At 40.0% G+C, this 72,089-nt stretch overlaps 1 protein-coding gene across 1 annotated transcript; it reads left to right on the top strand.

Moving 5' to 3' along the window:
- The first annotated feature begins 29,088 nt into the window (after positions 1-29,088).
- LOC148032278 (putative prolyl 4-hydroxylase 6) lies at positions 29,089-58,251 on the top strand. Its single transcript, XM_087682920.1, has 9 exons — positions 29,089-29,242; positions 29,408-29,583; positions 29,936-30,049; positions 53,785-53,842; positions 53,964-54,068; positions 56,915-56,972; positions 57,108-57,283; positions 57,392-57,446; positions 57,519-58,251. Exons 1-9 carry the CDS (start codon positions 29,204-29,206, stop codon positions 57,812-57,814), a joined length of 1,077 nt encoding a protein of 358 aa, XP_087539046.1. The 5' UTR covers positions 29,089-29,203; the 3' UTR covers positions 57,815-58,251.
- The last annotated feature ends 13,838 nt before the right edge of the window (positions 58,252-72,089 follow it).

Genomic DNA, 72,089 nt, shown 5'->3' with positions numbered 1-72,089 from the left:
CTAGGTCTACCTCCTTGACCTTGGGCTAGTCCTTCGATTGGTTCGCTCGCCTGCCCTTGACGTTTGGCACCTAACAGAACTACTACCCTATCCCCTTTTTTGAATTTCGTGAAGCATTTAGGGAGGTCCTGCAGCTTCCAATGTTCTTCTAATCTTGTATCCCTGGGGTGCTTTGCCTTATCATGCCTTAACCGTCTGCGCCTCAGGTGGACGGGTAAGTCCCCCTTGGTGCGTCTGGTCATGGGCGGCCTAGGGATCTCTGGGTCACTATCCGAAGTAACCTCTGATTCAGAGTCAAACCCTCCATCTTCGCTAGAAGAGGTGGTCTCCCCTTGTGGCCACAGTTCAGATGGCGATTCGGTCCTAAGTATTGACATCGTTCCTGGCCGAGCTAGGCCTACTTGCTCAAGGTCTATGGCTCCTATGCATTCCAACCAAGCACGATCACATTCCATGTGCATGATGCCTCGCTCTATTCTAAGGGCCTACCTTTTCTACGGCTTGGCGTCTGCTCATATCTGCTCAATTTCTCATCCTTCAATGTCGTATTCTATGGTATCTACTTCACCCTTGCTCTCATCACTGAAGGATTGGCAGTCTTCATATTTGTCACTGGAATCTTTGTCATTCGACTGCTTGTCATCTCCTAGGGCTTGGTATGCCTCGTGTCGTTGGTCAGGAACCAGGGCCCAGTCATACATGAGGGTTAACTCGTGCACCCTAGTCCATTGCCACTTGGAATCCTCTAAGAGATCCTGGAGTGGTTTGAAGTTTGCAGCTGGGTTGCCAGCCAGCTGGTCCATTAGGTATTCTAGTACCCCCTGGAGTTCCCTTTTGTTGGATAGCACTTGGAAGGTGACAGGCTTAGGCTTTCCATGGAGGCTTATTGCCATCATGCAGACTGGTGTAGAGAGTGCTTCATTGGTCTTGCCAATCGTTTTGATGGCCTGCTCATACGCCTCATGGTTTGAGAATGGCAGGTCGATTGTAGCGAGAACGTGCATCTAATCCCACTCATCCTCTGGGCATGGGATATACTTGGTCAAGGACCCATAGGGCTTCTTGACCTGAGTGTTTCCCTTGAGCATAGCAGAGATGGCGTCTAGGTCGACTGATGAGGTCCTCCAAGTGTCCATCTCTATTCTTACAACGTCCGTTCTATTGCCAAGGAAGATCAAGCCGTTACCCCAATCTTCGATGACTCTAACATTGCGCATCCAGGGTCGGCCTAATAGGACATCGTAGTCCACTCCTTTCATGACTATAAAGTCGACAGAGAACTGGACACATGCGATCTTCACTGGCCAATTCTTCAGTACCCCGAATAGTTTCACTCTCATACCGTTTGCTAGCATGACATTAAACCTAGCAGCTTCGACAGGCGGGTTTCCCCAAGTCTGAAGCACTACGTGGCTAAGCACACTAACCCCAACTCCCGTGTCTATGATTCCCTTCCTTGTTGTGTCACCCAAGGCTAGGACTGGCAAGACCGCATGCATCTCAGAGCCTCCCAAAAGGCATTGACGTGCAAGGATTTAGGCACGGAGTGCAGCATCAAACTTGGTGATTGCGTTTCTACATCCTGGTTTCGAGGGTCTATCGTGACCTCCTCTTGTGATCCTTCGACCCACTGCTTAAGGTCTTGCCAAAGGGCAGGGTGCTGCTTAAGCAGATCTCCCAGGCTAAGTGTTACAAGGGTGGTGACTAGCATGGTTAGGAGGTCATTAGATACTCGTCCTTCCTTTAGCCTAGATTGTCCGTGCCAATGGCTGCTGTTGATCTGCGGCTCTGTTGCGTCTAGGCTTGGTCTTAGTGGCGCTACTTGCAGCACAGTTGCTTCTTCCAACTTAGGTTGAAGTGGTGATATTGGTGTGCTTACGCTGGAGAGATCATCGATCTCATCCTCTACGATGGGCTCAGCGTCTTTGAGATGTTGTTGAGCCTCCCTCACCCGTTCCTTCACCTTTTCTATGGCCTCTAATTGTCACTTCGGATGCGGGTATTCCCCTACCTTAGCGATTCCTTTTTTGGCTGTCTTAGGTGCTGAAGTCTGTGCCTCCGCGTCTTAGACCTTCTTTCCCGTAGGTAGAGTCGTAGCACTCTCGGTCTTTAGTGCAACCTTAGCTTCCGATCTCTTCTTTTTCTGCCTGCGGCTTTTCTTTCCTATCGAGGTTGCGTCAAGATTGCTAGGTCCTGGCAGAGAGATGTCGGCCTGCTTCATTTGGGCTCGGGTCATAACCCACAAGGGAATAGGTGTGGCCTCCCCATCGGGGTTTTCAACACCAAATAGCCCCAATGGGACGGATGGCAAGTTGGCTAAGCTAGAGGACGGCTTCCGCTTTGGGCAGCCTATGAAAAATTGGGTGATTCCGCACTCTGCGCACCTTTGGTCAGCCTTGTTCCTGTTTTGTTGCTCTCTTTTAGGGCAGCGTGATGAGACATGACCGGGATGTCCGCAAGTCCAACAAGTGACTGGATCCTGCGGCTACCCTCCTAGGCCTCTACCTCGTCCTTGTCCTAACGCCATCACCGGCATGGGTCGATAATCCATGAGGACCGCGTTGCCCTCGTCGTCGTGCAAGACGTAAGGGTATATGTAGGTCTCTTCATCATTCGGCTCCTCCACGTAGTGTACTGGAGCATCGCTCGGTGGGGGGTGGATCATGTAAGGACCAGGCAGTCTAGGAATGCCTGTAGGATTTATGTCCATTCTAGGGACGACTAGTTTCATATCATTAGGCGCGGGAAGAGCCAATGGGGCTCCCCTTCTAAAGAATGGCTCTGCGGCCTATTAGCTAGATAAGGCTGGCAATAAGGTTGCGAGTATGGAAGTCTTCTTGGTAATCTACAATGTGCGACATCATGGCCGAACCTACCGCAATTAGCGCAAGGTCTTGACCTAGGGTCTTGACACTCGGCTGGAAAGTGGTTTCCGCCACAGTACACGCATTGGACGTGCGGGCGCGTTGGTCATCTCAACATCTCTTGTAACTTGGCTAATTCCATCTTGACCTCGACCAAGCCTTGGTCCGTCTCGGTGGCCTTTCCCTTATCTTGGGATAATGGGATGGACCGCTCACTAGAGGTTGACAGCCTCTCTGAGCTTTGCGAGTTGGGTTCTTCTAGATTTGAGCTCCTAGAGCTCCGCTCTTTCAGCTGGTCATCGACTCTGATGGCTTCCTTAAACACTCTAGCCACCACATCCCGCTGCAAGCTTGAATTGCCTGCCAAAGCCTTATATAACTCCTCGTCCCAAATTCCGCTATGAATACAGTCAAAACTGCTCTATCAGTCGATTGCTCGCCTAGAGGGATTCTCTTAAAGAGACTCCTCACATGGGTCACGTAGTCGCGGATGTCTTCCTTCTCTTTTTGCTTGACGTTCATCAAGCGCACTAGTAGATTATTAGAGTATCCGGGCTCGACGAATCTCTTGACGAAGAGATCCCTGAGATTATTGAAGTTGGCTCATTCTACGGCATCCAGGCTTGTATACCACGTCTTACCCTTGTTGCCAAGGCAAAGCCCGAATGCTTGCGAACGTTGAGTCTGGTTGTTGAGGCCGTTGGCTTCACAGACTTGTTCAAACTGCTCAACAAAGCTGTAGGGGTCATCATGAGGTCGGTACTTATGGAGTTGTTTGGTAACAATGGGTATTTTGGCCTGGCTCTTTGAGCCTTGGTTTGCCCCTAATCCTGCGAGCAACGATGTCGCAGTGGCACTCTGCTCTACTGCGGTATTATCGAGTAGCCGTTTCATGAGGAGCTCGCCCAATGTCAAGTCTCCCTCTAGCGCTCTCTCATGGTCCGTTTGGTTTTGGCCAGCCAAGTTCTGCACCTCATGCAGCTCCATGCTTTGCCTTTGGTTCCTAGCATGCCAATCCCTATTATACTCAACTATTCCATGCAGTGCCTTGTGGGCTAGCCTTCTCTCCTCCTCTAGGTCTGCAATGATTACATTTGCTGTCCTGCCACGGTGCTCATACCGGGCGTGCATGTCGTGCTGAATAGCATCTGGGAATATGTTCAAATCAAGTTCCTCACTAGACCGATGGTTGAAGCTCTCTTCAGTCATGGTTGAGTTCTTGCGCTCCACTACGCTATCGACCAGGGTGAATAGACTTGACAGATCCTCATCGTTGGTGCTCCTTGCTTGGTCCTACCTTGCGCTTCAATTGTTTGTCTATGTCTTGGGTCCTCTCCTATTGGTGGGTTCCTTGAGTGGTTTATCTGAGTGAGTTCCTTTGGTTATTGAATGCAAACCTCAATTTATGGTCACTCGGTGAGTGTGTCGTTTCTCGTGCACTTGTGCCCAATCAGGCTTTCAGCTTTCTTAAGTGTACTTCAAGTGCGAAAATTCAATGTGAGTGCCGCAAGCGATTCCTCGGCGTCTTATACACTCTCGCTTGTTTCAGGCATGATAGGCTTCGTTGCTCAAGTCCTGGTCGTTCTAGCGGGTTCTAGGGTCTGCGCTACTTCTTGCCATTCACTAGGGGGGTCGATCACAGGTCCTCCGATTGGATTTCCGTTCTCAATGTGTTAGGTCGCTAGGAAGTGCTCCAGCACTGTCCCCCTGTCCTTTGGTCTTGACTCCTATGTCGGGAACTGCCTACAAGGCGTTCGCCATGTTGTCCTGGAGTGGGTTGCGCTTCCATTCGCTCATGGGGGTCAATTTTGATGTTTTTCCCTCTCTTTTTTTTCGCCTAAGGTGTGTCTGACTCTGGGAATCGGACGTCCGATTTACCAGTGGTCCAATTCTAGGAATCGAACCAAGTGGGTCTGAGTTTGAGCCATCTGAGTCTCATAATCGGACGGGGGTTAGGTGTCTGATTTTTGAAAATTGGACCAAGCATGTGGTCCGATTGCTGACGTGTCCTAATTCGTGAGTCCGATTTCCTCGATCGGACAATCGGACAAGTAGTCCAATTGGACGGGGTTGGTCTGAGTGTCCGAGTGTCAGAGTGTCCGAGTGCCCAAGTCAGACGGGTTGGTCTGATCGGACGGTTGTTCGAGCGTCCGATTTTGAGAATCGGACTTCCGATTCTGAGAATCGGACACTGAATCGGGTGTTCGATTCCGCCGGCCTGAATGCACTTTCGAGCACAAATTCATCCAAAAACTCAAGACATCGATGATTATAGACTACAAAATTCACCAGAAATGATGTTGGAGTGATGGGGGAGAGATCTATATACCTAGGGATCGCCGATAGCAACGTCACTCCTTGCCATGATCAATCGAACGGGTTGCCCAAGCTCTCTCTCTCTCTCTCTCTCTCTCTCTCTCTCTCTCTCTCTCTCTCTCTCTCTCTCTCTCTCTCTCTCTCTCTCTCTCTCTCTCTCTCTCTCTCTCTCTCAGCTGGTTGCAAATGAGGATTCCCTTGCCCTTCAAGGACTTATAACCCTGCTGGACATTCCCCGGATGTTACCGATCACTCTCCTTGCGATTCCTACACATTCAGATGCGCATTTCCTCAATTTTTCCCCTGTTTTCCCCGATTTTCTCCCTGTTTTACAGCAGCAAACCCTATGCCTCTCGGGTGTGATTTCCTATTGTTAACCTACTCTAAACACAACACAAATCGAAAGCAAAAAACTGAACTAATTTCTCCATGTTTTCCAATCATCAAACAACCAGAATATCCCAAAATACTTACCTGTTTTGAAGATCAAAAACACCCAAACTTCCTACCTATCTCAAGCTCCATTTTGGGGATGAATACCCTACTTCGATGCTCGATGTGAGGCGCGCAAGTGCTCAAGCTTGAATCCGTTGGTCCCGGCAATGGAACCAAAATGTGGGAGCTTTCGCTCAACCGCCAAGACCCACGGATCACTTATTGTTTCAAGCGTTCCAAGCGAGCTCTAATGGCTATCTCTCACCTAGCCGACGCACTGTCGATCCTACGAGTGTAGTGAGCTTACCTTGATGCTTGATCGAGTACCCTCCTCTCTCTTGCAGTCCGGTAGCTCCACGATTCTTGATGCTAGCTCAAGCATCCTCAAGCCTCCTCCATCTCCAAGCTCCATCCTCCATAGCCGCGCGTGCAAGAGAAGATAAGAGAAGAGAAGAGAAGAAGAGGAGAGGAGATGGTGAAGAGCTTCATCCTCCTGATCCCTCACTCCCTCACACTCTCATACTCCCTCTCTCAAGAGCACACACAAGCAAGAAGGAGAGAAGAAGAGAGGAAGAAGAAGACTCTTTTTGCCACACCCCAAAGAATGAGCTTCTTATTCACTTTTCAACTTTATATACAAAGCCCTAAATCCTTTTTGGGCGGTCATCCCCTTTTCCCTTTTTTACATGGCCGGCCGTAGCCTAGGCTCTTTTTCCCATTTCCCACTATTCTAATTTATCCTATTCCCAACTAATGCATACACTTTGCACAGGAGTGAGCTTGACACTCTTTTACAAAGATTCGGGGGCGCTCCCACATTTTAATGGTGTGCCCTTTTACTCTTTTGTTGTCTCGGGGCGACACCGAGGCTTTCTGAGGGTCATGCCCGAACATTTAAATTTTTCAAGGACTGGTTACCAGTCAAGGTGCCTTTTTCTGCTTTTATCCTGCGCCTTTTTTGCTATTTCCCTTTTTTTTTCCATTTTTCGCTCCTCTGTGCTGCGGGAAACACGGTAACATGACTCCTCATCATCAGAGTCACTGTAAATCATTTTCTGAATGTGAACTATTCTCACTATCATCATCATCAATATCACTTTCAAATCCTGAATCTAAACCTGTATCAGAACCTAATCCTAAAGAATCATCATCTTTATGTGTTTTTGAATGAGAAGTACCTAGCCTTCTCTCAACTCTCGTAGTAGCCCTAATCATAATATCCAATGCACCATTTTGTCCCAATTCTACATTAGCAATTGAGTTCCTAATTCTACTCCACAAGCCCTTAATGAAGTATGTAATTTGCATGTCCACTGATGGTACATCAGCATTATTCAACTATTCAATAGGTTTCTAAAATTTTGAGCATAATATTCTACCAACATACTCTTTTGCTTAATCCTCTTGATCTTCCTCAAAATATCCCCCAGGGTTTTATCTTTCCGGAACCTACCCAAAAATACATTTTTTAACTCATCGTATGTATTAGAGGCTACCATACCATAACTGGAAAACCAATCCATGGCTTTTCCTTGCAAAGTGGCTGCAAACTGCTATTCTTTGACTTGATCTCCATAAAATTGATTAAATCCACTTGCTGTCCACCTTGTCTCAAACTAAGCCACATGGCAGTCTAGATCTTCCTTCTTCTTACTTGAAAATTTAGATGCTTTCACCTTTGGGTTGAACAGTTGATTTTGATTCATATTTTTTTGCTTATTGGGCTTCCTCTGTGGTGGTAAAGGGTTAAAACTCAAAGATTTATTTACTAGAACCCTTGCATTCCTTAACATGAATGTCCTTCCTAACACCGTATGCTATAATCTTTCAAGTTCATGCCTTGGTGGAGTACCCTAATAGTCAAGATGCAATATTGCTTCTTCATTATTTGACAAACCTGGTATACTTGAAGGAGTTGGAGGTGTTGGGGGAGACTCTGTGGTAGGAGAATGGTACAATGTTGAGGTACCCTTAGAAAAACCCACCCCCAAGGGATTCTGTCCAACATCTGTGAACTCTTCTTCATCCAGCCTATCTAATTGCACTACTTCATCCGTAGCATTAGGCCTGGCAATTTGTTGTTTCTGGCTTGACAACACCTCCCTTAATTCTCAAGATTTGCTCCTCATGAGGATAGGATTGGATAAATAAGGATAATTGTCTGACATAAATACTGCCCATGCAAAGCAGCTTATACATCTCCAATGCCATTAGCATCCTGAATTCCTGCAACCCAATTTTGTAATTATTCTTTCCAAGCCTGATACCTAAATCATGAGCGTTATTCCCATGAAACTAGCAGGATCGCCAAAGTATTACGGCCTACCAAGACCATAACAAAAAATGTAGGAAACATCAAACTGCCTGAAACAACTAGGTTATTGCAAAAAAATTTGTGACATGATTTATAGCCATTCCACACATTCATTCTTCAGAAACACTATGCAAACACGACCTACATATTGCATTCATCAGTGCAGAACTACTATCCTGAAAACTATCACACAATTCCTTATCATCAAGACTGCTTCTGATCAAATAACTTGTAGACAGTGTAAAAATTCAAGAAACGGGTACATAGTGATAGAACCAGACATGAGCGACCAAAATCTAGCACTATCCTGAAGCACATCACATTCCTGATCACACAAGATCTCAAAAGGTACAATATGACATTTTGGGTTACTTTACATATGTTGGTTCTGCATGTATACTAGTACTAAGGTATAGAAGTACTAATAGCAAGTGCAATTCAAGCCTCAACATTCAATAATGTGGTTTGCCAACCAAATCTCTTAGAGATAGAGCAATTAAAGTGACAATCAGAAGGTCGAAGTTAGTTTGAAAAATGTTGGTTTGAAAACCATGCTACAATGGCCGAACTTGGAGCCCAGATTATGGCAATCTCACAGGAGCAATCGGCCAAATGGCGGTCTCAAAGAGACCCACCTATGTGGTGTCAACTTCCTTTCGAGTATTGGCTGCCATTCGGGGTATGGACTTAGCCAGAACTAGCCAAGAAAACTCTCTAGTTGATAAGATTCTCATTGAGGAGGAGCTACATGTTGCAAGTAGACTCGGACAAGGTACCATGCTACTTGATGTTGCAAAATATCTGTTGTTATTGAGTAAGCTGCCACAAGTACTGGATGCATGTGCCACACTCCAGTACAATCCTGAGTTCTACAATTGGTTTTTGTCCTCACGAAGTGACATGGATGCATAAATTGTACATGAATAAACAATGAGTTTTGTGAATGTGTATAAATAATACCAACACACACAAGCAATGATAATCAAGTGCAATAAAAAAATTTTGGGTTTGACAGGCTGACCTCCTCAGGTCCTCCCCTCACCATGTGTCTAGAAGTCATGACCATCTCCGCCTCCAAGTGGAGGGCATGCAGCCCTCGTTGTTGCCATGGGAAGCCTTGGCCAACACCTCTGAGGGGGTAGACGAGGCCCGTCCCCTCCTTCTGGGAAGCCTTGGCCAACACCTCTGAGGGGGTAGACGAGGCCCCTCCCCTCCTTCTGGGGACGATCCCTATCCCATTCCATTGCAGCCAGTCCACGCAACTTAACATAAGCAACCATCTACTACTGGTCGAAATCTGCCCCACATTAGAAGCAGGATGAATGTCATCACAAGAGCCGTCCCTCTACAGCAACTACTACATGCCTCACCTCACCCCTCCTCCTCATATGCACTTGATAATCCATTGTTTAATCCCTTTCATACGGATGGCTCTGCCTTGCCTCAGGGCCTAACCCTTGGTTCACATTTTACAGATTCCTCCACAGTAACCCAACATGGAGCACCCCATTCAGTTGACCTACAAAGAAGCTCTCCTGTGTAGAAGGGAGCATATGGCACAAGCTCCGCCACCTAAACGCTATGTACCCACCCTAAAGAGGTATGCCCCGAGACAAGGCCCAAAGCGGCATCGCCTAGGATGCAGGCCACTCCCCAAACCTGGAAGAGGAAGGCTCAAGGGAATGCCCGGGGATAGCAACCACTGATGTGCAGGCCCTCCCCAGACGCTCAGGCACCAAATGCTCGAAAGAGGAAAATGAAGCTAAAAATAAGAAGGAATTTGCTGAACTATTTCAGAGTATTCTTGATACGCCAAACGGCCAGGGACTACACCATTTGGGTCCCAGCTAATATCTCCCCTACCTAGCCTAATAGGAGCCCCCCACCAGCAATGCCCCAATCGCCTAGTCACCCGAACTCACCCCGCCTCATACAAATAGAATAGCCCTTGTTTTGTAGAAGATGCTTACCAAGTACTATCTGGCCATGACTTTTTGTTTTTAGATGGTTAAAAGGGGCAGATTCTCCAACTGTACAAACTTTCCATATCTACTTTTAATATATTTCACACCTTTAACCACAAAAAAAAGATAATCAAGCACAAGTGATATGCATCTAAGTCAACACCATGGGATTCAGATAAGTGATGTCTCCTTGCGTTGCACTTATTCATTATAGTTGAAACGTATGACTTGCATGTATCCTCACGAGTTGTCAAGTGGATACACGATGGCACAGGTCTCTATACCAAAGCATTCAATGTCCAAGGTACCACAAGACCACCAACCCCACAAAGAGCCATGATGGAAGCCTCACTACCAAAAGCGAAAGTCACCCTTGCAGCCCGCCCACATCGCATTGCCCAAAGCATAGTCATTGGCTACTCTATCCTTCTGGGTCAAACTCTATATTTGGCTCACTGCAGTTGCCACCTCAATTGTACCGATGTCTCACGTGTTACAAAGAGGTTTGCAAAATCTCAAGTGTATCTATCCATCTCAAACTGTTCCTCTGGCAGCGAGGCTAGAAACATAATCATCCTTGTAATATCCATTTTCCATAGCCCTTGGATCTTGACAATTCCCAATGAAAATGAAAGGTTGATCGCCTCAATGTATTGCATTGGTTGTATTCATTTTATTAACAAAAAAAAACTCATGATCATAGCACAACACCTAGGGGTCCTCAAATTGGGTACATCCAATGACCTTGGTTGGCTCATTCTGTCCCAAGTCTCTTAGCCCTTTACACATCCCCCACAATTGTTCAGGGCACATCAAGGCCAGGACATACCTAGGGAGCTTGTCTCGCCTATGGTTAGACATGTCACTCACCTATGGTTAGACCATGGAAAGTACACCGTACGCTTTGAACAATACAAGTAGCCACCAGCTACCAAAAGCTAAGGTGTCAATGAACTCAATTATGCTACATCGTGTTGTCAAAATCATAGATGATGTCTCAAGAAGCCTTCGTGTGTACTTCTCCTCAACATCAACAATTTTTTCCACCCCGTTGACCCTTGCTTCATCCACACATTGCTACGAGGAACCAGACCAACTACGTAATATCTAAGTATGCACTGGCACTCACATAATATCTAAACCACAATCTATACATAGTTTGGGTCCTCAAGTGTAGGACATTACTCTCAGATTGCTTAGAGTTCGACATGTCTCCCAAACTAATCAAACTACTCTTGTGCACACAATAAGAAGACTAGCACTAACCCCTAGGGAGAGACCAGATGAGAGGTTTTCAATTGGAAGTATTGACGACTTCAATGAAAGTACTGTCAGCTCTTCATCAACACTCAACTCTGAACTTTTGTCCTTTATCATCATGCAAGCCCACCAAAGAATCGTCATGTGCAGAATCTCCAACAAACCACACCTGTACTAGCCACCACCAGTGCTCAGCATGGAACGCTTGAAGCAATAAGCAGTCCGTGGGTCTTGGCAGTTGATTGCCTCTACACAAATACACTTCCTAAACATCATTTTCAAACACTCTAGCTAACTTACTCATAGTGTGTTCATATTTCAACTCTGCATCAATAATAGCTTGTTGACTTGCTCTATCAAAATCCTCCTTTGTTTCTGATAAAGGCTTTTACTGCTCCTTGAGTATCTCCATATCAGTTCTCTTACTCCCCTTAGGGTTACCATTGCTTTCTGCAACCAAGTTGATGTCTTGTTGTATGAGGTTATTGCTTTGCTCTATGGGGTCACTGCTTTGCTACATAGGGCCATTGTGTTGCTGCATGGGGTTACTATGTTGCTACATGGGGTTAATGTGTTGCTGCATGGGGTCCCTATTTACTAACAATGGTAAACATGCTGCTTGGAGTAGTAACCATGTTGCTTGCAGTAGTAACCTTATTTTCTGCTGCAATAACCTTGTTTCTTGCTGTGGTAACCATGTTTCTCGCAGCAAGGTTACAATCACTTTCATCAAGATTGTAGCTTCCTGTAACATGAATGATATCTGTTTTGTCCATTCAAGACAAATAAATACTACTTCCAGCACCAAGATAAGTGCAATGAGATATTGTCAAAGTTTGAGAACTATTTATCTCATAAAACTGACAAATAACCATAATGTCCATAAAATTCCGCACTACTGCTGCATGAGGCACTACATTAGTAACTTGCATAAATTTGATTCCAACTACTTGTTGAACTTGTGAATCATCATTGATATTTTTTCAAATCAATGCAATTATTCTTTGTAGTTGGAACAATAATCTACGTATTCTATTATGGTTCTATATCTTCATTCTCTATGATATATTATGGATGTCATTGTATATTATGAGTTCTTGTACTATAGAACTATGGCTCAGTAGTTGCAGCCACTTTCATTCTAGTTATAATGCAAGGGGACAACCTGTAACTATTGATTTTCAAGTACTTGTAGTAATCAGCATGTGGATGTCATATTTGTTGTTTTTGAGGTTGTTGTTGTAGCATTTCTGACTATTTTTCAGCTTGTTGTAGTACATTTTGCTACTATAGGAAGTACAAGAATTCAGCTTATTATTGTAGGTACAACATAAATTTGGCTTGCTACTGCATGAAGTCAAGATATTGCTGTAGGAATTCAAAGTAGAATTGCTGAAATTTAGGTTCTTGCATATCATTTTGAAAGCTTTCTTGATACAAAAAATGGTAACATACACTTGCTACAAGCATCCACCTTATACAGTATCAACACTTTCATTGTTAAAAACCAATCAACATGAATAACATCAACCATTCCTGCTACAATATGAACTACATAGATATCCACTATAGGTACTTGCATACTTCCAAAGCTTTCTTGATACAAAAAACTGTAACATACACTTGCTACAAGCATCCACCTTATACAGCATCAGAACTTTCATTGTTAAAAACCAATCAACATGAATAACATCAACCATTCCTGCTACAATATGAACTACATAGATATCCACTATAGGTACTTGCATACTTCCAAATACTTCAACTTTAGTGATCGACTGATCAAAGTCCTCAATCTCTTCAGAAATAGCAGTTTGAATTGAAACATCAACAACTCTGGGAGCAATTGTTCAAGAATTGCATAGAGATCCTCAAGAATAACAACTTGACTTGAATCAAGAGAAAATACCAACTATATATGCAAATCAGCAATCTCATTATCCTTTTGGAGAACAACTTCTTCAAGAGCATTAATGACTTCAAAACAATGAGAAACTTGGGAATCTGTTATATTCCTCAATTGAGAAACCTCATGTTGTAGTAATGTTTTCTCCTCTTGAAGCCAATTAATAACAAACAAAGCTTCAATTGTTGTGACATTGGATGCATTTCCCTCCTTTTCAAGCTCAATAGAAAACCAATGGATTATCTCAATTGGAGATTGAAGCATAGAGTGTACCTCGTACGAAACTTCAGAAAAACCATGCAAACTAACTGCATTCTGCAATGATTCATATTCAACCAACTCTTGCAAAGGAAATGTAGTGCAAATCTTGCAATCATGCTCTTCTTACAAAGGAATTATAGTGCTAATCTTGCAATTATGCAATTCCGAGAGTAGACATAGACTTATTCTTCAAATCGAGTAATGCAATGACCTGAAATATTATCTTGCATGTTGGAAACATTGATATCCTGAACAAATACATCCAAAGATGGTGCATTTTGCACTACAAGTAGTGGCACTTCTTCAAGTTCTAGCAAAGTTCCTTCATTGAAATCCAACTTAATAGCTACATTATCTTCCTTAGCATCAATAAGAAAACCAAGAAAATCATGCATAATGACATCTTCATTGCAACAACCATAATCCTCAAACATACCATAACAACAGCATCTTCTTGAATACATAACTAATCTTCTTGATTACCAATCTAATCATCTTCATTGTTCATAACTATTGGCTTGCTTTCTTCTTGATTAAAGATGACTGGAGATTGATTATGAAAGTTTGCAAAATACCAAAATATGAAAAATACATTGAGATTATTGATGCAAAGTGTGTGATGATCCACTCTCTCATTGGCAAGTTGCTCTATTGGGTTTGGGGCACTGGAGGATTCTTTGCTTCTTTGGCTCTTGTCCTCTCTCACTCCCTTAACCTCAATCTTTGGCAAGACCATGGGTAAAGAGCACCAATCATCATTATCACTGCTTGAACTTGATTCACAATCTGAATTGGAATCCAAAATAACTTCATATCTTTCCTTGAGCTTTTCAAACTGATGTAAGCAATCTCCCAATATGCTTAGCACTTGAACAATACCTAACTTTCTTGCCTTCATGATCATCATGCCATTCATAAGCATCATGAAGAATATCCTCAAAAGAATCCAACTTCTCCCATGCTTTATCCATCTTCGAACTTGAAGCCTTCTTTAATCTGCTAAATGAAAACCTCTTGCGGATACCATCAAACTCATTGTATAAATCAAACATTGTGAAATACTTGCAGGATTTTCCTTCTTCACAAGTTCCATGAACATAAGAACAATGCTTTGAACTATGTCTAGACTCAAAACAAACTTTGCACCGCTTTTTCTTCTCCTTTGATTTATCCATTGCTTGATGTAGTTGTCACTGCCTTGCTTCATGTCTTGATAAAAATTTCAGATTTAGGATATTCTACTTCATACAAAAACTCTACCTCAAGCAGGAATTTTGCTTTACACAGGAACTCTGCTTCATGCAGGAACTTTGCTTCATGCAGGAATTATGCTTCATGTAGGAATTATGCTTCATGCAGGAATTTTGCTTCATGTAGAAAAATCACATTACTCGCCTCAACCTTTGCCATTTTTAATAGTATGACAAGGCTACATGGAGAGATGATAGTCACTCTTGGAAGAGGGCCGTGCAGTCAAAGTATGATTCATTGCAAAGAAATTGTATATGGGATTTGGTTTCTTTGCCTAATGAGAACATGCATTTCCATGCAAGTGGGTGTACAAGTTGAAGAGTACTCCTAATCACCCCAAGTTAGTATTCAAGGCCAAATTGTTTGCTAAGGGTTTTAAGTAGAAGAATGAAGTTAATTTTGATGAGATAATCTTATATGGTCAAGATGATTACCCTATACTTGGTATTATCCTTGGTTACACAAATGGATCTAGACTTGTACCAGATGGATGTAAAAACAATCTTTCTACATGTGGACTTGCATGAGGACATTTATATACATTATCTCAAGGTCTTTGAGAAAAAGAGTAGAAAACACCTAGTGTGCAAGTTGAGGCAGAGTCTTTATGGACTTAAGCAGGCACCTAGGGAATGGTATCATAAGTTTGATGCATTTATGCATTCACAAGGTTACTCTTGTAGTGATATAGATCCCAATCTTTACACAAAGAAGGCCTCGATAATAGCCTTATCATTTTGGTACTATATGTTGATGGTATGTTGATTGTTGAGAGTGCTCATGATGAGTTGGATGCTTTGAAGACTTAGCTCAAGAAGAGCTTTGAGGTGAAGGATATGGGGCATGCCTCTCTTTGGAGCTATCAACCGCTTTGTTTGGTTTAGAAAATCAAGAGTGTTGATAGTTTTTCTTCTATAGTGGACTACATGATTACTGACAACTTTAGATGATCCTATATGTGAAGAAAATTCCATCAAGCTACCATCTTATCTTTCTATATTAAAGCATACGCATGATACTTTACCTTCAACTCCCAAAACATCATTTCATTTGAAGATTTTGAAAGAGTTATAGCCTCTTTGTCAGGCTTACATAAATTCACATGTCTTTATTTTCTTATCTTTAAATTGGTGCTAAAGTTTTTTTTCCATTTTGAAGTTTACATTATGGAGATTTTAGTACAATCTAAATAAGCAGTTAGGGGACCTTAGAGTTATGTGGCTCAAAAGGCCTAATATTAGAATTTAGGTGCAAGGAAGATAGGGATTTTCTTTGGTTTGTCAAGGGGATAGGAGCATAGCACAACATACTCTGTGTGTGTGTGTGTGGGGGACTTTAGAGATTAATGATTAGGGACCCAAAAGGTAGGAAACTAATAAGCTACTTGGAAACCCAAAAGTAATGTGGTGTAAAGGCTTAGCACTACAATTTTAGAAGTCATCAATGTGGGGATCATCGTTCATGGTGTAAGAGTAGCACAAGCTTAGAATTATAGGGGTAAGTAAGATAGGGTCCATCTTCAAGTTACAGGGCACAATGTAGTTGTAGTTGTAAGGTTATGTAGGCTAAGATAATCCTATGATATATGGACCAAAAGGAGTCTACCAAAGATAGACATACCTACGTAATTTACACCAATCAAGCAAGCGATGAGCGTTGAACATGAATACTTTTTATCTTAAACTATTAATCTTTAACATAAATATATTGGATTCTTTCTATCTCAAACTAAACAATATATGTCTTTTAGAAACCTTATATTCTTATTTGATGCTACATTTTTTGAAAGGGTTATAAATTAGCCTCATATCATTAGGGTCCTCTCTCTCTCTCTCTCTCTCTCTCTCTCTCTCTCTCTCTCTCTCTCTCTCTCTCTCTCTCTCTCTCTCTCTCTCTCTCTCTCTCTCTCTCTCTCTCTCTCTCTCTCTCTCTCTCTCTCTCTCTCTCTCTCTCTCTCTCTCTCTCTCTCTCTCTCTCATGTATCATAACATGTACAATGTGTCATTCAACAACTCAATATAAGTATGTATGCTTATGTACACACACACACACACACAAAGAGAGAGAGAGAGAGAGAGAGAGAGAGTGAGAGTGAGAGAGAGAGTGAGTGAGTGTGTGTGTGTGTGTGATGTACAATATTTCTATTATGTATATCTACATACATGAGTATTTAAGTATAGATGTGCACGTGTATCTTATCTATGTGCATACACATTGATATCTCATGCATGTAGAGTGTCTCCTTTGCCTTTCCCTATCTATGTGCATCCTTATGTGCAAAGACAAAGACATAGAGAGAGAAAGAGAGAGAGGAGGGGGGATCTTGTGATAGATATGATCCCTGAGAGAGAGAGAGATCATATCTTGTGATAGATATGATCTCTCTCTCTCTCTCTCTCTCTCTCTCTCTCTCTCTCTCTCTCTCTCTCTCTCTCTCTCTCTCTCTCTCTCTCTCTCTCTCTCTCTCTCTCTCTCTCTCTCTCTCTCTCTCTCTCTCTCTCTCTCTCTCTCTCTCTCTCTCTCTCAAAAGATGTATCCTAACATGTGCAATGTGTCATTCCATAACTCAACACAATGTACCTAGGTATCTATCATTATGCACACACACACACACACACACACATTTCTAAACATGTACCCTAATGCATACGATGTGCCACAACTCGATATAGTTCACCTAAGTATGATTGTATAGATGTGCACTTAAGACTTATCTACATGCATGCAGACATGTGCCTTAAACACAAGCAATGTGCTACTTTTCTTTGTGTGTGTGTGTGTGTGTGTGTGTGTGTGTGTGTGTTACGAATCATTCCACAATATAATATGATGCATCCAAGGATGTTATGAATGAAAATAGCTTTTTTGAGGCTTTATTATTGTCTTTTCCAAAGAATTATGAAAAAATATCCAATTACATTTTGATCCAAAAAAATGATATGTTTTTTAATTGCATAATTCCTCTAACTTGTGTTCGAGTTTTAATGCATGTTAACAACATGCTTGATAACATCATGTTAATAAAGTGATCAATAACAACACAAAAATACCATGCTAAAGAATCACATATATAAAAAATAAAGCTATCATAGGGTCCTCTCTCTCTCTCTCTCTCTCTCTCTCTCTCTCTCTCTCTCTCTATATATATATATATATATATATATATATATATATATATATATATATATATATATATATATATATATATATATAATTGCCCTTGCTATGTGGCACCACTATATCCTCCTTGGTAGTTAAAACTCACACTGTCAATTAGAACCATAGCCCATGCACATTGATTCAAGGGAGTTATCAACTACAGGTCATTGTAGACATGTGCAAGCTCAGAGTCATGGCAAGCCCCTATTACTAGCATGAGCATACAAGTCTTTGGGGGGAGAGAGATACACTCTACAAGGGGGGAGAGAGAGAAGATGTCCTATGTTAGTGGAAGTGAGAGAAATGGTCAAACATGTGAGATAAAGGACGAGTTGGCCTATCGAAGAGCTCCATGTGGATTTGCTTAATGGAATCAATAGAGTACCCTCATTTTTAGAGGGTACCTCCATAGATTGGGCACAATCCCCTTTTCACAAAGTCCAAGTTCACGAAGATGAGGTGCATGTAGGTAAAACCTATTAGTGGACTTACACAAGTCGATTGACTTGGATGTGGCCCAACTCTTAACCAATTGTACATCTAATGTCATCACCAATAATGTTTTATTTTCATAAGTATTACTTAAGTGATTTCATGTGGCAACGTGTGAGATTATCATATTGGAATCATATGTGCAACCTAGACACTATTTTTGCTCCAAGTGCTTCTAGAGCTTTAGCATGCCATGGAAAACACAACCATGATCTCCCCACTCTTGCTTAGAGACCTTTCTCCACTACACACCCTATGCATGCCTTTCCCACAAAGCTATCTGTCATTGCATCCAAAGCCATAAAGGATGTGTGGATGTATGATGATAAAATGTTGTGATGTAAACAAAGGATGGACAAATGTGCTTGGTCTTAAATAGTGCCTCAAAGAGAGAGAGAGAGAGAGAGAGAGAGAGAGAGAGAGAGAGAGAGAGAGAGAGAGAGAGAGAGTTGATCCGAATGACTATGATGTGATGAGTATTACTAAGTGTATTCTCTACTTGTATCGAGTTTTTTAGATTTGTTTAAGCATGTGAGTGGGCTATGTGAGAGATAGTCACATGCTTCATGAATCAAAATCCTTGAAATAATAAGGATGTGCCCAGTGGTCTTCACATTGAGCTCATAGAGTGTGACATTTTGATTTCATTGTCAACATCAAGAATACATTGGTCACATTGTCATGCAAAAGAATGTCCACAATGTGAAACTCCTGAGTATCATGTGCTGGGTCAATTTCTACTTAAGGAGAATAATGTGATAATGATAGTAGAAGTAGGGTTTGAAACATTGAGCTACATGGAATGGGATGCATGCTAGCAAAATGGACTATAGGGTGAACATGTAGTATGTTTGGAAGGGCTTGAGGCCATATGAAGCTCCGAGTATTACAAGAGTTGGGCTATTACCAAGATGATAGGGCATAAGACAAGAGTGACATCCATTGATGCATTAGAGGTCTTCTAGTGACATCCATTGATGCATTAGAGGTCTTCTATTGTTTTGTGGCATTGAAATAAACCTCGTGTGTGCTATTATCATGGGGATGCTAGCAAAGCCAATTTTTTGGGAGTACAATGTTTTTTATGCATGGCACATGGGAAAAGAAAGGCTATTATTAGCCTTAGAAAGTAACACACTAAAAAGAAAGATGAAGAAAAGCTAAAGGAAAGGAGGGGGAGGGTAGCATGGCGGCCATGCATGTTTTGATCCAGGAAACCTGCAATATGATGCAAGTTTGAGAGATGGATGCTACGTGTTTTCCTGGGAAGCTAGTTGGCTACTTGGGATTGGAGGACTAATTTCATGGAGGAGCCATGTGCTTTTTGTGCTGGGTCTAGAGATTAGATTGCAGGGACACTAGGTGGTTGGCATTCTATTGGGGAGGAGTCAACTACAGCAACAAGGGCAATCCAGGGAAGCATGTTTGGTGCCTTGTCGACTATGAGGCAATTTGCATGTTTTTGGCAATAGTCGTGACTTCTAGAGAGCAACTTCTATATTGTGATGGGGCTGATAGCTATGTCTTCGTGAACAAGCATCATGGTTTCAGGCTACTTATAGGTGTGTTTTTGTGGAAAAGTAGGTCAACATCTCTGGCAAGCTAATGGGGAGCAGGTTACAATACTTGGAAGAGAGATAGTTAGCATGTCTTAACTATGTGGTTGTCAAATGACATGAGGAATGGAGCTAGTGAGTCGGTATTTTAAGGAGCTTGACAACGTGTAGCCAAGGAGGTTGACATGTTGCAGAAAGAGAGAGCTCTTCAGCAAAACAACAACCTCTCTCTCTCTTCCTCCCTCGTTCCATCCCAAACAGACTACCTTGATTGTCTATGCAAGAAATCGAAAATCCATGAACTGAAGAAGGCCATTGTAGTCCATGTGAAGAAGACATCAAATATGAAATGATAGAGTCAAGTAATAGTGTTGGGTTTAAAATTACATAGCTATTTATCACCTTATGTTGTGGATCTATGAGGATTATTTGTGATTTTGGATCTTCAATTTTTAATGCTTATGTTGCATATATGTTGCTTCTAATGTAAAATAAGAGAGAGAGAGAGAGTGAGAGAGAGAGAGAGAGAGAGAGAGAGAGAGAGAGAGAGAGAGAGAGAGAGAGAGAGAGAGAGAGAGAGAGAGAGAGAGAGAGAGAGAGAGAGAGAGATGACATCTTATCCATGTTAGCCTAGTTTGTTGGACATTGCTAAGCGAGATATTGATTCCTTGATATTATTTCTAAGAGAGATTGTATCTAGAAGGTCTAAGTGAGAGAAGCCAAGGTTCTAATTGAAAAGTCCTCTACTACTAGGATTGAGGTGAGCTAAATTGATGTGTGTTTTTTTAGATTTAGAGTTCTCTTGAGAGTGATCACTGGGAGAGGAGTCAAATTAGAGGCCGGTTGCCTAGAGGAGTTTTTATGATTATTGAGTTATTGGTTTGCAAGATTTGTCTGTGCAAGATCGATTTGATGTTTTCCTAGCATTTTTATCTTATTTTTCATAGATTATAACTTCCTATCGTGCATGCCTGCTTCACGAGACCCCACATCTTTTAGCCATTGAGCATGCTACTCCCCAACATCTTTGGTGAGGTGTCTTTTGGGACAAGGAGCATGGTTTTAGGCTACTTATAGGCGTGTTTTTGTGCAAAAGTAGGTCGTCATCTGTAGCAAGGACATGACTGATTGTGATTTCCTTTGGGATGGAGTTCGACATGTTGTGAAAGCTAGCGAGGAGCTTGTTACAATGCTCGGAAAAGAGATAGTTAGCATGTCTTGATTGTGTGGTTGCCAAACAACATGTGGAAATGGAGCTGGTGAGTCATTGTTTTAAGGAGCTTGACAATATATAACCAGGGAGATTGACAAGTTGGAGAAAGAGAGAGACCTTTATCAGCAACCTCTCTCTCTCTCTCTCTCTCTCTCTCTCTCTCTCTCTCTCTCTCTCTCTCTCTCTCTCTCTCTCTCTCTCTCTCTCTCTCTCTCTCTCTCTCTCTCTCTCTCTCTCTCTCTCTCGTTCCAGCCAGATAGATTGTCGTGATTGTCTATGCAAGAAAACCCATGAATTGCAAAAGGCCATTGTAGTTCATGTGAAGAAGACATCAAATACGAAATGACGAGTCAAGCAATAATGTTGGGTTTAAAATTACATAGCTATTTATCACCTTATGTGGATCTATGAGGATTATTTGTGATTTTGGATCTTCAGTTTTTTATGCTTATGTTGCATGTATGTTGCTTCTAATGCAAAAATATGAGAGAGAGAGAGAGAGAGAGAGAGAGAGAGAGAGAGAGAGAGAGAGAGAGAGAGAGAGAGAGAGAGAAAGTTGGCATCTTATCCATTTTAGCCTTGTTTGCTTGGACATTGCTAAGCAAAATATTGATTCCTTGACACTATTTTTGAGAGAGATTGTATGTGAAAGTTCTAAGTGAGAGAAGCCATGGTTCTCTTACTAGAAAGTCCTCTGCTAGGGTTGAGGCGAGTTGAATTTATGTGTGTTTTTCTAGAGTCAAAGTTCTCTTGAGACCAACTATCGAGAAAGGAGTCGAATTAGAAGCCAATTGCTTAGAGGAGTTTTTATGATTATTGAGTCATTAGTTCGCAGGACCTATCAGGACGAGATTGCTCCAGTGTTTTCCTTGTGTTTCTATCTTATTTTTCACAGATTTCAACTTCCTACCATGCCATGCCTGCTTCACAAGAGCCCACATCTTTCGACCATCAAGTGCCCAGCTCCTTGACAATGTAGTTGCTTGCATACATTGTGTAATGGAATAGGAGAGATACACGCATGTATCAACACTGAAACACATGCAAATATGTAGTTTCACTTTTAGTAGGTTAAAGAAAATAATTGAATCTTGCATGAAAAGATTTTTTTTGTTGCATTTCATTTTTGTGAATGAAATTGGAGCGAAAAGGAAGCATTAAAAGAAAGTTGATTGGATGTACATTATTCTACACAAATCATAAGAACCATTGTTGAGATAAAAAAACATGTGGCATGAATTTGAACAAGTAGAGGGATGTATTAAATTGCGTTGAATATTGAACACACAATAGTGCATATGACTGTGTTGCAAATTCTTGGTGCATGGCAAATGCCCTGCACTATGGAAAGGAAATAGCAAGAGGTAAGATACACTCCCACACTTAAAAAATGGATTCCACATGCAAGGACCACGTGAGTGAAGTAGAATAGGGAGAAAGAGAGCTCATACATGTACACAAGGGATGAACCTTGAGTAGAATTAATTCAATCAATTACCATATTATTGATACTAGTTTTAAAAAGAAAATAAAGACAAAAGCAATATTATAAAGTAAGATTTCTTGAGGAATCAAATTGTGCCACCCATAATCTTCATCACAATCACCCTACTCCTCATCTTCTACACCTTTTCTTGCCAATTCTGGGGCTAATCTTCATGATATTGGTCATCGCTTTATGGAAGGATTACTATGGATAGCATATTGACATTCGTGTTGCTAATCATAACTTGTGTCATCTTACAATTGCCTCAATACGTTTGTCATCATCGTCTGATGTTGCACTGTGGGAAGCACCATGCTAGAATCACCACTAGTCACATGGCAGCCTACACACCATCATCAGCATGGCCATAAATGCCTTGTTTTTTTCTCAACGTCGTCGTTGGTTACTACAATATGCAATTCATCAAACCTTCCCCATTCCTAGCTAACACTTGGGTGATCAACATTAATATGAATTGATAAGGGTTGTGCTTGCTTTTCCACAACTTGGCAACCCTTGAAGTAGTGGAAATACATATATCTATATCAATAGCAATACAAGTCTCTACATCTCATAAAGATGCATGATCGATATAGGTAACAACATCGATTCTACTACACTCCTTCCCATAGCCACCACCAATGCTTAGATCTCCCTCACCCCCTCCCATCATCCTCTTAAGCTACACCATCATTACCTTCTCTCCAAATCTACCTTTCCTATTGCACCACCATAACCTCCCAACTCTTCACCTACTTTTTGCCATCTCCTCCATACGCTCCATCAAAAATTTTTGTGGGCCATCAAGCACTTCTCTATTTGGTGAACAAATCTTGCACTACAAGAAGCCACATTTTTCTCGATGGGTTCTATTTCTACTAGAAATCGATTTTTTAATAGTTGTGTGGAAAGGAAAGCAACATTTTATTATCGGTCACATGTCTTGCATCATCAGTGGTGGTGAGAAAGCAATTGGGGTTGATAATATTCTCCTCGACTCCACTTGTTTTGTATTTAGCAAGAAGCCCAACTATTTAAGGCAAACCTTAAACCCAATTGGGCAAACAATATTGTTTACATTTTGGAAAATGGCATGTCAGAGTGACCTATTGAAAATACACAATTCACTCATCTTTTGTTGATCAAGACTCGACCCTATTAGATGATCGCTAGCCAATTATAAATGCACCAAAAGAGTTGCTTCATCATTGGCTTTTGGACAAGACCCCGACTGAAGAAGAGCTTCATATCACAAGTCTCTTTAACAAACCCGCATTGCTTGGTGACATTACGCCCTACTTGTGTATACTCATGGTTCAACCTGCTAACTCAAACACCCTTGCCAACTTGAGTATAATCTTGATTTCTACAATTGGTAGTTTCCTAATATAATCATTGTACATATTAAAAAATGACACTTGTCATAAATATTCATAAATTTTTTATTGTTAATTAAACCAAAACTAAAAAGTTATTATATACACTGTAAATTGAGTACCTAAGCTTGGAAGCTTACTTTCTTTTTTGTAGTGGGAGGAGAGCTTAAATCTATTCTCCAAATATACCATCTACCAACTCCTCCTTATAAGAGAAACTGACCATTTTCCCCTTCTATATGTTGGATAGTTGAATGATGCATGCTATTATGTATCTTTTAGTGATTTTGCATACAAGATTACATGTGGAAATCTTGTTTTTGCTTGAGGTGCCAAGGTTGGCAGTCTCTATCCTTTGTTTATATTTTGATCCCTTGACCATGTTTTGGATGTGGGCTAACATACAACATGTATCTTTATGGCATTGTCACCTTGGGCACATGTCCGTAAAGGAAATGAAAATGCTTACTCATTTGATGTATCTTCTACCACATGTATCTTTATGGCATCCTCACCTTGGGTACATGTCCTCAAAGGATATGAAAATGCGTACTCATTTATATCTTCTATGGCAAGCAGACACACAATTCTCATAAGAAGTCTAATATTATGTGTATGGGTGAGCCTTTAGCTCTTGCTCATTTTGATGTATGTGGTCCCATGACCTATCAACCATTGGTGGTGTGAAGTACTTTGTTACATTCATTGATAATTATTCTCATAAGGTTTAGGCATATCCTGTTAAGCAAAAATCGAATGCCTTATCTACCTTTTAGTGTTGACTTGCCCTTGTTGGGAACTAGTTAAGGTATATGTTGAAATACCTAAGGTCTCACAATGAGGGTGAATATGTCTCTAAGGCATTTGAGTAGGTTTGCAATGAGAGGGGTACTAAGCGACAATTGACCGCTCCCTATATCCCACCCCAAAATGGTGTTGCCAAGCACAAGAAGAGGACCATTTAGGAAAGAGTCCAAATTATACTTAGTGAGATAGGCTTGTAGCATTTTTGGATTGAGCCAGTTACTATTGTTGTACATTTGATAAATAGATCCCCATGCACTACTACTGGTTATCAAGTTGCAGAGGAGGTATGGTTTGGAAAACCTCCCTCATATGTGCATCTTAGAGTATTTGGATGTGAGGCCTTTTGCTATGGATCCAAGGATAAACATAATAAGCTAGATCCTAAGTCAATGAAATGCATCTTTCTTGGTTATGGGGATGTAGGTGAGATGGGCTATCGCCTATAGGGTCCACATGCTCGGAAGGTCATCCATAGCCATGATGTTATCTTCCATAAGGAAAATATATATAAGTAACTCAAGCATGTAGTTGAGATACATAAGGTGATATTTCAAAAGGAGCCCCATGTTACTGCACAACCAACTAGATAGCCTACAGCTAATATTCTAGTGGCCCATGATCATAATGTTAGATTGGATGTACATAACCCATAGCCTATTTTGAGACAGTCTACTAGAGATAGAAGTCAGCTTGATTAGTTTTCGCCCTCCATAGATTATGTTATGGTGATAGATTGTGGTGAGCCTCTTACTTATGAGGAGGCCATGTGTAGAGGTGATAGTCACTCTTTTTGGGAGAGGGCCATGCAGTATGATTTTGATTCATTGTATTAAAAAAAACCATACATGGGATTTGGTTCCTTTGCCCAATGGAAAACATACATTGCCATGCAAGTGGGTGTATAAGTTCAAGAGTGACCCTGGACACCCCAAGCTAGCATACAAGGCTAGATTGGTTGCTAACGGTTTTAAGCAAGAGCATGGTGTTGACTTTGATGAAGTCTTTTATTTTGTAGTCAATATAACTATCTTACAATTGGTTTTGGCCTTGATTGCACATTTAGATTAGGACCTTTATAAGATGTATGTGAAAATGGCTTTTTTGTGTAGGGACTTGCGTGAGGATATCTATATGTAGCAACCTAAGGGCTTTATGGAAAAGGCCATGGAACACCTAGTGTGCAACTTGAGAAAGAGCCTTTATGGCCTTAAGCATGTACTTAAGGAATGGTACCATAAGTTCAATGCTTCATGCATTCACTTAGCTATACTCTTAGTGATATGGATCAGTGTCTTTATGCAAAAAAGACTCGTGATGGTAGCTTTATTATCTTGGTGCTTTATATCAATGATATGTTAATTGCTGGGAGAGCTTATGCGATGAGCTAGATGTTTTAAAGACTTAACTCAAGAGGAGCTTTGAGATGAATACATGGGGTAGGTCTCACATATTCTTGGTATGCACATTATGCAATTACTCTAAGGTGCTCCTTTACTTGTCACAATAGGCATATATACAGAAGATGCTTGAGCGATTTCATATCTAGATTCTACGCTTATTAGTTGTCATTTACCTTCCCATATGAAGGTTATTAGACTGATTGTCCCTAACCAAATGAGTAGAAGGTTGAGATGGCTAAGATCCCCTATGCATTTACAATGCGTAGTTTAATGTATGCCATGATAGCCACTCACCTTGATATAACATTTGTAGTAGGAGTTGTGGCATGCTATATGGCTATACTTGGCTGATGACATTGGGATGTCGTGAGGGATATCGTGAGATACTTGAAAGGCACTATAGATATGAGCATTTGTGATGGTGGCTAGAACACTACATTCATGGATTACATCGACTCTGACTATGTAGGAAGTGCTAGTAGTAGGAAGTCCACCTCTAGATATGTTTTCACATTTGCTAGAGGTGTTGTTTCTTGGGTGTCTAGGGTGTAGAAATGCATGGCCTTGTCTACTACTCAGGCAAAGTATATTGCAGCAATAGAGAGTTGCAAGGGGGCCCTATGGTTAGGTCATTTGGTGCCCTATAGGAGTAACAGACCTTGGTATTACTGTTACTCCTATGCTACATTCGAATTCTATGACTGCTATTGAATGGGCTAAGAATCTAGTCTTCCATGCAAAGACAAAGCACATTGATGTGCACTAGCACTTCATTAGGGAGGTAGTAGAGGACACGTCTGTTGAGCTTGTTGATCGACGAAAATCCTACACGTTTGCTTACTAAAAGTCTGTCAGTGGAACATTTTGCCTTTCTTAGGAAGATGATGGGTGTAGGATGAGTTGACATTTATTTCTCATATTGTTGTACTTTGTTACCTTTTCTTGTTGTCTCCTCATTATAGGCACATTCGCCTTTAAGTGGAAGATTATTAGAGGTAAAGGCACTTATGCTCACATTGCCCTATATTTACTTCACACACCATGACCACATACTTGCATAGTGTAGTTGGCAAGTGGTCGTCATTACTAGTTTATTATTATTATTTTAATAGCTATTGAATAAGGGAAGGCTGGTTACACATTGTGACTATTAGAGTTTCCATATCTTGCATCTTTCTCTCTTGCTCTCTTGCTTTAACCTTGATAGCTCACATCTCTTATTTTTGCTTGCTCATGCTTCCACTCAAGTTTCTCCCTTCATATTTATAAGTGATACTTAATGAATGCTTATATTAACTATTACTAAATACTAAAAATTAAAATGATGTACCAAAAATACTAAAAAGTAAAATTATATACTAAACTTATGTAGTAATGTATAACATCAAAAGTAAAACAAATTATCATAAAACCAAAACTAAAATGAGTTATCATTTTGATGATGATTCAACATTGAAACATAAATTTAGTACTAGCACTTTCTCAAAATTTACATGTACAAACATTTAAAAAAATATATATTTGACAAAGTATATAAATCCAATAAGTTTCCTCAATCAAATAACAAAACATAAAAAATAGCCTCAATATCACACAAATCTTTATAATTTTAATCTACACATTCCACATTAGAACTAGAAAATGCAATAAAAAACTCTATACTACTCCCAAAAAAAAATGTAAGACTTCTAAAATTGTTAAAAGATAAAATAAAAACAAATCTTGTACATTGTTTTTTTCACAAGTCTAAAACCCGCTAGCTACACAATAAAAAACAAATAAGTTTACTTTTTAAGTGAATTTATAAATAATTTATGTGTGTGTGTGTGTGTGTGTGTGTGTGTCTAGTACGCTCTTTGTCTCTCTAAGAATTTTTGAATTGATGGGCTATACGATTTTTGCATTGATGAGAGAGTGAGAGTTGGATTTGTGTAGCTCATCAATGCAGAAATTGAGAGAGAGAGAGAGAGAGAGAGAGAGAGAGAGAGAGAGAGAGAGAGAGAGAGAGAGAGAGAGTGTGTGTGTGTGTGTGCCAGATTTCTTTAGTGAAATTTGGGAGATAGACAAAGACTCTCCAGAGTCCAACACAAAAGAATCTCTCAACAACTCCTATAGGCAACTTCTTTTAGTATAGGTGGCATACTACCTAATAACATGGTGAATGCACTTTCATTTTGCCATGTGCTCCTCATGGGACATCTATATTTGTGGGTGGATACTAATCTCATCGAGTAAGGATTCTACTTCCGCCCTTGAACTTGGCATGACCCGGTCCTAATGTGTTACTGATGATTTTGTTTTTTGTAGGCAATATTTGCTACTGATGATTTTGTTTATATGTGATGTTAAATGCTATTATTTTTTTAATGTGATGCCATTTTCAACAAGGGTATGAGACACCCTCACAACACCTCATATGCATATCTTTACTATTAGTTAACGAGAGGTGGGGGGCGGGTGCCATGTGGCAGCCCCTCCACCTCCCTCACAAGAAAAAAAGAAAACGCAAGGGCGGGTGCCATGCGTCCAGCACCCGCCCCCGCCCCCGCCCACTAAAATCACGCTCGCCTTGGCGTATTCCCGGCAGTCCAGCCTCAAGAATTGAACCTGGCTTCTTACGCAACCCACAAAGGCGCCTTAACGACTGCTCTACTAATAGTACATACAATCTTTAGGCGTGCAAATTTGAAGACTCGGAATCTTTAGGCGTGCAAATTTGAAGTCTGAAGCCACAAACTTGGAATGCAGAGCCGGTGGCAGGCTCTTCCCACTCATGAAATCTAACTGTGAAAAAAAGGCCACTCGCGAGTACTAATAAGTAGACTTGACCAGACCCACCGACGCTGGAGTGCCAGACCGTTCTTCTCAAACTGTGGGCGAGTCCGCCTTTTAGGCAACTGACCCAGATACTCTGTTCTTTGGGTCGTTTTCCTCCGTGCACAGTTTCTGGGTCCTCTGCTCCTTTCGTACGCATTGCTGCCCCTTCTGAAAGATGTGAGTGCCACCCTCAACTTCCTGTTTCAAGCTGATTGCTTGGCCATTGGGTCCTTTTCACCAAGAAATTATCGTCACCAAGTCACACAGAACTTGCCTCATTCTGAACAGTCTTCCTTAATACATTCCCTTTTCCCACCCGTGCACAAATGTTTTGCCTACCCTCTTTTCTCATTCTCTGCACAAATGTATGCCTACGCCCCCTTTTTTTTTTTGGGTTTTTTCAATCTGTGCGCGAATGTATGCCTGTCCTCATATCTTGATTTCTAGGAAAACCATAAAAATGCTTGCCTGCTTGACTGCATATGGCCTTGTGGTAGTTTCTAACTTTCACTCCATTGTCTTCCTGCCAGATACCATTGACATTTCCGTCCATCCTGATTATATCATTGCCCAACGCCAGAATGCTTCATGCTTCGCGTTGTTTTCACTTGGCATTCGCTACAGTTCCACTTGTGTTTTGGATAACATCATGGAGTTTGTCATATGCAGCATCTATTGATGACTTGCCTGGATGGATGGGCGAATTGTAAGTGCTTATTTCCTCTCTGGACTGTGAATTGTGAAGTAGACAATTATTGGGAGTGATGACAGACACCTACCGGTTTTTGGCTTGATGCATTTTGCTGTGGTTCATTGGATTCACTCAGTCAATGTCATGGGTTGTTTGTTTTTATGGCGTGTTTATGCCAATGATTTTGAGAACTTGTATTAGAGGGTGAAGTGCCTTTTTCAGTTCTCAAGATTTTTTAGTAGAAGTCGTCAAATATGCTCTCCATAATTTCTGCACCGTCTCAGAGAGGAACATTGTGGCCAATTTGAAATATTTGTTTCTATTCCTGTTCAAAATGTGCCAATCTTGACACTGGTTATGTGATTAGGAGTAATTCTGGCAAGTTGCGGACCAAAGTGACCAGGTCAGGCATGCTACGCAATGGTAAAGAAGCATTTGTGGTTGATCCTACCAAAGTTACTCAACTTTCGTGGAAGCCCAGGTGTTTTGTCTTTCTAGAAGCTTTCAATATGGTACTATTTTAGAATTTGTGAAATCATACGGTTTAAACTTGTTTCTATAGCCTCAGTGCAGATGGTCATTGATGTCTGATGGATGTAGAGACATTGACCAGTGGACCAAGTTTGAGAATTTATCAAACAGCATTTAGACCCTTAATTTAGCCATTGATACGTCCCAAAGTCCTTGCTAAGTTAGAGGCCGGATTTTGCATTAATTTGGATTTGCAAGACAATATTTGAAGCTTTTGCCCTGAAAAGCCTTGTAGATATTAATTGTTTTGTGTAGGTTGTGCCTAAGTGACCTGTTACTCAAATCAGATGAAGAGATATGCCTAGTGCTTTGTTACTTTTGAACCAATTTGACAAATATGACAATATTTACTTCATTACTTTAGCATGAAGGCTCTATATTTTATAGGTATGAGGTTTATATTGAGTCAAAGTAGTGCCAAACTTTTGGTGCAAGTCATTTCTATTCCTTGGGATGTTTAAACAACCATTTGAAAATTCCTCTTGTTGGAGCCTTGCAAACGCATGCATTGGGTCTCAGCACGCCATGCATAGATACCCTCGTGAAAAATTGGTCTCATAGTCTTTATGCAAGATATCAACATGCTATTTTGTTGCTTGACGTTTAAACAATCATTTCAAGCTTCATTTGTAGACCCTTGCAAGTGGGTCCTTTTGAATTTCAAGGTAAATTCACATGCCCTCTAGTTAGCATAAAACTTGGCACGATGTTAGGTTGTTTTAGTGCTTTCCTTTGTAATCCTCAACATCTCTTGCGACTGAATTTGCACTTCCTTAAGCTTGATGATGATTGGTGGTTTTGGCTCAAAGCTGCACTTGAACATAAATGAGATGTATCTGATAGTCGAATGCTTAGCACTATTATAAGTAAACTCGATCTGTGGAAGATGATGCTCCCAATTAGATGGTCTATTGGAGACATATGCTTATAGCATATCCCTCATGTTTGATTTGTCCTCTCAAGTTGTCCATCGGTCTCAAGATGTATGGAGGACATGGACAATTGGGTCTCCAGCTTCTAGAAGACCATTTGCCAAAAATGGCTAGTGAACTTAGAATCTCGATTATTTACTATTTCTTTTGGGAAATCATAAAGTTTATACAAATGCTCGACAAGAGACTAGCCAACTCATGGCTTTTAATGATCAGCTTTGTTTGAATGAATCAGGCCATTTTTTGTCAATCGGATGATCATGACCTGGATTTATATGGGATAATCCTACAACAAAGTTCATGGAGATACTACACTTTTTATTGGGAGTTTGTAATGGATGTAATATCCGTGCTTGTTTGTGCTGTTCAACTTTATTAAGCTGACACTACGAACACTCATGCACATAATACTCAACCAAAGTCTTCATATGTGGCCAATAAAAATATCAACTAGCCAAGGCCAAAGTGTAGTGTATGCTAGGGTGTTTATGGATGTCCTTATCATTGGGTAGATATACACTTTGCCTTGCTTATGTTAGTAGTCATAATTGTTATGCTTTGTCACATCCTATGTGTGAGCCTTAGTTTGAGTTAGACGAGAACTATAGGAGTTTTGACATATTTGTCACTAGTTTTGATGGGGGAGGGAGTTCTATTTAAGCATGCATTTTTGTGTATTTCCTTCAGTAGTCAAGTTTTTGTGTGCATTCCTAGGGTAGTTTTTGCATTTCCTAGTTTGCCTCCAATTGTTGGGACATTGTCCATATTTGTTAGGATTTTCTATGCCCATTTGGTAGTTTTCCGTGCATTTATCGCAGTCAAACCAGCATTAAATATTGGTTGGCTACAGTTTTGGGCCCCAAAGTGGAGTTAGCTAGTTTTCATGATTTGTGCCAATGGTACTTCTCCCACTTGGCAGACTCATTCTTTTGTCTTCCACTTGGTAGGCGCACACTCCGACTTAGGTTTTCTCCTCTGTTTTCTGTGCTGCCATCATCATCAGCTTGATGTGGTGCCCTCATTGATGTTGTGGGGGTGCAGGGATTGATCAATCCGCTTCTTGTATTCAAAATCTTTCCTTGTTCAGTGTAGATTTAAAAAAAAAATTTAGAGTTGCCTTTGTGTGTGTGTGTGTGTGTGTGTGTGTTCCTTTTCCTTTTTCTGTTGCACGCTCACATTGTATCATCGCCAAATGAGAGGACAGAGTGGAGACTGTTGTGGATTTGACCACCAGAGATTGAAACACAAGCATTAGCATTTGCGTTTGCTGCAAACACAGCATCCTCTGCGTCATGCAACCCCTTTCGGCTATTGGCGATATCCCTTCTTCCCTAGGTGAAGGTGTTTTTGGGTAGGCGACAGCCTATCTTGGCCAAGCAGGGCATCTACACAGTGCTTGTAGCTGATTTCTCCTGTTTGTTGCAGATTTTGGACCTTGTGGGTGTCTTGCAAGATATTGAAGTTATCTTATAACCAATTTTGAGGCTTTGATGATATAGACGAGGAGCATTATCACCACTCCTCCGAATTGTGGTGAGGTTATCGCGAAGACTTTCACAAAGAGCATACGGAGTTAGCACATGCCAATGATCGTGGAGAAAGCCGAAGGTCATCTAGCTTGTTTGTACGAGAACCCTCCTCCTTGTTCTCTCCAGGTTTCATAGAAGGCCCATTCTACTAGTCTCAAAATGCCAACTATGGCCCTCTATACAAGTGTGTATATCCTCTTCTTTGCCAAAAGAAGACTGGTTTGATGGTTCAAACTATTCACTTTGGTTGTGTAAGGTGGTGAAACCAGTCTTCCTTCTTGGAAAGGGTGGTGAAGGCCTGATTAAGTACTTGGTTACAGCAATAAAGAAATTCACAAAATTGAAATGCACACTTTACCATACAATCTTGGACATTGGACACCCTGTTGGTCCCAAAACTGGTGCCCCTTGCAGCATTTCTTTAGTTTATATTGCAATCGGAAGGAATACAATTACAACAAGGCACAACTCATTCTTTGGCTTTTGTTCCCTGCCCGTCACGTTGCTGAGTCCGCCATCGCGCCCCTCGCTCTTTCTCCCCCGTTCCTTCCTCTTGTCCCCCTTGTGGCGTGCTGTGTCTCCCCTGCCCCTGCGCTGCACCTCCCCCGCCCTTGCGTTGTGCCTCCCATTTGCCTTGTGTTGCGCCTCCCCGCCCTCACGTTGCCCTGCACTGCGCTCTCCCCGCCCTCGCGTTGCGCCTCCCCTGTTGCCTTGCGCTGTGCCTCCCCTGCCCTCATGTTGCCCTTGCCTCCCTCGCCCTGCGGCCCCGTCCTGTAGGGCCTCCCCGTGCTGAGCCTCTCCTGCGCTTGTCACCCCATGGCGTTCAGTGTCTCCCTCCACCACCAGAAATCAACACATTTGCCCCTCCTCGCCATCGCCCCCCACCTACTACATGTCCTCTCGTTTCCAAGCTGCCGCTCGATCTCCCTAGACCCCCCTTCTCTCTCTCTCTCTTCCCCCCCCGGGTAGTACAACAACTTGATCGGTAGGTCCTCAACAGGGACGTGCAATGGAAACCTCTGGTCAAACGACGATGCATTTAGCGAGTGCCCCTTTGTCAAACACCTTGTGCATCGTCCTCTTTGAGGAACAACTTGTAGCAGTCTGTGCCATAGAGCTGGAAGTGAAAGAAACATTAATCTTTGGTTAGGTCGTATATCACTCCCCATCTAGGGCCCAGCTTCAGGATTGACTTCACTTCACGCTACGCATTGGCACAGTGCAGATTGTGGAGGTAGTTCTCATGGGTCAAGGGATCTTCATGGTTCGACTCACCTCTGCGGAGGTAGCCCGTGAGCTAGTGGTGGATAGCTTATCTTATGCCTCCACAAAGGGGGTCATCTATATGGTTCCATGGTATAGTGGCTTCACAGTGGAGGAATTCGTGCTCCACAGCAAGTTTCTTAGACACCCGATCACCCTACTATTCCCCGGATTGGCTGTAGAGTATCATCAGTTAGTGGAGGACTTTGGATGGCTCTTTGGGATAGTCCTGTCTGCCTCCTTCACAGATGTAGTGACAGCCGCTGGAGTCCCGAAGGTACGGGTGGCTGTGTAAGATACAAAAAACATACCAAAGTTTCTAGAGATTAAGGTAGACAGACACTCTTTTAGGCAGCGGGTTATTGTGACTAGGCAGCTAGGGCAGTGCTTGCGATGCCATGACTTTGGGCATTAGGTAGTAGATTGCACACGCTTCGGAGCCAAGGTGGCTCCACTGACAGGTCCGTAGGTGGATGTTGATGGATTGAATGGAATAGATACAAACAACTCTAGGCCTCAAAGGCAAATGGAGAGCTAAAGAGTTAGGAAACCCTAAGTCAAAGGAAAGACTGATGCTTTTGTACTCGTTAGGGAGAAGGTTCAGTTATCAATAAAAGTAAGGGATTATTAGAACTAATGTCTTGAACAATGTTGAAACTTCGACATATGTTCTTGTTGAATGGAGGAAGTATTAAGTAATTTTTGCATGGAATCTCTTAGATTCCAAGGGGGCGAGCAAGCAAACACGCGATGGAAGGTTATCGCGACTATTCGTGCAATGTTTGGAAAATGATACAATTGTTTTGTGGATTGATTAGATAATGTTCTAAATGCTTTTGTATTAAATTGATTGTTGGGATGTGATCTGGATGATTATTCCAAGTGTTGTGTTTTGGCCAGGGTCAGTAATGACAAGTTGCCATGGAAAATAATGGAATATTTTCTTGGAATATGATATTAGGCTAATTGCCTTCATTGTGCTTGATTCTTAGTTGGATTAATTAAGGAAGGATACTTTATGCGGGTGGATCATCTTCAAGGTTACGTCGCGTCTCAACCCGAAAGGGCAATACTCGATTCACGGGACGATGGTCGAGTAGTGAAAAGACCAACCACGGAAAGTTTTTCTCGCTCCTAGGCCGTACTGTATTTTACCATATCGTACTATATTGTGCCTTTTGTACCTAACAACTATGGTGGTGTGATAGCCTTTGTCATCTAGTTGCCCTTGTACTTATCAAGCGCTTCTTGAGCTAAGGTACATGCCTCACATTATGCAAAACAAATAGAGAGCCATGCTGAAATTCCAATTTCACACTACCAATAACTGCAATTTTATATGCATTGTGTGACATTAAAAAGTGATATTTAATGTAACGTTAAGGTCACAAATATTGAATGTGACATTAAAGTGACATTTAATGTGACATTAAGGTAAATCTAGGGGAACATGCACGAGGATGACCGTCCGGGCTCTTGGGCGCCCGAACGGGGTTAAGGGGAGCCTAGAGAGTAAGAGAGTCCAAGAATAGTAGGACCCACCTAAAGTGGACGGCTGGCAGAGGAATCGGGGAGAGAGGTGCCAGCACTTATCTAGGCAAGGTTGGGAGGAGAAACTATTTTTCTTCTGGCTTCATCGTTTTCTTTTGGGGTCTTCTGACATTGGTATCAGAGCATACAGGTTTAGTCGTGTGGATTTCTGGAGCCCTTCAACGAAAAGGCAGTCGACGGATTTTCAGCAGTCCCGCTATCCATTCAGTCGACGGGTTTCATACGTCACGCAGGAAATTTCAGTCGACGGGTGTTTCTTCGTCGACCCGTCACGGATCCGTGAAGTCGCTGGTCAAAGGTGTTGGGTGACACGTCACATAAAGTTTGACGTGATGTGTATCTATGTCACGTAACTTATCGAGGGGGCAGCTACCTTTTCACGGAACGCCGTAGGCTGAAGCATGGGCCATCGAATCCTGGTTCACGCCCGTTCGTGAACACCGCTCCGTGAACACACCAACAAAACACACATTCTTCTCCTTTTTGCAGGCTGAAGCTGAAGTTATTTTCTGATGCGTGTCTGATCAGTCGACTGTGCGTTTGGAATTTTTCTTATTAGCCTCGACTGCATTTACATCACAAGTACAAGCTCAGCAGAGAGCAAGTTCAGGAAAGGGGCATTAATGGCCTGCGTGATTATTAAAGAAGGGGGCTGAATACTAGCCGTTTCTGCAAAGAAGCTCCATTTCTTGCGTGACCGATTTTGTTCGGGCGATAAAATTTGTTCCTTACTCTTCGGGTTTATTTCCAAACCAGCAACAACTGCCTGCCATTAAAATCAGGGAAGTACTTTACTTTGTATGCAAATTTCTTATCTTTGCTTTCCAATTCCAGTGTATTAATGGCAGAAAAAGGGAAAGAGAGAGTAATGGAAGGTTCTAGTTCTGGGGACCAACCTATGGTAGATCCCCATGAACCAGAAATACAAGAAGAACAGTGGGAAGAATTTTTTGCTACACGAGAGCAATTTGATGATCTTACTGCTCGTGTGCAAGCTCAGGGGGTTCAAATGGAAATTTTAACCCAAACACTCACTGAAATAAAATCTCAATTAACTTTATTGTTAGAAAGAGATAAAAATAAAATAGAAACCTCGGATGTCCCATCTTCATCGAAAGATTTAGATGTGACTATGCGAGATCCTAAGGAACCCCACCATAAATTGAGGGATAATCCAGTTTTAAAGGATATGAAACCACCTCAATTTCACGGGGAGGAAAAAGATAGAAATAAAGATACCATCTTTAATTTCCTCCAAAAATGGGAAGATTTACATAAACTAAAAAATACCCCACCACATCTCCAAGCACTGGAGGCTAGTTTAACTTTGGGGCCCAAAGCATATAAGTGGTGGCGAACTTTAAAGGAGGCAAATAAAATACCTGAAACTTGGGCTCAATTTGAATCCATCTTTTTGAAAGAATTTCTTCTTGAAAATGAAATGAAAAGAAATTGGGAAGATTGGGATTATGTCAGACAAAAGGGAAGACCCCTGCTGACATATCTGGAGGAATATCGTGAGATAATCCTCAAATTGGAAGGAATAGATGAATTTCAAAAAACAAGAGGATTCATTAGGGGACTAGATAAAGCCTGTAAAAAGGAAGTAAAAAGGAGTTTACCTAAGACGCTGGAAGAGGCAATTAAATTTGCATTAATTCATGAAGATAGTATGCGTCCAGGTACACTCACTAGTCTCACTGATACGGAGCCCAAGTCTAAGGAATTGGAAACCTCAAAATTTGTGGGCAAATTTAAAAGGAAAATGCCATTCTTTAAGGGTAAAAAACAACCTTTTGAAAAGAAACCATATGTGAGGCCAAAGTTAAGTCCTGATGACTTTGATAAGGCCAAAAAAGAAAAGTTGTGTTTCAATTGCCTATCCCCTAACCATGCTGCTTGGAATTGCCCTCACAAGAAAAAGGGGAAGATAAAAGAAAGGATAAGGACAAGGGCAAGGGAAAAGAAAAACAAATCCATGTAGTGCAGACCTTAGAATTAAAGGGGCATGAAAAGTACAAATCTTTAGAGGTCTTGCACATGGATGTACAACATAAGTGTTGTATTTCAACTTCTATGTGGCAGCCTACTTTTGGGCCACATGATTTACTTAGAGTACATGGATTGATAGCTGGAAAGAGGGTTAGAGTCATGATTGATGACTCTGCCACACATAATTTTATAAATTATGCACTTGTCAAAAAATTGAAACTTTCCCAACAAAAGAGTGGGCATCAATATGTTGTTCGTATGATGCAAGGCCAAGATAATAAAATATGGGATACAATGGTATCCAATTTGAAAATTGAGATTCAAGGATATAAAGATAAACTTGATTTCCAAATTATGAACATGGAAAGAGCTGATATTGCTCTAGGGAGGGAGTGGCTATGGGGATTGGAACCATCCTTAAAACGTAGTTATCACCATAATACACTGGAATTTGAAAGGGATAGTAAGACTTTTGTCATTCAAGGTGAACATGAAGTATCTGATAATCCTTTGTTGTGTTCTACTGAAGTTCAGAAGAAGCTGATAAAGAAGGAAGTTTGTGAGGTATATATGTTATGGTCTCTTCCTGTACAGAACACCTTTACTTTCTATAATATAAAGCAACAATTTTCTTATGTTTGTGAGTTGAATGTTAATAATGAATTAAGTAGTTTGTCAGATGATTTTAAAGACGTGTTTCCTTCTGATTTACCAAGTGGCCTTCACCAGATAGGGGTGATATAAATCATCCAATTGATATAAATAAGGATACACACCCTATTTCTAAACCACCGTATAGGTTAAGTGAAACATAGCACCAAGAAGTTGAAAGACAAATTAAGGATTACCTTGATAAAGGGTTTATTCAACCCAGTAATTCACCTTGGGCTTCACCAATTTTATTGGTAAAGAAAAAAGATGGTTCTATGCGACTTTGTGTTGACTATAGAGCACTTAATAAAATAACGGTGAAGAATAAATTTCCTATGCCCAGAATGGAAGATCTTTTTGATCAATTACAAGGGGCAAAATTCTTCACAAAGATAGATTTAAGATCAGGTTATCACCAAGTAAGAATTAAGGCACAAGATGTTCCTAAGACAGCATTTCGTACTAGATACGAGCATTATGATTTTTTGGTGATGCCTTTTGGTCTCACTAATGCACCAGCTACCTTTATGAAGCTGATGAATAGTGTTTTACGTCCCTATCTAGGACATTTTGTAGTAGTCTTCTTGGATGATACCTTGATCTTTAGTAAATCAAGAGAAGAACATTTGGAACACTTACAATTAGTATTCCAACTGTTAAGAACACATTCCCTTTATGCGAAGAAAACTAAATGTGAATTCTTTGCACAAGAGGTCAAATATCTGGGGCATATTATCTCGAAAGAGGGAATCAACATGGATCCAGAAAAAGTAAGGGCAATTATTGAATGGCCACCTCCAAGGAACCTGGAAGAGTTGCAGATCTTCCTAGGTTTATCTGGATTTTATCGTAGATTCATTCGAGATTATGCCAACATAGCTGTTCCAATGACTGACCAACTTAAAGGGAAAGGAAAAAGTTTTAATTGGGGAACAGACCAAAATGAAAGTTTTCAAAAACTTAAGGTAGCTATTGCTACAGCTCCAGTATTATTAATAGTGGATCCCAATAAACCATTTGTGGTTGAAGCTAATGCCAGTGATAAGGCAATAGGCACGGTCTTATTACAAGAAGGTCGACCAGTTGCTTTTGAAAGCAAGAAATTAGACCGTGCAAAACATAATTATTCTGTTTATGAGAGGGAGTTGTATGCAATAGTATATGCAATGAAGAAATGAAGGCACTATCTGTACGGTGCCAAACTTTTGATTTTATCGGATCATGAAAGCATTAAGTGGCTTAATGATCAACCGGATTTGCACGGGCGTAAAGCCAGATGGGCCGAACTCCTCCAAGAGTTCGACTATGAGATAAGATATAGAAAAGGAAAGTATAATATAGTAGCTGATGCACTCAGCAGAATGCCCATCATTAATGAATTGAGTTTTACTCAGTTCACTTTCAACTTGCTTGAATCTTTAAAAGGGAAATGCCAGGTTGATCCGGCATATTTCAACATATGGGAAGCAATAAAACAAGGAAATGGAGCATCAGGGGTTGCTCAAACTCGATTCAAGTGGAAGAATTTTACCATTGATAATGGTTATTTACTCTACAAGGGTAGGGTATGTGTCCCGAAAGATACAGAAATAAGGCGCCAGATACTCTTTGAGTGTCATGATACCCCTAGTGTGGGACATCCAGGAGTTAATAAGACTTATAGTCTTATTAAAAGGCAATTCTATTGGCCTGGAATGAATAAGGACGTCCTTGACTATGTGGTCAAATGTAATAAATGCCAGGTTAATAAAGCTGAAAGATTAAAAATGGGAGGACTTCTCCATCCACTAGAAATTCCTTCGGAAAAATGGGAGAGTATCTCCATGGACTTTATTGTTGCTTTACCTAGAACACATAGGGGGCATGACTTTGTGTGGGTGATTGTGGATAGGTTAACCAAAATGGCTAGGTTTATTCCAACCTCAACTGATGTTAAAATACCAGAATTGTCTAGATTGCTCATAGAGAACATATACCGATTGTATGGCCTTCCGGCAAATATAGTTTCTGATCGGGATAGAAAATTTGATAGCCATTTTTGGCGTGCGGTATTTAGGAAATTGGATACTAAACTTAGTGCGCACACAGATGGGCAAACTGAAAGGGTTAACCAAATTCTTGAAGATATGCTTAGGGCATATGTAAGTAAAAGGCAAACTAATTGGGAAGAGTATTTACCGATAGCAGAGTTTGCATATAACAGTGCCAAGCACTCTTCCATTGGATATAGTCCATTTATGTTAATGTATGGGTTTCAGCCTAGAGCTCCTTTTGTAGTAGGACTGCATAAGAAAAAGGTTCAGGCAGCTAAAGACTTTTTGGAGGATATGAATAGTATGTTAAAATTTGCTCAAGAAAATATTAAAAAGGCTCAAAATCGAGCTAGAGCATATGCAGATCCTCACCGAAGAGACATCTCCTTTGAAGAAGGAGAATTTGTCTATCTTAAGGTGCCTGAACAAACTAAAACTATAAAAAAGGGACAATGTCCAAAGCTTTCACCAAGGTATTATGGTCCTTTCATAATATTTAAAAAGGTGGGAGAATTGGCTTACAAGCTCCAACTACCTGCTGGTAGTAAAATACATCCAGTTTTTCATGTAAGTAAATTAAGGAAGAAGCTGGGTGAGTTGGATAATTTAATCTTAAATGATGACATTGAGGAGCTATTCAATGACCAATCTAATCCACATGAACCAGAAAGAATATTAAATGTTCGTAATAGACGAACGAGGAATACTATTTATCAAGAATGTTTGGTTAAGTGGAAAGATTGTTCAGAAGAAAGCTCAACATGGGAGCGAGTAAGTACTTTAAAGAAAAGGTTTCCCGATTTACAGTTCGACCTTCCAAGTATCGTTTTCGAGGACGAAACCGATTCTTAAGGGGAAGGAAATGTGACATTAAAAAGTGATATTTAATGTAACGTTAAGGTCACAAATATTGAATGTGACATTAAAGTGACATTTAATGTGACATTAAGGTAAATCTAGGGGAACACGCACGAGGATGACCGTCCGGGCTCTTGGGCGCCCGAATGGGGTTAAGGGGAGCCTAGAGAGTAAGAGAGTCCAAGAATAGTAGGACTCACCTAAAGTGGACGGCTGGCAGAGGAATCGGGGAGAGAGGTGCCAGCACTTATCTAGGCGAGGTTGGGAGGAGAAACGGATTACTCGTGCTCACAGAGGAGAACTATTTTTCTTCTGGCTTCATCGTTTTCTTTTGGGGTCTTCTGACACATTGTTATCTCCCAAGTTGACAACACCACATGCACTACCATTGTAGTCAGAAAACCACTCATGATGTGGTGTAACATGAAAAGATGCACCTAAATCAAGTATCCAAGTGTGCATGCCATCATTAGAATCTGCAATCACAATGCATGTGCACTCAGAAAAGAAGTAAGGAGTATATCATTGTCACTGTCATTCTCATGAGTGACTACATTTACCTCTATCTTCACATTGCTTTTCTTTGCAGGTGTGTCCTTTTTCTCAGCCTTGTTGTCTTTTGTGTTTTTGCTTTTGTCTTTCTCTTTCTTCAATTGAAAACAGTCCCATTTGTAGTGCCCTTTCTTGCCACAATGATGACACTCCACATTTTTGCCATGAGACTTGCTGGGTGCTCTATTTTCAGAATTGCCCTTCTGCTGAATTTTGACCTTAGTGTGCAATGCATTAGAAGACTTGTTTGTTGAAGCATGAGGACTGAGACACACAATGCTCTCTCTCTCTCTCTCTCTCTCTCTCTCTCTCGGGTGCAAAGTAGAGAGTGAGAGCACGACTCGATGTGGGTGCAATCACGAAGTGTACTGCTTTAGGTCTTTTTGATAATATATATAAAGTACATGTGTAAGGGTGTGTGCACACCCGAACATCGTAAAAGACACGGTGACTCTTTATTTCCAACTGGGTCTGAGTGGGAAGGCCCATTTGCGGATACATTATGTACATGGGAGCTTCGAAAGAAAAAAGCATCCATAGATACTCAATTAAAGCCATTGAAGTAGTTATGGGTGAAATATGGATGTACAATTTTATACGATGGATGGTTGGATATGTATTGAAGGAATGTATATAATGTTTTTATGTCTTTATGAAAAGGCACCATGTTGATTAAGGCCATTCATGCCTTTGCCTTAAGTCTTACCATCACAAGAGCTTTCATTTGGGAGCACATGTGACAAGTCATCATGGGTGTAGGTGGTGACAAATAATGGAAACAAGTGTGTGTCTATGGGACGTATGCTTGAGGAGTTTCCTAGCATAGTATAGACTTCATGTGCATCCCATTGCCTTGACTTCCTCATTGAAGATGTTGGGCCAATATCTTGGATGGACGACATCTTCAAGATGGCAATAAGTATGGTCAGATTTGTGAAGAAGAGGCCATCCATGACAAGCATGTTTCGAGCCAATAGTACACTTGAGCTATTGAACCCCTCTACCACTAGATTTGCTTATGTGTTTATTGAATTGGAGAGATTGATACGGGTCCGTCCACATTTGATACGGATCATTGCATGTTGGGAGTGGCTCACATGGAGTGATACATACCATTACTCTCGAGAAGAAATTACAAATGCTCGTTATTGATGAGTCTTCCACGTTGAAAGACCACATTCGAAGGATATGAGGGATGAGCTTACATCCCTTGACAGGATGATATGTTTAGAGGATATAGCCATGATTCTTTTGACTTAGTTGACTTCCTCATTGAAAATGTTGGGCCAATATCTTAGATGGATGATATCTTCAAGATGGCAATAAGCATGGTAATATTTGTGAAGAAGAGGCCATCCATGACAAGCATGTTTCGAGCCAATAGTACACTTGAGCTAATGAATCCCTCTACCACTAGATCTACTTATGTGTTTATGTATTGGAGAGATTGATACGGTTCCGTTCAAATTTGATACGGATCATTTCATGCTAGAAGTGGCTCATAGGGAGTGATACAGACCATTACTCTCAATAACAAATTATGAATGCTCGCTATTGATGAGTCTTCATCGTTGAAAGACCACATTTGAAGGATACAAGGGATGAGCTTGCATCCCTTGAAAGATGATATGTTTAAAGGTTATAGCCATTATTCTTTTGACTCAATTGCCATCTCCCCAGTTGGATGTCTTCTACACCAGCATTTTTACATTGATGACGTGTGAGAAGCTTCTATGTTAGGAGCTAGCCCCGCTTGTTTTGGAGCATGACGAGCGAGCCAAAGAGGTAGCCGGTGGATTCAACTCGACCAAAGCTTTTATTGTAGGTTTGAGAGGGGGGAAGAAGAAGAAAGGGAAGTGAAAGGCTAAACCATAGGAGAGTTCTAACTTCTTTAGGCTTTGATTTTGATTCAAAGAAGCCTAAATTTCCATACTATGGGAAGCGGACACATCCAGAGGAGAAATGTTGGAAGAAGTACCCTCACCTTCGTTTGAGAGCGAAGGATGGTTGGAGCTAAATCATTTGAGCATTTCTCTACCTCTAGACGAGTTGTTACCCATGAGTCCGTATTCCTCATATCCACGTGTTGAAGGAGTCTTTTTCAGTGGTTGACTCGTCTTTAGAGAACCCTTGGCTCGTTGACAGTGGTGCCTCGAGCCATAAGACTCCATGAGCAGATCTCTGTTTCACACAAAAGTCCATTTTTTCTCCTTCTATCCCTTTGTATATTCACTATATTTGGACATTTTATCCTTTTCCCATGAGCAGTGGACATTATCTTGGGCATTCACTTATCCTTGACACTTTTGGCCCTAACCATTTATAACCTTTGCAAAATACATGGTCACCGACTTGACATGTATATCATATGTAAACTCTATCTTACACTTGACGAGTCTTTGATATATCCCAAACTATCACTCATACTCCTATAAAGTCTTTAAGTTATAATCAACTTTCATTTTTCTTACCAAACATTGGTTACGACACACCATAGAAGTGGAAAATGCCTTGAAACGCTCCTTTATAGGACCTGAAACACCGCAACGTACGGAGGACGATTGGAAATGTGTTTCCCTATCTAAAATATTTTCCCTTTAGGGAAATGGTTGCCACGTGGTGTTTCCCCTTGGAGAAATGTTTTAGTTTGTCTCTCCCAACAAGCTTGAAACGTTTTCAGCAAAATGTAGTATATTCTTTACGCTTTAAATGTAACATTATTAATCGTCGTGTCCTTTATGCTTTAAACCTACGTTTAAAGCATTATTAATCCCATGTTCTTTGTGCTTTTTGATTGTCATGCAAGTGTTATTAATGTTTTATTGTTAAATGTCTGATGTTTTAATGTAGCCTTTTCTTTAAAACTCGTAACATGTAATATTTAATATTTAAATATTAAATGTTTCATTAACTAAGCTTAAATCGTTATATATTTAATGTTTATTTGCCTACAACACAATTGAAGACTATGACATGGATGAGAAAGAGGGAGTTATCAGCATATTAATTGTGTGCCAAAATCCTTGTATACATCAGAAAGCTCCTTTGAGCTTATTCCTTTTATAGAACTCTTTTAAAGCTTGGAAATTAGAAAGCTTTGATTTTGAGTATAAAACTTGTATTCTGAGTTTTAGCTTATAAGCACCTAGACTCTAAGCTTGTCCCCCCCCCCCCCCCCCCCCCCGGGCGCTTGACTGGACAACGTGGTGTTTCTGTTTCCCCCTCCTCGAAATTTGACGTTTCCGTTTCCCCATTTCCCTCAACTATGTGACATACATATGAAATTATAGTATTTCTATATAATCTGTAAGTTTTATTAAATGGATATGCTGTGTCACGAGAATGAGGACATTGTGAGCTTGATATGTCTGTTATGTGCTTTGATGGAGGAGGCAACTCATTCTAGAGCATGCATTTCTTCTTCCAGTCAAGTTATGTGTGGATTTCCTGCCTTTCTAATGAGTTTTCAGCCCCCGCTAGTGTGTGCCTGCCTTCGGACTGCCCAGGATGCCATGTCACTATTTGCCAGATTTTTCTATGCAATCAAACTGCATTTATTGCAGCCCCATGGTATTATTCAGCAGGTCGGTCAGATTTAGAGCCATTTATGGCAGGTCTTCAGGTATTTATAGCTGACCCTTCTCACTTGGCACTCTCATCTTCTTCTGTTCCTTGCTAGGTGCTCCATTGGGTGGCTGTAGTCTTCTCCGTCTCTGGTATGGATAGCAGGCTGGATATTCACTATCACCGTCATCGTCACAATTGATGCTGCTGTCATTATTTCAGCCTGATCCAGTGCCCTCATGGATGCCTTGGGTTGCGTGCATGGATTGATCAGTCTTTTCCTTTGTGTTTGGCATTCTTTTCAGCCAGTGCAGATTTCTTTCTTCATCTCTTGCCGTTGTTTGTCTTTCTGTTTCTCTCTCTCTCTCTCTCTCTCTCTCTCTCTATGTTCTTGGTTCTCTTCCGTCGTGCACTCACGTGGTAACATTGCCGAAGAGAGTACATGGAGTTACCCCTTCGAGAGGAGACCCCCCAGGATGAAAACACAAATTTTCAGCCATCCATTGTTTGCTGAAAGTAGAGATTTTATGTGTCTTACTCATCCATAAGACACATGTAGACCATCTACAGTGCTATTGCAGAGGTGTAGCTAATCTCCACCATTTAGGACCATCTATAGCAAAACACAAATTTTTGTGGGTGTTTGTAGGTGTTGAAGATGTCTTATCACCAATTCAATGGCTTTGATGACTCTGATGAGACCTATCATCATTTCTTTGATAGGTAGTGTGATCATTGTGAAGATCGGAGGTCCCAATCCCATTCTGTACGGGAACCCTCTCCTCACTGGTCACATAGATCGGAGTAGTCCTCTCCTCCCCCCTCTCTCCATGTCTCCCATGTTAGCTGATTAGTTAGCTTAGGTGTGAGTCTATGTTGCAGAGGTTGTGGCATTTCGTGTAGTATTTTTTTTGGCATTTTTTGGTGCCCTTTTTAGGGTTGGGGAGCATTTAATGCTAGCCGACTGCAGCTCCCCCCATTTTATGCCTATATATTGTTGGGCTTCTCCTCCTCTTTGAGTACTTCAGTCATCACTAGTGGATTCTTTAGGGGAGAGAGGAGCTGGTGCTAGGGTACCCACACAGCCAATGATTCACTGTTGTATGCTGCTGTCTCGTGTTCGATATGGATTCTGTTTCCCGGGCATACATCTGAGTTCTCATCTGTATTTGTGTTCATTCATTCATTCTTTCTCTTGTCTTGTGTTTCAACAGTTTATTTCAGCATGTTGTTTATGCTTCCATTGCTGCATCACTTCTGACATGGTATCAAATTTCAGGATTTGTGTTTTCTTGCTGATTTCAGGACTGTTTTCCCTCTTGCTGATTAGGTAGCTGTTGCTCCAATCAGCTGACTAGTTTTGCCTACGTTTTTTGCTGACGTTAGTATCCGTACAGCTTGCGCATCCATTTCAGCCTATGTTTTGGTGTTTCTACATCTCCTCGTGGCTGGGTGCTTACATCATCAGGTCGGTTTTGCTGTTTTTGATAGTTTTTGGCTGATTTCTTGCCTTTTTATAGTACTTTTTGTCTTATTTTGATCAGATTTTGGGCTATACTGCATGTGAACTCTTGCTTTTTGCAGTCTCTGCTCGTGGTTTGGCTGTGTTCCCTCTCGCAATCCCTTCTTTTCTCTACTTCTTTTCTAAATCCTTTCCAGATAGCTCCTCCATGCACATCCATTGATGACAAGCTCCATGGACTTGATTATTACACGTGGAGTGCAGTGATGAAGGCTTGGTTTATTCAAAAGCAGTTATGGTACGTGGTTGGCGGAGCTATGGCACGTCCTCAACAACCTTCTCCTGTTCCTTTTGATTTTGATAAAGACAACCATGATGAGGTAGTGCCTACATGGGATTCGGATGATGCCCGTGCTTATTTAGCCTTACTTCGGTGTATTTCCAAAGAAGTCCTACCGATGGTCACCTCCTGTCCGACAGCTTCAGACGTATGGTTGAAGTTACAGTTTCACCATGAGGGCCATTACTCTCTATGGCCAGCTCTAGCAATTGAAGTTTGAATCCAAAGATACGATTCAATCCTTCCTACTGCATGTTACCCAACTCCAGAACCAGCTTCACACTATGCAGTCTGCCTTATCAGAGGCACATCTTGTTGGTATGGTAATCTACAAGCTTCCTTGGGAGTTTGGAGTGGTGAATGCTTTACGAGCGCAGACATCTACGACTCCTGTCAATTTTCTTCACGTCCTCTATGCTACTTGGGCATGAGGCTACTTTGCGACTATAGGGAGGCTTCCATCACATTATGGAGGTTCAAGTGAGGCTCTTGCAGCTTTAGAGAGGGGTTTGAAGATGAAGAAGTCGAAGGCCTAGTGTTACCAGTGTGGCAAGAAGGGTCATTTAAGGAAGGACTGCAAAGAGTTAGCGGCTTCTAGGAAGAAACGGGAGCAGAAGACGAAGTGGAATGTGGACTCCTCCAACGAGTTATCTTTTGCCTCAGATTTTGATTCCGATCCTCCGGCCAAGGCGAAGTCCAAGGTACGGAAGGGATCCTCTTCTTTGGATTGTGGGAAGGGCTTGGTGGCTCCTTTCTTAGTTGCTTTCTAGTGGTGGTGATGAGGACATTCCTCATGACTCTCCAGTGTCAGAGAGGGAGTGTGAGAGGGTAGTGAGATGGGGCAGGTGTGCCTCATCTATATGTCTATATAGATGCACAGGATCCAAAGAGGGACATCCCTGATGCATCGACCGAAGTTTGGCAGGTACAAATCCTGGAGCTGGGATTGACATCCAGGTTCATGATGGGCTGGTTCCTTGACAGAGAGCGGGAGGCTTTTGTTTGGAGCTCACACGAGGGAACCCTTTGGCAGTTTTGGCCGAAGGCGAGGATTCCATGGTCACATGTTCAAAGACATATTTGGCAGATTGGTCTTGTATGTCCTGAGTGACATAGGTGACATAACACAGAGAGTTGCTATGATTCTTCTCTATTTTTAGGCGGTGCTGTTATGATCGACATCGACGTCAAATACTCTCCGAGGCATCTTGGTGGTGGGTTGGCCACTCACACTGCTTGGATATCCATGGTTCTTCTGGTGGTTCTATGTTGTATAGTTTATGATACCCCATCATTGTACTATTGTATTGTATCAGATCACCCCCGATTTGAGAGAGGGTGTTAGCAGATTAGTCAGCTCAGGTGTGAGTCTGTGCTGTAGAGGTTGTGGCATTTCATGTAGTATTTTTCTGGCATTTTTTGGTGCCCTTTTTAGGGTTGGGGAGCATTTAATGTTGGCTGACTGCATTTATTGCTCCCCCCATTTTATGCCTATATATTGTTGGGCTCCTCCTTCTCTTTGAGTGCTTAAGTCATCACTTGTGAATTCTTTAGGGGGGAGAGGAGTCGGTGCCAGGGTGCCCACACAGCCAGTGATTCACTGTTGTATGCTGCTGTCTCGTGTTCGATATGGATTCCGTTTCTCGGTCATACATTTGAGTTCTCATCTGTATTTGTGTTCATTCATTCATCCTTTCTCTTGTCTTGTGTTTCAGCAGTTTATTTCAGCATGTTGTTTATGCTTCCATTACTACATCACTTCTAACATCCCACATGGCCCATCCTTATGGCCCTAGGATGCTTATGATGGCACTGTTAGTGTAGGTGCTTGTTTTTCCTTCTCTTCCCAAAGAAGACTGTTTGGACGGATCAAATTATTCACTTTGGTCGTGTAAGGTGGAATGTATTCTTGACACCTTCGATCTTTGGGAGTTTGCTACCCACCCTATTTTCCATTTCGTGGAGGATCCTCGTGTGGGATCCACGATGGGTCGTGCGGCCCTATGGAATTGGCTTAATTCTCGAGCTTGATCTTCTCTCTTTATGAGTATACATGATTCTATCCTGGTGCATGTGTGTAGGTTGTGACGGGCAACGAAAGTTTGGACAAAGCTTACTTCTTTGTACCATTCGAAGACGTTTGCCCATCGAATTACTCTTGATAAGAAATTGTGGATACTTGCTATTGATGGCTCTTCTCCCATGAAGGATCACATCAACAGGTTGGAGGATATGAGGGATGAGCTTTCGTCTCTTGGTAGGATCATCTCTTTGGAGGATATGGCCATGATTCTTTTGATGCAGCTGTCCTCTCCAAAATACAATGTTTTCTACACCAGCCTTCTTACATTGAGGACGTGTGAGACTCTTCTATGGGAGGAGTTTGTCTCGCTTGTCTTGGAGCATAATGAGCATTTGAAGGAGGTAGCTAGTGGATCTAGCTCCATGAAAGCTTTTATTGCAAGTACGGGAGGGGGGAACAAGAAGGAGAAAACTAAGACAAGCCCAAGGAGACACAAGAGCATTGTTTAGGCTTTGACATATATTCAATGAAGCCTCGATATCCACACTGTGGGAAGGGAACACATCCCAAGGAGATGCGTCGGAAGAAGTATCCTCACCTTTGTTTGGGAGCAAAGGATGGAACTACATCATCCGGGCCTTCCTCTACATCTACACTAGTTGTTACCCATGAGTCCGTGTTTCTTCATATCCATGTGTAGGAGGAGCATTCTTCAATGGTTGACTCGTCTTTAGAACGCCCTTGGCTCATAGATAGTGGTGCTTCGAGTCATATGACTCCACAAGGAGATATGCTAAGGATTTTCATCCATTTGAGGGTCTTGTCACTATCGGTGACATTTGTTCGGTGTTTATTTAGTGGTGTTTGCACTTCGCTGTTATTGCTAGGTCGTTCCTCTAACTTCATTTTGGAAGTTCTATATGTTCCAAACTTGGGCTTTCCACTCCTCTTAGTTTTTGGCTTGACTAGACTTGGTACCTGGGTTGTCTTGATTGAGCAGGCTGTGCTTATTGAGGATTCTACTTTCCATAGCTGTTTTAGCACAACAGGTTGGTAGGAGAGCAGGCTTTATTGGCTGCATTTCCCTCTTTTATGCAGGGTCTTCCATGATAGTTATCTATTATTCCACCCGTTCTTGCTTGTGCATTGTCTATTCCACAAGTTCCTTCCCATCCCACCCTCTCCTCCGGTGCTTCCCTCATACCCCCAATCCCTTTTAGAGGGGAACAATCTTGGTAATGTGGCAATGGATTTCTTGGCCCCTAGTGTTTTAGAGGGGGGGGGGGGGGGGTTTTCCTAGGATCATGAGGAGCTTCTTCATCAGCGGTCTACATTGATAGACTTCATCGACATTGGCATTCTTCTTGCCATCTTAGGATCCGTTTCTTCTTTGGCCTTTAGCCCCATCCAGGGTCTGAGAGGGGGTGTTAGCAATCATGTTCGCCATGCTTGGTCAGCCTTAGTCTAAATTAGATAGGGACATTAGGAGCTTTGACATGTCTATTATGTGCTTTGATGGAGGAGGCACCTCATTCTAGAGCATACATTTCTTCTTCCAGTCAAGTTTTGTGTGGATTTCCTGCATTTCCAATAAGTTTCCACCCTTGCCAGTGCTTGCGTGCCTCTGGATTGCCCAAGATGCCACATCGCAGGTCAGCCAGATTTGGAGGCACCCAGCTATTTATAGCTCACCCTCCTCGCTTGGCATTCACATCTTCTTTTGTTCCTTGGCGGGTGCTCCATCAGGTGGCAGCAGTCTTCCCCGTCACCGGTGTGGACAGCAGGCTGGATATTCACTGTCTCTGTCACTGTCATTGTCACCGTCATTGTCAGTGCTGGTCTCATCATTTCAGCCTGATCCGGTGCCCTCATTGACGCCTTGGGCTTGATGCAGGGACTAATCAGTCTCCTTTGTATTCAGCATTCTTTTCAGTCAGTGCAGATTTCTTCATCTTTCTCTCTCTCTCTCTCTCTCTCTCTCTCCGTGTTCGTGGTTCTCTTCCGTTACACACACTCACAGTATCATCTTTCCCACTCGTTCATATTCAGCATTTATTCTTTCATTAGATCCTTTTTCTCCCCTTTTCGCATTTTTGTGTTTTTGTTCGAGTTATTGTGCTTTAGCCTTGTGTTTTCTCAAGCAAATCGTAGCATTTCTCACAAGGATCTCCAAGCTAGGGCCCTCTTTGAGTTTGTTACAAGTCTTTTGGCTTGGACAGCTTTCTTGAAAGCCACTAGTGGCAACTTCAAATTTGATCTTTGCCCATTGGTTGATTGGGCAGCATAAATTTTCCGTCTTGTAAAATATCATAAGATGCAAGCAAGTGAACATGAGGATTCACTCCATTATGATGGTGGAACATGTGTGGACTGAGTGGTTTGAGGCTGCTAGACTTGCTGCCATATGCATAATCTAGAACATCATCTTTGACACTGGGAACACTTAATGGATCATATAGTTTCTATATAGTTTCTATATTACCCTTGGTATCCGTACACTACAACTTCCTAATGGTGGTAGTGACCACAAGACTTCTTCACTAATTTATGGAGTGCCTTTTACAAGTGATCTCATAGTGTGGGTAGTTAGCCTTGCATCACATCCAATCACATTTTCATAGATCAATTCATATAGAATCACAAACTTATCTATCTTAGGGGAACACTCTTGTGTGGAGTTTCTTTTATATTTGTGAACATTGATGGAGATGGTCTTGGTTTTGAATTTTTATAAATTTATCCATTGTGTTATACACATCCTACATTCAACATGGAGGATTGAGCTCCAAAGTTCCAATCATGTGTTTTTGAGTGGATAAAATGAGTACATCGAAAGGTTTTGTATTGATGGGATGATGCGAAGTCAGCTTGAGGACCTCGTAGAGCATTGTAGAAATTCCTCATCAAATTGCATGCAATCCAAAGACGATGACTTTCATGTCCCTTGGTTGGAGAAGCTTGGTTTATTGTGCTGCAAACATAAGCCTTCAAAGTCCTTTCACAAGAGGCAAGCTCCTTCATGAGAGATTGTATAGTATTATTGTTGATATCCGCATAAAAATACCAAAACTGGCAAGTTGTCTACGATTATAATCACATAATCACATAATCACATTTGTTAAGTGAAAGATATATTTAGATTTTATCCAAGGTTTGGCTCCAAAATTGTTTTTCTGGCTAGTACCAACCAACTTGTAAAGTTGGTGTGTGTCAATGCAAGCTTTTAAATCTGAGAGATAATTGGGGTTTGGACAATATGAGACTAGTGAGTTGTATACTCAAGCTGGTGGATTACATAAAGATTGTTGTAATGGCTGCTGATGTGATACAATGACAGCTCCCAATGGCTGAGGATGATGTCTATGATGTTATTTGGGGGATATGACAACATTTAGGTGCCAAATATGCTCTTCTACTCGTTGTGTAGCTTGTGTGCATGAGGCACTGATTGTAGACACGTCTAGAGCAAGAGCATGCCAAGGAGCCTATATGGATGTAGAGTTGATGTAGAGAGTTGGATCCTTTACAATCTAGGTTAACTCTCAGTTGCTCACAATGACTAGGTTAGGTTTTCATTGGACAACTGATTTCAGTATCATTTTGAAAAATTGTATACATAAAGCTCTTCGTATTGGTGATGTGTAGATCTTAACTTATCACAGTGAGTCTTTCTGGATGTTTAGCCTCGAACTTTTTACGATAGTGGTTCGCTTTGTGATTTAAGAGTATAGATTTTCTAGTGCTACAGGTTGCCTTCTCATCTGGGTTTGCATCTCAGTTTCAACCTCCAGGCTTCCTTTTGGAGAGCACTAAATCAAAGTGTCGTGCAGATTTTCTAGCTGCAGTTTGGCTTTTGGGGATTCTTGAAAGTAGTAGACTCAGCAGCTCTTGCTTATTGCCATTTGGTGATGTTACCAGGGGAGAGCCATGGTGCTATGTCTGCTTGGCAGCCTCTCCACATAGTCAGCAAATTGAAAAGATTTTCATGAGAGATGACTAATTGCTTACTCTTATTGTGGAACTGCTTCTCATTCTTCCATGTACTAGTGTGCAATGTGCATAGCTTGGGTGCTCTTGTTACTGTGTTCTAGATACACAGATTGAGGACCCTCTTTAATGTGGGCTACCTCTCTTGTTTTACTCATCATTGTATTTTGTAGACTCTCCCTTCTTTAGTTCGTTTCTCCAGAGATTTAATAGTGGGCCAGACTGATGGCAGTCAGAGAACCAGTGGCATAAAGAAGTCATCAAGGCTTTAATGCCAGTGTTCCTTTGTTGCTAAGACACATTTTGTCAAGCTTTGTAAGGAGCACTAACTTCCACATAGCCCAAAAGCAAAGTTTGATGCTTCAGTTTCATGCCTTGAACTTGATCGAAAACTAGTCTTGGGAGATTTTTTTTCCCTTGAGATTGTGGCTATCGATTTTAGTTTGTCAGACAGCTTTTTGGCCACACTGTAATGGGGATAGTGACTAGCAGTTGATCATTTTCAGACTTGTGCATGGCATAATATGCAGTTGGCCTGCTTGTAGGTCATTAATTGTCGTCAGTTGTCTATGATTTCAAGCCAGCCCATAGTAGATCTTTGATAATGTAGGGTTATAAACTGTAATTACCTCAGTTTCAGAATGAATTTCAGAGACTCTCCCCCTTCCTCTCTTCCGTGTGTTCATGTCAAGTTGAAGCAGCAAGTCAATCTTTCACACACAACACATAGATGGTTGAGCTATAGAGAGCATTCGTTCTATTCAACTTCTATATTGCGGATTTGTGGTGTTTCTATCTTCCAGTGCACCGCCTGGCCTAACTTCCTCTCTGTAATTGTGAAAGTATTTTGTGGAGTTTTGGATGGCATATGCTAATGCTTTTCAGGTTTATGTGAGCACCTTCCTAAATTGGGATTTATTCATTATGGTTTCTTTGTTATAAATTTAGGGCATTTTTGTATGAAGGGTTCTTGTCTGAGGAAGAGTGCGACCATCTTAAAGAGCTGGTATAATTCCATTTTTTGGCATGCTTGTTTCTGAAAATTGATTGCTATTCTTTTAAACCTTTAAAATAAGTTGCTCTGAAATTGGTTCAACAGTCATTTCAAATAGTTTCGTCTTTGGTAGGCAAGAAGCAAGCTAGAGAAATCAATGGTGGCTGATAATGAGTCTGGAAAGAGTGTTCTCAGTGAGATCCGTACCAGCTCAGGGATGTTTATCGACAAAGGGCATGTAAACTTTTCTCCCTCTATTTTATTAGTTTCAAGAAGAATAACAAGGTGTCTAGCCTTATAGCTAAGAAGATCCTTATTTTGGACTTAGAACAGATGTTGTATACAGCACAAGCTTTTTCAAAATAAATTTTCTAATGCATGCGAGTTGAAAGTTGTAAGCAGATGATTGTGTCTAATGAATATTCACTTGATGCCCACTTAGGGCGTGTCTGTTCATGATTCCCTTAATGAGCAGGAGATAGTAGGTGAAAGGCATGACATCCAGGTCAGTCAATTGGCTGACATTGTCATCTATACTACAGTTAGGCACTGGTCATTAAGCTTCTCAATAAGTAATCTTTTTGCAAGTTTTCAGTTTGTCTTTCTGCAGTATGAAGGCAAGGATGTAATCCTTGTGAAACCTGCAAACAAAACAGTTTGCAATATACTCCACCAACAGTATTCTGCCTTTGCAGGCAGTAGGATTTCTAATAATTGCTATGTTGTATTTTCACACATGCACCCTGCAGTCGGTTACGCACCCTGCAGTCGGTTGCGTAACATCAGATGACATAGGATTTTTGAAGTTATGTAAAGCAGTCCCTAGATTACAAAGTTAATTTGCACAGAAAGTATTACAGCACTGTTGCCATTGATGGGCAGTTGAATGATAGGAAACTCGACGAGTCAGTCAAGTAATATAGCCAGCTTTACTCAGACTGGTATTATTCAAACTGACTGATGCTACCACACACACACACACACACATCTTCAACCCTGCAGAGTAGACATTTGTCCAACTTAATCAGTTTGAATAGGACAGGATCCACTGGATGTTTATGGAGTATGGAAACCAAAGAAGATAAAGCAGGTTTTTCAGAAGGCATTGAAAGGTACATGCCATGTCATTGATATCCTATGAAAGGGAGGTGTGGGTAGCATTAGATAGATTGCCAATGATCTAGAGGAGCTTTTAAGCATGCCATTATTAGGGACTTCAAAGGTCATAAGTGAAAACATTTAATTTGTTTCATTTCATCAATCATGAATGATCATGGATTAAAGCTGAAAGACAAATAGCCTCAACTTCTTCTACTCTATATCAATTTACAACATCCCAGGATCCAGGTCAAAATAAGTATGAAATCTTGAGATTCTAGTTGCTTGTTTATGGTGTTGTAAGGAATTTCTCCAGCCATCTCAGCTGGGAAAGTTCTGTCACCCTGAAACAGAGTAGCCTGCAAACCCAAAAATGGATGTTTCACCTCCTAGGGCCCCTGAAATGTCCAATGCACTTACTATGATTCCGTGCATCTCCTAGGGGCCATCAATTCCACTACCAGTGGAAAAAATGCTAGCTGCATTTATGATCAACTAGCTGTGCAAGTCTGTGTATGCATTTTGTACATGTTGTCTTGTTTGAGACATCATCGAGCCATGTGTTTTGCGTTTTTAGATGTGCAGGCTGCTGTGTTTGCTGCTGGTAATAAGTGCAATGCTGAGTTTGTGCCTCTTTGTGCTGAGCCAAGCCCAATTCCCTTTTAGCAGTAGGTTGAGGCATGCAACTTTGGTTGCATTCTGACAAGCTTGGGTGTTGTCTTTCAATTCATTTATTTGCTGCCTATGCCTTTGTTACCAAATGTCTCGGCTTCCTGTGTGTGATTTGTGCAATCAGCTTGTCTTTCAATTCGTTACTTCTTTGCTTATACAAATGTATGCCAAGGGGCACATATATGTTTCATCATACATACTCATCCTTCATTCTTAATTGGCACTTACTTCCTTGGTGCTTTCCTGTTATCTAATTGGGAAATTTTTGTACATCATTTATTTTAATTGAGTTGCTCTTCCTTTGTCCTACATTCTCTTTGGGTGCTTATCAAGGTCTTGTTTGCTAACTATTGTGCATGTTGTTTTGATGATGCTATAACTCTTTCCCTCTTCTCCTCTCCCTTTCTCTGTTGAGCCAGTATGCTTCCAACATGGTAGGCTCTTGATCCTATGGCAAGGTTGGAGTGAAGAGGTAAGTGTTTTGGCTTCATCATTCATCATTTCCAAGTCTTCGTGTTCCCTATTAATCTTGTTGTAGGTTACGTTTGCATGCTGCATATTGAGTCTAGATGGATTTTCATTGTACTTGGGCATTTGTCATTCTGGGCTATACCTTTGTTTGGACTTTCTGGGTGTAGGAATCATTACTAAAGGCTAGATCAATGTGCTTGGTATTACATTATGACCCCACATTTGGTAGTTAATTCTGTCCATCTGGGTAGCGCTGAGCCCCTTTGTATTTCTCCAGGCTATAGAAATTTGCTCTAGGCTAAGTTAATTGCATGAGGGTATAAAGCAATAAGCTCACTCATCAAGGCATTTATTGCCTTGAAGAATGAGCCCTGTCTTGGGCCTGGTCTAGAGGGGATCTCTTTTGGTGATCTTTCTGGCCTATCTCAACTTTTTTGTTGTGATTGTTCATTTATGGTGTTTTGTTCTTTTTTGAGATTTTTCTATTTTTAAAATACTATTGAAAGTATAGAGACTAGAAATATAGAAGAAATCATACATTTCTATCTTGAAGAAAATGGAGAGGTATGACAACAGAGAGGTGCATACAAAATGGGCGAGCTCTACAGATTTGCTTCCTATGCCAACCTGCTTGGTAATGGGTTACACTATTTTGTGCTCTTTGCTTGGTCCTCATCTTTAAGTCTGATTTGTATGAGTTAAGTTCCAGTATATCAATGGTCTATGACACAACTTCTGATCATGTTCATAATTGGTAATTTTATCCATGATGTCTCGTACTGATGATAATTCTCAACTTCCCCATATTTTGCACTCTTTACACTGCAAATTTCCTTACTGTAGGATGAGATTGTCAGACGGATTGAGGATAAAATTGCCACTTGGACCTTTTTACCCAAGGGTAAAGTTTAACTCTTAAGTCTTTTGCTTATTAGGTTTTTATGAACGTCGACTTGATTCTACTTCGTGTGGTAAACAAGCCTTTCTTCTGATTCTTTTGAAGTTCCTATGGTGTTCTTTGTGGCTGAACCTACAGAGAATGGAGAAGCTCTTCAAGTTCTGAGATATGAACATGGGGAGAAATATGAGCCTCACTTTGACTTTTTCCATGACAAGCACAATCAAGCACTTGGGGGTCATCGGATTGCAACCGTTCTCATGTACCTTTCAAATGTTGGTAGAGGAGGAGAGACAGTATTTCCTAACTGCCCAGTAAGGTTTTTATGTTTCCTTTTGGGAATAATTGATGGTTTGTTCATTTCTCAACTTTTATCCTTTCCTATGTACGAACATGTTACCCTCTTCTTTTTGAGTTAGCAGGATTTGCGCATTAAAGATGATTCATGGTCAGATTGCGCCAAAAAAGGGCTATCAGGTAGTTTATGTGATGCACACTTTGTTCTCATTTTCTAGGAATTTGTGCTAACTTGGTACTCTTTTTGGACAGTGAAACCAAGAAAAGGGGATGCTCTTCTGTTTTTTAGTCTCAACACAGAAGCTGTTCCAGATATCACAAGTCTCCATGGTAGTTGTCCTGTAATTGAAGGGGAAAAATGGTCTGCAACTAAATGGATCCATGTGGCATCTTTTGACAGGCCAAAATCAAATTCCAGTGCCTGTACAGATGAGAATGAACGTTGTGCCGAATGGATGTCCATAGGGGAGTGCAAGAAGAATCCTTCTTACATGGTTGGAAGTGCTGAGTATCCAGGTTATTGTAGAAAAAGTTGCAAAGTTTGCTGATTGTTATCTTATTCTAAGCAACAGATTTGCTTGGACAATTTTAGATATAATAGTAGCAGTTTCTCTTTTTCCCGTGAGCCATTCACTGTATGCCAGAATGTATTTGGCAAAGTAAACTCTTTCATGGGACTTTGTCTTTATTGATCTGTTGTATAATTTGATATCAAGGCTGTAAATTGGTGGGTCCATACGTTCCATACAGCAGTTGGGGTGCCCTGTGATGATGAGCCAGTACTGTACACCATCTCTCTGGCCAGCAGTTGGGTGCCCTGTGATGGTGAACTGGTACTGAACAGCATCCTTCTGACCACTTCCCACATACGTTTTGTTATAATGATAATATCCAGCTTCAAAATGTGGGGTGGTTGCTACACTTCTCCTTGTCATAATGTGGTAAATGTGTACTGAATTGGGAAGCATTCAGTAAGGATTTCATCTTGTGTTAGAGTCTCCTCTCTGTTTCATTCATCTGTTCAATGGTTCTGCCAATTTCAGTCCTGGATCTTTTACCAATGTCTTCAATATTAAATCTTTCAATGGAGTGTTTACAGACATGCATGAAGAAGCTTACAAGCTCTTGATTGCGAAGTCCTGATTGCATGGTTGTAAGGCTTTTTGTTCTTTTGAAAGCTACCTGCTTCAACAGAGGATGTATCAAAAGTGCTGGAGCGTTCTGGCAACTTGTGACACAGGGCTACGAGCAAAACGACTTAAAGTTTTTCTGAGACAATCTCAGCACCATCTTGTAAGTATAGTGGGTGCTCATATAATGCAGTGATTCTCCTTAGCGTTGTGCTATGTATGGTAACTCTTTAAGCTTGTTCTAACACTATGGAAAAGTAGCAGTATGCCTTATTACTTGTTAGTGGGTAGCCGGGTAAAATTGGCTGAGACAATCCAGGTAAGGGTTTTGTATTTGCATTGGATATTATCTACAACTGAACAAGGGACTTTTTGTATGTGGTATCAAACTGTACTTACTTTCTAGTTTATACAATAGGAGCACATGTTACCATTTTGAAAGGATGCTTGCAAAACTTTTTATTTGGTTAGCATAACATGAGTATTTAAATAGCTACAGCATTATCACTAATGTACACACATGATCTGTCGTAGCTCGGGGAACTCGGAGATTGTTGACCTCGAATACCAAAGTCAAGCCTTGCTGCTTGTGTCACTTGGTCATATAATCACACTAATTGGTCTATCATGTATGTAGCAATCAATTTTGTTGTTCATTGTCCATAGTACGAGTGTTTTCACGTTCGTTTTCCTTTCATAGTAATCAAGAGTATGTTGGCCAAAGAAAATTCAATGGCGATAGTTGACACAAAACATGAGCCAACAAATGAAAGATATAGTGCCACCACTAGGTAATATCTTGGAATAGCCACTCAAAATCAGCAGTAGGAGAGTTGCAGTTAGAGATACGGGGAGCAATAGAGTAGTGCAAGAGCTATCCAAGTCACAATGCAAAAGTTCAGTTTTTCCACTCAATGTGGTTATTGATAGAGGGTGACAATAGTTGCTATAGGAGTTGCTTTCTTAATCGTGGCACAATTTGAGTTTGTTGTTGGTGCTTTCCCAGCAATAGCCTTGCTTTTGGCTATGTAAACCATTTGCACATGCCCTAGATGTGGAGGGCCTTGAGGATTTGCCCAAGCCCTAGATGTGGAGGGTCTTGAGGACGAGTCATTTGAGGTGAGACTTTCGTGCATGGGAGCTTTCTCTTTATTAGCTTGTGTCTAGAGTTTGTGATGTGTTTATGATAGAGTATAGGGTTTTTGTTACCCAAAAGAGAATATTCCACAAGCTATTCATAGTGAATTTGGGTCTATGTGAGTTTATTCTATTCAATTACAAATGATCTGTTTCTGTCTAAGATTATAATTATGATGATGTATGGATTGGTTCATTAGATGAAGGTACTTATTTGGCTACATTTTAAAGGATTATTTTCTTTGATTAGATGATATGAAGGATCTTCTCAATCACATGCTTGATGATGTTTCTTTTGATTGTGATGATGGTGCCGTCGATAATATGTAGAATGTTTTACTTGGTTTCAGAGAGAAGTGACATAGTCTTGACACCCTAGATAGGTGTGCAAATGATCATGCATTTTTTGCGGAAGCCTAATGTTAGGCGTCAAATTTAAAGTTGAGGCTACTTGATTTACTTTTCTTTCACTTTTGTTTTTAAGGTAGATTTTTCCAACTTCATTTGAGTTTTCCCTTCATTTGATTTTCAAAATGTCGATGAGAGGGGGTGCTCAGATAATATCAGCTTGTGTATTTTGCTTATTTAATACTTCTGTGCGTAGTTGACACACTTTTGAGTGGTATCGAACATGATTAAGTCAATTGGACTCCATTCAATTTTATAGTTTGTTCATTGAACATATACTTTTCTTCATTTGTGTAAGATGAGTGCGTGTTCTCGTATCTAATTTCTTTCATAGCACTAAAGCCCTTATAACCAAGATGACATTTACTTTAAATTTGGAGTTGCTCTTTGTGTTTATGGTACCTTGGGGTGGGATTTCTTTTATGTAAATGACAGACTTCAAAGTGAGTTATAATTATAACTTTGATATATCTCTTTTTTCTATATGCCTTTGAGGCATTTAAGTTGATGTGAATTTGTGTGTATATGTGCATCACACACACACACAGAGTCTATCTTTATTAGTTATCATAGCTCTTTACACATTAGAGTCGCAAACGCTTTTAAAAAAAGGTTATTTTGTTAATCACGAGATTAAGGAGAGGGCCAAAGAGAGTTTACCACGTGTGCAAGAATATGGTATTCTTGACTTCTTTTTGGAGAGAGTAAAGTCGTGATTCTCTCCTTTTAGCCAAAATCTCTATAGTTTGACATGTTTTAGTAGTCTCAAAGTCTTTATTTACTTATAAAATCTGACAAAAGACATGATAAAGATGTTATGAAGTTAGTGACTTTTTGAATGTCCAAAGCTTTTGACATTCAATATATTTTCATCAGTCTTTTTAATGTTTTTTCTTAGATGTAGTAGAGTTTACTTTGTGATTCTTTGCTCTCTTTTAGTTAAAATCTTCGAAGTTTGATATGTATTGGTAGTCTCGAAGTTTTTATTTACTTATAAAATTTGACAAAGAGTGTGATAAAGATGTTATGAAGTTAATAATGACTTTTTTGAAAGTCCAGAGCCTTTGGTGCTCAATATATTTTCATTAGGCTTTTTAATATTCCTTTTTAGTTAATTCGTCTTTCTCAGTGAGTTTCTTTTTCTTGTCATTCGTAATTTTTGGTGAGTTTTTTTCTCTGTGATTTCAATCTAAGTATGGTATTCATAAGGTGTCATTTTTTAGTAAACTACTCATGTAACGTCTATAGTTAAGGAGTTGACAGAAATTGAAAGTTTAAAATCTTTTGCATAAACGTTTCGGTTACCATGTTGCATTTTAGCAAGGGCTTTCACAAGGTAAAAAGAAGAAAAAAAGAGAATATAAAACATCATTAGAAGGGATGTATGATTGCTTTCAAAATTATGTATGAAGGGTGGTTTGTCAAAGTATGAGTTTATATAGCTAAGGATATATACTTCTTTAAATAAATGTATTTGCTAGTAGATATATTATAATGTAAGTTTTAAGTTGATAATATATGTAATATTTTTTTAATTTAAGCAAGTATCAATATCGAATTCTTGGTTGTAGATATATTTTTATTAATAACTATTGAATGGTAACTTGTGGAGAGCTTGAGTGGAACTTTCAATACGATTTATAAGGCGCTTGTAGACTATCTATGTTGATGAGATCGTCGATTCTTTCAGTGATAATAGTTTTTATATATTATGCATAGTATGTGGTTTTCTAGAGAAGGTACATATGGACATATTGAGGATTTACCGTTCTTAAGTCTCATGTTTAAATTGAGAGATTTTTTATAAGATAATGATGCCTAGTTTTAAATTTAAAATATGTTAAGATATTCAAAAGTTAATGACAATTGGAAGGGTCTCAAGAAGAATATACATGCCATGGTTTATACCCTTGTATATCTTTGTGGCTTGTTTCAAAATAGTAAATTTACAAAGGATAAATATATCTTGGCTAAGTAGAAATTTTACAAAAGCGGAACTAAACAATATTATAGGAAGGCTTGGAAAATTTAGAGAGTATGACCATAATGGCGATACCATGAGGTGTATTGTATGTTCCCAATTTTTATCTTTATGTTATAACATCGCATGATAAACTCTTTCTTTGGGCTTTGATTATAAGAGAAACTTAAACTAAGCATTTGGATTTTGTTATAGATTGCATGTCTTTCAAACCAAAGGTGTAAGTAATAGCACATGAAGATAAAAAGGAGGTAAATGTCACTTTCAATGAAAGTCTTAAAAATGTAAGGGATACCTTAGAGTCGCTAGACAGTATATCTCTTGAATATAAGTTCAAAGTAAATAGTAAAATAATTGAAAAAAGAGTTGAACGCTCTTTCTATTGTATGAGTTACCTCCCACGATTGTAAGCTTTGAGTCACAAATATGAAAACATTGGTTATATTTACATATGATAAAAAGCCTTTTCATTGAATCAAGTGTTACAAAATTGAAGTGAAAATATACAAGGATGTAAATAAAAATATATGTTACTTTTAGTTTTTACTTGCTTTCGGCTTTGTAACTTCTTCGTCGCTTTCTTCAAAGATATTTAATCTCCTTACATTGGCTTTTTTCTTTGGTTGTTAAAAGAATTTGACTTGGATAAGGAGTCTCTTCTTTTCAGATTGACGAGGAGATGCATAAGAATCCATAGAAAAAAGTGTTGATATTTTTTTATTTTTCAAGTTTATCTTACTAGTCTTTTTAGATGACTTGCACTTGTTCTTATTCTTACTCTTAGTTGAGGATTTTTGTGGAGGGGAGTTAGGTCGATTAGTGTGATTGTCCCATCTTAAATCAACTCAATACATCGCTTTCTTATCCACCATATGTATGAATCGGGGTAATCTAGGCAGTGTAAGAAAAAATATAATAAGTCAAAAAAATCAAAGACCGATTTAAAAAAATAAATAGTATGAAAAATATTTATATTAATTTTATCTATTTTGAGTTTCTTTGAATCTATTGTCCTATAAACATTTGAAATCACTCTCCATTCACAAGAATGTGTATCACTTTATAAGGATACTTCTTATTGGAAAAATCTATATGGTTTTTGAGGATCAGTAATATCTTCATATGTGGTGTCGAAAAAGGTAGCCACGAGCTTGTCAGCACTGTAAATGTAAGCATGTTACTAAAATAGACAATCAAATAAAATAAATAATAAATTAAAAAGTATAAATTGTTTTATTTAACCCACATTTTTACTTGGTCGTGGATATTACTAAGAGAGTTCTTGATGATAATTTCTCTAGTGAGAATATCAATATATATGAGGCTTTAATGTTCTCTGTAAAGTGAAAGGTTAGTAAGAAATGAATATAACAAATAAGTATACATTAATTTCTTTGTAAAATTGCATACCTTTCGATGTAAGGAAAAAAAATGATAGTTTGTGATTGAATTAAATGTTTTGAAAAATATTTATATGTTTGAATCAGATCATAAACAATTCCACTGACAATAGTGGATCAATAATAAAGTGAAAGGTTAGTGAGAAATGAATACAACAAAGAAGTATACATTAACTTCTTTGTAAAATTACATACCTTTCGATGTAAGGAAAAAAAAAGATAGTTTGTGATTGAATTAAATGTTTTGAAAAATATTTATATATTTGAATCAAATCTTAAAAATAATTTCACTTATAATAATGGATCAATAATAAATATACTTTTAGAGATTTTTTGGTTGAGAGAAGCAATCAACACTTTAAAACCAATAGTAAAAACAAAGGAGTGTTATTTGAAATAAATAGCACCATCACTTTATATACTAAAAATTTTAAGAGTCAAAATGCCTTATCTTATGCAATAAAAGACTACAGAATTAGACATTGAACATATTTTTTAACAAGCATGGATTGTTCGCAAGAGATATACTAAGATAGTTCTCTTTTGAAGAAATGAAGGAGACATTGATAACCATTTTTCCATATACCTTACCCATTCTCTTCAAATTGATAGGGCCAAGCACATCGATTTTCCTCTTGCAAACTTTATCCTCTGAGTCTATAACCTTTTGTGGTTTTTCTTATGGGACAAATACTTGTTGGGACATGGTCTTTGTTGGGTATAAATGTGTCATCTTCTCGATCATTAGTCCTTTCGCTCTCGTAGATAATTTTGGTGGAATGCTAAGGATATTAAAGGCTTTTTTATCAGTAGTGGGCAAGGGACTCAATACCTTGATTTTGTTGACCATACTAAAGTCTTTGTTCATCAAAGTCACCCTATAAGCATGAGCAGTAGTAATGTAAGCATCATTCATAAAGCCAACAACAAAGTCTTCAGCTGCCACTTGAAGACAAAGAATGGCTACAAGTTGCCATTTCTTTTGCATGCCAACTTCAGTGGATACCCTTGACAATCTATCGAAAATGTCCTTGACAACTCTGATAAAAGTTCTCTTTGGAATGACATGTTGTGTAGCTCTTTGTGCTTTACTTATCTTACTAAAACATTTTTGAACATAATAAAATCTAGACCTTCTCTTTCTCTTAGGCTTGGAAGGCTCTTTTCCATGAGTAGAAGAGGGTCTAGATTGCTCTGTTTGCTGAATAGGAGCTTTAGGGGAGATTGGAAACTTGGCAGTTATAGGAGAGGACTGTTTAACAAGGTCACACGATTGGTTGTCAACAAAACGTATCTACAAATTCGAACAAGTAGGGACAACGACAACAACAAATATAATGCAAAGGGAAAGGAGTGCCAGATCGGACGTCATGAATTTGCATCGTATCTGCAAATCCGGACTACCTTGTACTTCTCAAGGTATTTTAACGACCATTCATGGAGTAATTAATAGACATTTTTGAAACCTAAGGACAACGACAATAGATATGGTGTGAACAGAGGTGTGCGGTAGATTGAACCTGACGTACTCATGTTGTATTTGCAGATGTGGACTAACAAGGCGGATAAGATGTGCTTGCATTGTATCTGCGAATACACAAAGGAATCTCATATACAATGCGAAAGCAACGAGGTGCAGGATCACACATGATGTGGTTGCATCGTATTTGCTTCTGCATACTAGCAAACGAACCGAACAAGATCGAAAACTGAACTGCAGATACCGCATGAATAGAGCAAACCACAAGATGGTAGATGATTTATTCGTGCCGTATTGTGCATTGCGGATATGGTGTGAAAGGAGGAAACTGATATCACACGCTGAATGTATTCATATAGTATCGCTATGATCACCTTTGGCTTGGATTCTAGAATGCACAATTCTCTGAGCTTTCCAATCGGGATATTTGATACGATGCAATGGTGGAAGAGTGTTGGCAGTGCAAGAGGTGTCTCACTTCACATTGTCGTTCACGTTGTATTGTGGATGTCAAAAGTGAGTAATGTAAGCCAACATTAGTCTTTTATACTTGTGAGGCAAGTGACATGTGGCATTGTATAATTGGCTAGGGTTTGGGATGGCCATCCATGTGGTTGTTGACGTGGTTGTCCATGTGGCGAATCCCTCTCCTTGTCTATATATACATATAATTAGGCATTTATGGCTTTTTTTAGCAAATTGTTAAGCATAGCTAGATTTGAGCTCTTGATTTTTTACATTTGTTATCATGCCGTATTACCACTCAACGAGATGGAGCGAGAATTTTTTTCCCATCTCATTGGCACTGTCGATTCATGCCGTATCATGCACCCTTTGATACAAAGTGAGCGGGCTTTCTCGTTGTGAGTGGGTTCATCTTTTTGTGCTGTATCGTGCATTCTATGATATGAAGCAAGTAGGCATTTGTGAGGTGGTCAAGTGCACCTTTTTGCGATGTATCATGCATTTACTTATGTCTGGACCAAAGAATTTTGTAGGCTCCCAAGAGGTAGCCACCCCTAAGAGGAAAAGAAGAAGATTGCCTTTAGGGAGTCAAGGGTCTCTGGTTGTCCTGCCTTTCCCCCTGAAATTTGCATTGCTCTTTCCCCTTGCTCAGCAACAAGTGTGGGAATGCTTAGGAAGTCTCCAGTCAAAGGCAAGTCACCATTGAGGATTCCTAGTTTGTCTCAGATCATAGAGGTTTCTCCCTTAGAAAGGCTCCTAGACTTTCTTCTTCAGAATAGCATGGAGTTATCTTACTATGAAACTACAAATGATATTTTCAACCCTAACTGGGATATTCACTACCTTGAATTCTTGCAAAAAGTTTTTTGTGGAGGAGTTTGCTAAGTTTGAAGGTCTTGCATTTCGTGTGGTTGAAAAGGATGCAAAGGAAGATGTTCATATACCTATTGGGAGCTCATCTTCAAACAAGACTTTGTTTTCAAGGGAGTGTACAACTCATTCTCTTGATAGGTTTTGTGCACCAGATTTGTTTTGTTCTACTCATTCTAGGAAGTGAAGGCTTATGTCAAAAGCAGTTGCATTCATTGCGTATACTCTTGTTAATGATCTTGTCAAATTTGATGAACAACAATTAGAGGATCCAAAATGTTCCAACTTTTGCCTTTTGGATGAGGTGGCAAATGATAGGGATGCAAAGGAATGTTTTGACCCTGAGCAAGAAGCATATATTGCTGGCAGTTGTCCAATTTAAAGCTGAGACTATTATTGAAGAAAACCATGTAAATGTAGATATTGTATATGACTCTTCTTTCTGTACTATTCCCTTCCTTCCAACTTTCCCTATCAAGGACAAGGAATACATACTGCTATTAGACATCCAAAGCTCTTCAATCTCAGGGAGGATTATTGTTAAGTGATCATTCTAGAGGCTTTCGATGCTGCAAATGGCATTGTTGATGTCGAAAATGAATCGAAAGAAGAGTTACTTAAACTAAATATTGAAATTACAAATGATAAGTTTATTGAAGTAGGGGATGCCCTTTCTCTTTGTTTTAACAAGGCAGAGAATGATGAGAAAGAGTATGGGATTACTAATGAGGAGTTCAACTACCTTCAAGACCGAGTTGGAATTTCCAATTTTGAAAGAGAGGAGTCAAAGTATGTTAAAGAATTGGAAGATACCAATGAGGCACAATCATCAATTAATATATGGAATCCAACTAAGCTAGAGAATGATGAAAATCAATTGGTACTATTATCTCCAATTTTGTAAGGTACATTAATATGTTTGATTTCAACATTCATTTGACATTCAAATTATTATTTTTGTAGTCGGAGATTGAAGATTTTGATAACTTCTTGGGATTGGATAAAGGGTCAAGAGTTGGTATTAGTTTACTTGAAGATATTGCACTCGGCCATCACGTAGCAAGGATTGATTCCCATGTTTTCTTGGTATTTCATAACATCTTCTTGAAGGAAGCAATATGGCCTATACTATGTATCAAGGCGCTTACAAGACTACTTGGTTTCTTTGGGTTATAGTACAATGCACACAAGGTGATGTTTTTGGAGAAGACTGTAGCAATTAGGATTTTTGGTTATGGTCCAAGTTTCTCTGCTTCTAGAGCATAATACTTTCTTGCCCTCTCATCTTATGCTTTAGCAGCAAACTAAACTAATATAAAATCACTAGTTGGCTACAAGAGAAGAAAATTTGTACGTTATAGAGGAAAGATCCTTGAGAGGGAAGAAGATGTAAAGGCTCTTGAGAGCTAGCTTTGTACTTTTCTTTCTTGAAAAATACTATGAATTCTCAAGTTTCATTGTCATCCTTAGTGTTCATTCTTTGAAGCTGTTGTTTTGAAAAAACCAATTGAATAGCTCCTCAAGAGCATTGCTTTTTGTAACTCCTCCTCCATGTCTTGTGCTTCAAAAAAAACTTGTACGTGCTTGATAGTGATATTTTTCCATGCCTTGGTGGCTGCTATAAGTTGCTAGGGGGCCTTGTTTCTCCACAAAGTAAGGCCCATGGATATGAAGGATATGCTGCAAATTCAAAAGAGTAACAATCATTTTATGCCATTGGAAATTTTATCAAAGAAAGCTTGGATTAAATATTCTCTCTTCCCAAATAAAATGTGATATCCTTTTCTCCCTATGCCTCCTTTTTGCTTGAATAAGATTTGTAATCAAACATTTGAACTCTTCTGGATATGTGTACCTTGTCTTTTGTTGCTTGAGGAGCTTTAGGAAGGCATCAAGGTGCCTCCAAATCTCCATGCCCTTAGAAATGCAAGTCATGGTGTGCTTGCAACGTTTGTCGTTATCCCACACAACTCTCTCCAATGCTTCCAAGTATAATGCTCACATGTTTTCTTGTATGGTTTCCTAAAAAGCGTCTAGCTTTTGAGCCTCCCATTAAGATATCAGCCAAGACATCTCTTGTTTTCCATGATAGTGTTGGATATTTTGTTAAGTGAACTTGATCTCCATGAAAACCCATTTTGGAGAGTAATGTCAATACACTCATTCAATAAAGACAAGGGCTTAATTGAGTGTGCATAGTCGAGATGCAACTTGAGAAGTTTGTTAATAATTCTAATATATGCAAAGTACATATATGAATATTTGTAAGAAGAATTGAAAGAATGGAATCCCATATATCTTCCTTGTTTTTATATTTACTCAGATCTATGGAGTCTCTAGTTGGGTCTCTTCTTGTAGGAGGATGCAAGTTGCTCCAATCTTTAGATCCAATATTTTTCATGCAATAAATACAAGAATATTTTACATTTGCTCCATTACATGTTCCAAGCATACATTTGATAGTTCTTAAGTCATCACTCATGTGTCATTCCACATTAAAATTACCAATCCCATTAACCACCAACATTTCTCCTTCACTTTGAGACTTAATAATGTTTGGAATACCTGTAAGAGTGAACAACCATTTCAATGTTCGATGATTCTTAATTGATACTTGAGCTGCACCAACCCCACCAAATCTCCATCTTAGTCTAGAACTTATGCACTGGTGCTTGACTCCCACCATTGCTATAGTCCAATACTTTGTTTATGATACAAATGCTGACTCTTTCCATCTTTTGTCCCTTTTAAATTTGTGCTTCATCTAACTTCAAGGAAAACTTGGCAAACTTCAAAACACCGTAATATTCCTCTAACGTGAGTCTATACATGTGAACCATTGCAATCTACACTCTTCTTAAATCAACCCACATATTGTTAAATGCATTGTTTTCAAAACTAGATTTTCTTTATAGATGCTTCAATATGAATGTATTCCCCAAAAACATGTGGAATCTTATGATCTATAGATAGCACGATAAATTTTTTGACTAATACCCATAGTATCACGTCTCTACAATTTCATTTGGTTTTACTGTGTCCTCTAAGTTCTTTACCAATTCTTTGAGAGTTAGGCCTCTCAAATCCATGTTTTGAGGTGAGTTAAGAATTCTTCCAAAATCTCAACTAATTAGCAACTTAATCATTTTTTTACAAGTGTCTTTTTTTAGGGGTTTTTGGCCCTAATGATAAACAATCCATATCAATCTTGTCAATTATCATAGCCGTGTCACTCTAATTAGCTCGTATTGGTTCCTTTAGTTGTCACAATTCTTAGTGGTCCATATCAAAAGTCATCGTATTCTTTTCCAAGTTGTAGCATAGTTGCCTAGTGACACATTCACAATAGGGTTGTCCAACACATTGCCCAACAACTTTGTCAAACAATCCTTTGCTTTATTCTCTCATACGAGCTATCCTTCCCCTCTTTTTTATTCATTCATTCCAATCTACATGTTCTCTCTCCTTCTATATAAATGCTTTTTCTTGTGGATGTGTATATTGATTTCTAATTGTCATCTCCTCCTAGGGTGCAAGGGTAGTTCCTAGGGTTGAGGGTTAGTCCTAATCTCTTGCCCTAATCACCATGAGGTGAATCAAAAAACTTTTTCAAGGGCCTCGGCATTATTGCCTAAGCCAAATTGAGAGTTCAACCCATGGGAGGTGTATTTCCATACAACCTAGGGATAGAGAATGTGATTTTCAAAGACTCACTTGCCAAAAGTGCTTACACACTTGGTAGAACTGAAGAGAAGACTGGCAACATAAGTGGCTACAACCAATAAAAAGATTGAAGATGAAGTGAAGAAAATATTGATCAAAGTAGAACAAGAAGTATATAAAAAAATTGAAATAAGATAGGAGGTTGAACAAACAAGTACAAAAGGAAATGTAAATAAGAAAGGAGGCAAATCAACAAGGCATGACAAATACCATCTCTTAGTGGTTAATGAAGCCTTATTGCAAAAGAAGATTGCATTCCATGTATGTTTAGGAGACCTTCCTAAGGGATGGCATGAAGAAGCACAAGAGGGCATAGGGCCTAGTTGATGAAGAGTGCCAAGAATGTTCAAAGATACGCACACAAGCGAGAGGCCAAACTAAGGCCAATACTAGAAGAAAAAGGGTTCAATTGGATGCTACTATGGCAATATTATCAAGCGAGGAAAGAATCAAGAAATTTTGGAGTTTGGAACCATGGAAGATAAAGTCAAAGGATCAAAGCAATTAAAATGTTTTAGGGAAACAAACCTATGGATCACATATAAATTTATATCAACATAGCTCAAAGCAAAAAATGGGTAGTTTATTGAGGTGGAAAAGTCATCATATAGGGGTTCAAAAATCCTAATCATTAAGCTAATTTTAGTGCAAATGGGTGGTAATTATTGAGTGGCAAAGTAATCCTAGAGGAGTTTTGAAAGCCATATAACTTAGTTACATTTGGGTCATAATGTATTAGTAACTTTAATAACTTTAGTAGTTGGCTTTCCTTTCAGTGTTGTTCTATACACCTTTGAGGTATCTAAAAGGATATTAATACCACACACATACAACCAAGAGTGGACTATGTGGGTGTAGTCCAGTTGTAGAATCACTAGTATATTCTCATGTCAATCACCTAATGCACCAATGAGTAAAGTCCTACCATATCACCAAGGCATATAGCTTGTGGATGCTAGCTCATGTGAAGCTTGATATCTTAACATCCCCCTCAAGCTTAGCATGAGCTCATGTACTGTGAGCATAGTCTTGAAGTGGTGGAGCTTCTTAGCTCCCAAAGCCTTGGTGAAAATATTTACACCCTAATCATGTGTACTAATATAAACCAAGTCAATATATCCGACTAGAACCCGCTCTCGAATGAAATAGTAGTGGACCTTGTTGTGTTTGGTTCATGCATGATACACTGGATTCTTGGATAGCTGAATGTTACTAAGGTTATCATTGTAAATGATAACCTTCTTGTTCACTCACACAGTCAAATCACCAAGTAGCTTGTTTGTATAACCAAGCCACCTCACATGCTACAACTACAATACCCTTGTACTCTGCCTCAGTACTAACTTGGCTTTGCTTATTCTTTCACATAGATTTAACTCTTTTCCAAAAGTTCTCTTTAATTTCTATAGGAATTGGATTGGAAATAAAAAGATTGAAATACATGCTATACAAATAACAATCCACTTCCAAAGGAAAACATAAATCCACTAGTTGACCTTTTATTTGAAATACTACTAGTCCAATTGCATTTGTGCTACCATAAAAGTCAAATGGTATACCTGTTGCATAGAATAAGACATAGTCAAGTGTAGACCTCGCATAGTGAAATGTATATTGCACTGCATTCAAATGGATGTAAACTAATTAGAGAAGTACCCACATCCATCCTACCTTAGATATTTAATATGTAACCTTGTTTGAACACCTCACTTTTCTTACGCATAAAATAAACATATACTTTTCGAGTATGATCATCAATGAAGAGGATATAATAATTGCAACCACTCATAGTTGCAGTCTTTGTAGGATCCCACTTGTTAGAATGTATTATCTCAAGTGGCTTCTTGCATACATACTTTTCATGTGGAAATGCATGCCTTGCTTACTTTCCAAATTGACATGTTGCATATAAGTTTATGCATTCCATTAACTTTGAAATTTGGTAAGCCATTCACAATTTGTTTTATTTAAACACTATTCATTTACATAACCAATCCACTTATGCCGAATTTCATTGTTAGCCACAACACTTGAATATAGTGTAAATAGAACACCATCCATTTTAGGCGGACCTACATCAAGAGTAAACAATATGCCAACATGCTTCCCTCTTGCAATTAATGTACAACCATTTCTAGGATTCTCTCCATAACAACCCTTAGATGTGAACCGAACTTGCAATCCTTATTCCATCATTTGGCCAACAAAAATGAGGTTCTCAGGTATGTT

The sequence above is a fragment of the Lygodium microphyllum genome, chromosome 8 (genome assembly GCF_053477565.2).
Source record: "Lygodium microphyllum isolate KBCC chromosome 8, Lygodium_microphyllum_v1.1.10, whole genome shotgun sequence".
Classification (NCBI taxonomy): Eukaryota; Viridiplantae; Streptophyta; class Polypodiopsida; order Schizaeales; family Lygodiaceae; genus Lygodium; species Lygodium microphyllum.
The sequence above is the reverse complement of the archived record's forward strand: the minus strand, read 5'-3'. Positions and strand labels throughout refer to the sequence as shown.

What these genes read in the sequence shown, in the direction of transcription:
- LOC148032278 (XM_087682920.1), top strand. Translation starts at nt 29,204, where the DNA reads ATGTTTTGCCTACCCTCTTTTCTCATTCTCTGCACAAAT. An exon ending in GCGACCATCTTAAAGAGCTG is followed by an intron (nt 53,843 to 53,963) that starts GTATAATTCCAT and finishes CGTCTTTGGTAG; the next exon opens with GCAAGAAGCAAGCTAGAGAA. An exon ending in CAGTATTTCCTAACTGCCCA is followed by an intron (nt 57,284 to 57,391) that starts GTAAGGTTTTTA and finishes TTGAGTTAGCAG; the next exon opens with GATTTGCGCATTAAAGATGA.